We start from the raw sequence: 72089 nt of genomic DNA, 5'->3' as shown, positions 1-72089 counted from the left end.
GCCCTCCTCCTCTCCTCATCCTCTTCTGTCTGTCTTCCTCTTCGCCGTTGTCATTTCTTTCCTCTTCTCTTCTTCATCTTCCCCCTCGCCTTTCTCTTCTTACCTTCTTCCTTTCTGCCTCCGACTCCTTCGTCGTCTTTCTACTTGCCTCCTCTTCTTCTTCTGCCGACTTCTCCGTCTTCCTCCTCTCTCTTCTTCCCTTCTCTTCTTCCTTACCCTCTCCATCTCGTCTTCGGCTTCCCATCCTCTTCTTCTTCCGTCTTCGTCTGCCTCTTCCTTCTTCTTCCTCCCCTTCTTCTTCCCCCCCCGCCTCTTCGTCGTCGTTCCTCCTCTTGCCGTCCTTCTTCCTCCCCACTGCCTCTGCGCCGCTTGCTTCCTGCTTAGCGTGCTCCCTCTCCTCTCCTCCTCTCCCCCTCCCTCCTCCCTCCTCGTCTTGCTCTGTGCGTCCTCCTCTTCGGTCTTCCCCTTCGTCCCTCTTCTTCGCTCGCCCCCTTGCCGTCCTCCTTTCTGCTTCTTGTCTTCCTCCTCTCATGCTTCTTCGTTCCTCCTCTGTCTTCCTCCCCCTCTTGACTCTCTTCGTCTTCCCTCCGCCGCCGCCTTCTGCTTCGTCTCTCTCCTCGTGCGGCCGTCTTGTTCTTCCGCCGCTTCTCTTCGGCGTTCTCCTTCCTCCTTCCTCCGTCTGACTTCGTCCTCTTCTTCTTGCGTTTCCCTCCGCTTCACTTCTTCGTCCCTCCTCTATTCTTCTCATTCCCCCTCTCCTTCTTCGTGCTGCGCTCTACTGCCTTCCTCTTCTTCTCCCTCTCCTACTTGCCTCTTGCTCTCCGTCTGCCTATCTGCGTCTCTTCTCCTCCGCTTCTTCTGCCGCTCTCCTCTTCTTCTTCTTCTGTTCCTCCTCGTCTTCCCCTCTTCGCCTTCCTCCTCTCTCTTCTCCCTCCTTCGTCTTCTTTCCTTCTCCTCCCTCCTTCTTCTTCCGCCTCCTGCGTCTTCCTCTCGGCTACTTCTCTTCTTCTTCTTCCTCTGCGCTTCCTTCTTCGACTTCCTCCTCTTCTTCTACTTCGTCTTCTTCCTCTTCCTCCTCCTCTTCTGTCTTCTTCCTCTCGCCTTCTTCTTCTTCTTCTGCCTCCTCTGACTCTTCGGTTTTCCTCTTCCCGCTTCGTCCTCCTCCCTCCTCCACCCCCCTCCTCTTTCGTCTTTCTTCTTGCTTCCGCCTCTACGCCTCCTGTCTACTTCCTCTTCTTCTTCTTCTACTCCTCTTATCCCCTCTGCCTCCTCTCCGTCCGCTGTCTGTCCTCCCTCTCCTTCTTCGTCTTCTTCTTTCCCTTTCTGCTTCCTGCCTCCTCGTCCTTCTTCCTCCTCCTCGCTGCCTGCTTCTGCGTGCGCCCTGTGCTTCGGCCGCGTCTCCGTTCCTCCTCGCTTCTTCTCCGCCTCCCTCATCTTCCTTCTTCCCCTCTACGCCCTCCTCCGCTTCGTCCTCGTCTGTCTGCGTGCCTCCGCCCTTCTTCCTTCCCCTTTCCACCCCTTCCTCCTCTGTTCTTCGTCTTCTTCTCCTCTCCCTCTTCTTCCTCTTCCGCCTCTTCTTCTTCTCCCTCTGCCTCCTGCCTCCTCCTCCCCTTGCCTCCGCCTCCACCTCCTCTCTCCGTCTTCCTTCTTCCTCCGCGTTTCTTCCCTCCGCTCGGCTTCTTCCTCCTCCGGGCGTCTCTGCCTCTCGCTTCTCTACCTCCTCGCTCTTCTTTCTACGTCTTACATCCCTACTCTTCTTCTTCTTCTTCTCCCTCCCCTTCTTCTTCTTCTTCTTCTCTTCTCTTCCCCCTCTATCTTTGCTTCTTCCGCCTCTGCGTCGTCCTCCTCCTCCTCCTTCTTCCCTTCTTCCTCTTTCTTCTGCCCTTGCCATGCCTCTTCTTCTTCTTCCTCCTCTTCCTCTTTCTTCCCCCTCGTCGTGCTCCTTCCCCCTTCTGTCGTCTCTTCTCCCCCCTCTTCGTCGTCCCTTCTCCGACTGCTTCTTCTCCTTCTTGCTTCCGCCGGTCCGCCCTTGCTCCTTCTTTCGTTCTGTCTTCCTCCTCTTCTTCTTCCCCCGGTCTTACGCTCCCTCTGCTTCTTAACGCCCCCTAGTCTCTCGATCTTCTTTCCTTCCCCCGTACGCTTCTTCTTCTTTTCCTCCCTTCCACTTTGCCTCGTCCTACTGTCTTCCTCTTCTGTCTTCCCCTATTCTTGTGTCTTCTTCTCGCCCTCCTCTCCTTCTTGTCTCCCAGCGTAGGTCCGCATCTTTCTCCTTCTTCATCCTCTCCGTCTCCTCTGTCTTCCTACTTCTGTCTTCTTCTGCTTCTTAGTCCTTCCTCTTCTCATCGACTTACTGCCGCCTCTTCTTCCTCTTTTCTCGCGTCCGCTTTCTTTCTTCCTTCTTCTTCGTCCTCTTCTGGGTCCCGTCCATCCCCGCCTCTCCCGTCCTGCTCCGTCCTCTTCCCTTCCTTCCTCTCGCTCGGCGTTCCCCCGTCTTCCTCCTCTTCTTCTTCCCCCTTCCTCCTTTTCATATTCGTCGTCCTCCTCTTCTTCTTCTTCTCCTCTGCTTCTCCTCTTCATCTCCTCCTCTTCTTCCCCTCTTCCTCCTCCTCCTCTTCTTCGTCTTCTTCTCCTCCGTTGTCTTCTTCTTCTCCTCCCTCCTCTTCTTCTTCTCTTCTCCGCCTCTTCTTCTCCTCTGCCTTCTCCTCGTCTTCTTCCTCCTCGTCTTCTCCTCCTCTCTCCCGCTCCTCTTCTTTCCTCCTCGCTTCTTCTTCCTCCTCTTCTTCGCTTCCTCCTCCTCTCCTTCTGCCTCCGCCTCGCTTCTTTCTTCCTCCTCCTCGTCTTCCCTTCCTCCTCTCTTCTTCTCATCCTCTCCTCTTCTCCTCCTTCCCCCTCTGCTTCTTCCTTCCCCCTTCCTTCCTCTGCTCTTCTCCTCTCCTCTTCTTCCCCTCTCCTTCTCTGCTTGCTTCCTCTTCCTCCGCTTCTTCGCTTCTTCTGCCTCCTCTATTCGTCCTCTTCTCCTCCCTCCTCTTCTCCTCGGCCCTCTTCCTCCTCCGCCTCTTCCTCTTCTTCCTCCTCTTCTTCTCTCGCCTCCCTTCTTCCTCTTCTTCCTCCTCTTCTGTCCCCCTCCTCGTCTGCCTCCCCCTCCCTCCTCTTCTCTCGTCTGCTTCCTCCTCTTCTTCTTCTTCTCTCCTCCGCCCAACCTTCGTTATTCTCCCCCTCCTCCTGTCGTCTCTTACGCGTCCGCCCTCGTCTGCTTCTTCTCTTCTCCTGCCTTCTGCCTCGTCCGCCTCGGTCCGCCCGCGCACTCTTTTCTTATCCGGCCTCCTCTTCTTGCTTCTTCCTCTGCCGTCTTCCTCCTCGATCCTTCGCTTCTGCTGCCTCCTTCTGCTTCTTCTTCCGCTCTCCTCTTCTTCTTCCGTCTTTCTTCCTCCTTTGTCTTTGCCGCCCCCTGCTTCGCGGCCGCCTCGCCTGCTTCCTCCTCGTCTTCTACTTCCGCCTCTTCTTCTTCCTCTTCCTCCGCCGCGTCGTCTATCCTCCTCTGTCGTCTGGCGGTCCATTTCGTTCTGTCTGTCCCGCCTCTTCTTCTTCTGCTTCTCCCCCTCGTCGTCTTCTTCGTCCTCCTCCTCTGTCTTCTTCGTCCTCCTCTTCGTCTTCTTCCTCTTCTACTGCTTCACTCCGTCTTCTTCCTGCCTCTTCCGGGCGTCTCCTCATCTTCGTCCTCCATGCCTCTGTGCTTCTTCGGACGTGCTTCTCCTCCTCTTCTTCTGTCCTGCTCCTTCCTTCGTCCCATTCTTCCGCCGCTTCTTCGTCGTGCTCCTTCTGCTTCGTGCCCCTCTCGTCTTCGTTCGTGAGGTCGGCGACAGCGCGGTTGCCTCTTCCTCCTCTGTCTTCTTCTTCGTCTCCCTCCTACTTCTTGTCGTTCGTCCGCCTCTCTCTTCTCCTCCGCAACTGCTGCTTCTGCTTCGCCCTTCCTCCTCTTCTATCCTCCTTCGCTCCTCTTTCGTCTTCTTTTCTCTTCTACTCGCGGCTCTTCCGCTACCTCCCTCGTGCTGCCGCCTGTCCCCTTCTCTTCCTCATCGTCGTCTTCTTCTTCGTCCTCCTCCCGTCTTCTTATCTCCTCTTCTTCTTCCTCCTTCTTTCTCTTTCTTTCTTCTTCCTCGTCTTCTCTTCTTTCCTCTCGTTCTTCTCCCTGCGCTTCGTCTTCTCCTCTTCTTCTCCTCTCCGCTTAGGCCGCTCTCGCCTTCTTCCTCCTCTTCTTCTTCTTCCGCTTCTTCTGTCCGCTCATCTCTCTCCTCCTCTCCTCTTCCTGCCTCTCGCTTCCTCCTCTTCTTCTTCCGCCTCCTCTTCTTCTGTCTTCGTCCTCTTCTTCTTCTTCTTCCTCCTCCTTCTTCTCTTCTTCTTCCTCCTCTCTCTTCTGCCTCCTCTCTCCTCTTCTTTTCCTCCCCTCTTCGTCTTCCGCTCTCTTCTATCCTTCTCTTCCTCCCTTCTTCCTCCTCTCCGCGCTTCTCTTCTTCTCTTCCGCAGCTCTTCTTCTTCTTCTCCCCTTCTTCCTCCCTCCTCCTTCCTCTTCCTCCTCCTCTTCTCTCTTCGCCTCTTCTTCCTCCTCTTCTCTTCTTCTTCTTCTTCCTCCTCTCTTCTTCGTCCTTCTTCCTCTTCCTCCTCTCGTCTTCTTCTTCTTCCTTCCTCCGCCTCTTCCTTCTCCTCCTCCTCCTCCTTCTTCTTCTTCCGCCTCCTCTTCTTCTTCTTCTCCTCTCCCTCGTCTTCTTCTCTTCCTCGTCTGCTTCTTCCTCCTTCTTCTTCTCTCTTCTTCCTCCTCTTGCTTCTTCCTCCTCTTCTTCTTCCTCTTCTTCCTCCTCCTCTTCTTCTTCTTCCTCCCTCTTTTCTTCCGCTTCCTCCTCCCGTCTTCTTCCGGACTTCTACCTCCTCTTCGTCTCTCTCCTCTTCTTCTTTCTTCTCCTCCTCCTGCTTCTTCGTTTGCTTCTTCCTCCTCTTCTTCCTCTTCTTCTTCCTCCGCTCTTCGTCCTTCCTCCTCTCTTCGCTTCTCCTCCTCTTCGGTCTTCTTCCCCTCCTCTTCTTCTATCTCCTCCTCTTCTTCTTCCCCTCTTCTTCCTCCTCTCTACTTCTTCTTCTTCCCTCCTCCTTCTTCTTCTCATCGTCCTCCTCTTCTTCTTCTCGTCTTCTTCTCCTAGTCTTCTTCTTCTTCTTCCTCTCCTTCTCTTCTCCCCCTCTTCTTCCTTCGGCCCCGTCTTCTCTACCCTTCTCTTCGTCCTCCTCTTCTTCTTGCTCTTCCCCTCGTCGTCCACCCCGTCCTCTTCTTCTTCCTCGTCCTCTTCTTCTTCTTCCTCCTCCTCTTCTCCTTCTTCTTCTTCCTCTTCTTCTTCTTCTCTTCTCCCTCCTCCTCTTCTTCTTCTCCTTCCGCCTCCGCTTCTTCTTCTTCTTCGCCTCCTCGTTTTCCCTGGTCTTCTTCGTCTTCTTCTCCCCCGCTGCTTCGTCTCTTCCCCCCTTCTCTTCTTCTCTTCGTCCTCCTCTTCGCTTCTTCTGCTTCCTCTCCCTTGCTGCTTCCTCCCTTCTTCTCCTTCCGTCTCTCCCCCCGCCGTCTTCTCCTGCTCTTCTTCTTCCCTTCCTCCTGGCTTTGCTCTTCTTCTTGACTAGACTCCTTCCTCCTCTGTTCTTCTTCCTTCCCTCTTCCTCCTCTCCTTCTTCTTCCTCCTCCTCTTCTTCTGCCTCCTCCTCTTCTTCTTCTTCTTCCTCCCCTCCTCGCTCTTTCTTCCTCTTCCCCCTCTTCGTCTTCTCTTCAGCTTCTCCTCGCGGTCTTCACTCCTCCTCCTCTTCTTCTCTGCCGACGGCTGCATTCTTCTTCTTCTTCCTCCTCCTCTTCGTCTTCGTCTTCCTCCCCTCTTTCTCTTCTTCTTCTTCTTCCTCTCATCGTCTTCGCTTCTTCCCCCTTTCTTCTTCCGTCTGCTCTTCCTCCTCGTCTTCTTCTTCCTCCTCCTCTTCGTCTGCTTCTTCCCCCTTCTTCTGCTTCCTTTCCCCGCTTTCTCTTCGTCTTTCCTCCTCTTCTTCTTTCCTCTCTTTCTTCTTCTTCCTCCTCTTCTTCGTCCCCCTCTTCTTTCTCCTCCTCGTCCTCTTCTCGTTCTTCTTCCCCTCTTCCTTCTTCTTCGTCTCCTTTCTGCTCTTCTCCCAGGTCTTCCTCTTCCTCCTCTTCTTCACTCTCTCCCCTTCCTCCTCCTCCTCATCTTCCTCGTCTTCCTCCTCTCTTGTCGTCTTCCCTCATGCATTCCTGTCTTCCCATGCCCCCTTCGTCGGACTTGCCTCTTCCACAACCCGTCTTCCACTTCCTGACTGGGCCCCGTAACGTCCCCCCGGTCTTCTTCATCCCCCCCCTGACCCCGTCAGGCCCTCGGTCTGACCTCCGCGGGTTTCCCCCTTCCCGTCTTCGCCCGCCGTTGAAAATGCATTCACCCTGTCTCCCTCTGCTTGCCTCCAGCGGCTTCGGCTTCACTCCAACCTTCTTCTTCAACACACGTCTTCCTGCATTCCTCTTCCACGCGGTCGAAAATGCAATCATCGACAAACGAGTCTGTCGCCACAAAAATCGGCATTCGTCAAACCAGGTCTGGCAAGCCGTTCGTCAAACGCGGTCGAAAATGAATTCACACGGTCAAAACCAGGTCTGGCAAGCGGTTTCGTCAAACGCGGTCGAAAATTTCACAAACCATACCAGGTCTGGCAAGCGAATCGTCAAACGCGGTCGAAAATGCATTCCCACGGTCAAACTAGGTCTTTTCGTCAAACGCGGTCGAAAATGCATTCACACGGTCAAACCAGGTCTGGCAAGCGGTTCGTCAAACGCGGTCGAAAATGCATTCACACGGTCAAACCAGGTCTGGCAAGCGGTTCGTCAAACGCGGTCGAAAATGCATTCACACGGTCAAACCAGTTCTGGCAAGCGGTTCGTCAAACGTGGTCGAAAATGCATTCACACGGTCAAACCAGTTCTGGCAAGCGGTTCGTCAAACGCGGTCGAAAATGCATTCACACGGTTAAACCAGGTCTGGCAAGCGGTTTGTCAAACCCGGTCGAAAATGCATTCACACGGTCAAACCAAATATTTTTGCCTAATGTGAAGATGAAAATCGACGGTATTTTTGCTTAGTGTGAAGATGGAAATCGACGGCATTTTTGCTTAGTGTGAAGATGGAAATCGACGTCAGTTTTGCCTAGTGTGAAGGAGGAAATCGACGGTATTTTTGTCGAGTGTGAAGATGAAAATCGACGGCATTTTTGTCCTGTGTGAAGGAGGAAATCGACGGTATTTTTGCTTTGTGTGAAGATGGAAATCGACGGTATTTTTGCCTAGTGTGAAGATGGAAATCGACGGTATTTTTGCCTAGTGTGAGGGAGGAAATCGACGGTATTTTTGCCTTGTGTGAAGATGAAAATCGACGGTTTTTGTCCTGTGTGCAGGAGAAAATCGATGGTATTTTTGCTTAGTGTAAAGATGAAAATCGATGTCAGTTTTGCCCTGTGTGGAGAAAATCGACGTTATTTTTGCCTTGTGTGAAGGAGGAATTATACGGTATTTTTGCCTTGTGTGAAGATGAAAATCGACGGCATTGATGCCCTCTGTGAAGGAGAAATCGACGGCATTTTTGCTTAGTGTGAAGATGGAAATCGACGGCAGTTTTGCCTAGTGTAAAGATGGAAATCGACGGTATTTTTGCCTACATGTGTAGATAGAAATTGACGGCATTTTTGCCCAGTGTGAAGGAGGAAATCGACGGCATATGTGCCTTGTGTGAAGATGTAAATCGACGGTATTTTGGCCAAATGTGAAGATTGAAACCGACTGTGTTTTTGCCTAGTGTGAAGATGGAAATCGACGGTGTTTTTGTCTAGTTTAAGACGACGTGAAAGGGAAATCCAGATGTCAAGGGGGGAAATTTTCAGGTCAGCACGTGGCCTTACGTAACACCGAACGAAACATTCTGAGAAAGCCGTGTAGAGAAAAATGCTTTAAGAATATAGAAAAGACGATGAATTTTGACAATTGTGTTCTTATTAAAACTGAGCGAAACATTCTGAGAAAATCTTTAAATACACGTAGAGAAACGTTAAAAGATGATGAATTTTGACAATTGTGTTGAACGAAACATTCTGAGAAATTTTCTAAACACGTGGAGAGAAAGATGTTTTAAAAATATAGAAAATATGATGGATTTTGATGCGACGTGACGTCATAACGTCGGCATCAGAGAGCGCGGTAAGATTTTTCAGTCCTTGTGTATGGTCATCGCGCGTAGGCAACTTTTTCCTTGACTTTAGGCGATGAAAACATATTTCTGTATTTTGAGGACCAAAAACTCGATGGAGATAATTAGGAAACTTAAAATGTATATATTCAAAAATAGCGTTTTCTATCGACGTCATGAAAATAATGACGGCAATGGAGCGCGGTGCATTGTGGGATTAATGACGTCTTTCCTAATGTGAGAATCTAGAAATTAGTGTTTTTGTCATCCATGCATGAGCAAAGTTGTAAGATTAAGCAGTTGTTACACATAGATTATATTTCTGACAACAACATATTTCCACCAAAATGTAAATATTTCTTGTCCAAACTCACCCTTTTTGGCGCATTTCATTTACTGCAAAGTATCTACATCAAATACAATGTCTTTATTTGATTCCTTCTTCCCTAAAGAACCTAATATTACAAATTAATCGACAAAAGTAATTATAAAGATACCAAGTATCAAGATGATATAATGTTAATCATCAAAATTCGCAAACACAATAGCAAATGTACCTCCAACCTCCATTTGAATAACGACAATATGACTTCCGTTGCAGACATCTAGACGTCTCTGAGGACATATTCAACAGCATATGACGGAAAGATAATTTGTTGTTTGGAGATTTGAACAATTAAAATTTGTAACCATATATCAAAATCCCACGAATCAAAATGCCATAGTCAATATTATCCCATTGTTCATAATCCCACATAATATTCCAGGATGTTGATAGTATTAATAAACATTATATATTAAAGTATAATTTCATTTGATAAATTCATTAATAAATATAGGCCTAGGTTAATTGGCGTGGGATTTTTACCTATGGGATTATGACCTTATGGGACTCTGTCATGGATTCGACACAGGCAAGGTCATCATATCAAGACAACAGGTCAGGACTCGCAGTAATAGATTTAAACTGGGCAAATTTAGATTAAGTTGTTTTAAGAAATTGTTAGACAACTTTATGCACGGGGATTACAAGTGGTAATGGACACGAAACTGCCTAGTGTAGGCCACATGGTCTCTTGCAATCTCCTTCGTTCTTATGTTCTTATCACACTGGGTGCCGACGAGCGTTGCGAGTTCGTTCGAGTCAAAAACGACTTCAGTTGCAAAATTCAAATTTTCAAATATTCAAATAATATTTCCGTTACATCTAGCAAAGATGAAGGATGAAATAAGAGATTGTGTAAACCTAGATATGGATGTTAGACATACTGTTGAATTGTTCTTAGAGAAGTATAGGTTTCTGTAATAAGCGAAGTCATAATTCTAGTTATATTCAAATGTTGGAGGTTGGAGGTAGGATGTCGGAGGAAAAATAGCCCAGTGTGATTGATAACCCTCCTGGAGGTCAGCCATATTGGATTTGCAAGTCTGCACCTAGATGCTACGCAAGTTTGACGACAATTATTAAAAGATCAAACTATTTCTAACGAAAATTCCCTTAACGATAAGAAATATAAAATAATGAAAATAATGATATATTTTGGGATATGGCGAATTCACCGACAACAAATCATCGAAAAATAAAAATATTCTAATTTGAAATATATAACTATGTTGTGTTTTCATCCTTGATTTAGCATACGTTTACCTTTGATAATGAAATAATTACTTTCATAACCTTTGTTTAAGATAAAGAATTTCTTTTCGCAGTATTCATCGAGAATAGTTAAAATTCTTTAATGACAGAACCATTGAAAATGATAAATTAGTTTAAGATAAACTTAGAACTATATAATACTTTCTCATTAGAATAGCCCAATGTCATGGGTGAATTATCTAATGCAATTATGTGAAATGTTTTCACTACTGCTCGACACGACGTCACACGGGAATTTATTAGGCAACAACTAGAAATGATACTAGACTGGCAAGAATCATGCTTAATCTTTTATTCTTCATAACATATTAGGTTTTTATATTTTTTCATAAAATACCCCAATGCCATGGGTTAATTATACCAATTTTAGTATATTATGTGAAATGTTTTCACGACCGCGCGACATGACGTCACACGGGATTATGATAGACAATTTCAAATTATGCTAGACTGGCAAAAATTATACTTAACCTTTTATTCTTCATAATGGATTAGGTTTTTATGATATTTTTTCATTAAGAGAGCCCAATGTCATATGTGTAATATGCCCATTTTAGTATATTATGTGAAATGTTTTCACGACCGCACGACATGACCTCATACGGGAATATGTTAGACAACAACTTCAAATTATGCTATACTGGCAAAAATCATGATTATCCATTTATTCTTCATATTAAATTAGGTTTTTATATTTTTTCATTGAAATGGCCCAATGTCATGGGTGAATTATGCCCATTTTAGTATATTATGTAAAATGTTTTCACGACCGAAAGGCGTGACGTCACACGGAAATATGTTAGACAACAACTAAAAATTATAGTAGACTGGCAAACATCTTGCTTAATATTCTATTCTTCAATATAAATTGGGTTTTTATAATATACTTTCATTAAAATAGGCCAATGTCATGGGTGAATTATGCTCATTTTAGTATACTATGTAAATATTTTTACGACCCCGCGACATGACGTCACACGGAAATATGTTAGGCAACAACTAAAAATTATTCTAGACTGGCAAAAATCATGCTTAATCTTTTATTCTTCATAATAGATTAGGTTCTTATAAGATTTTTTTCAGTAAAATAGTCCAATGTCATGGGCGAATTATGCCCGTTTTTAGTATATTATGTGAAATGTTTTCACGAGACGACGACATACGGGAATATATTAGACAATGACGTCACATGGCGTTGTCCTGAGGAGGTGTCCTACGTCGTACCTGTACAACAACCCGGAAGACGCCGCGCGAGCTCAGTATGACCACGACACTGACAAGACAATGACACTTCTCCGGATGGAGGCCATGGAAAGAACCCCGATAGGTAGGCACTCGCTCCCTCCCTCTCCAATGACGACGTCAATAGGTAACGTCTTGTAGAGGGCGAAGGGACGAATGATGACGTCATATCGTATGACATATTTAGTGACGTCACAGATGCAACTTCTGGAGGTAAAATGAGTCCTTGTAATACTTTCTCCTCCTTGACTTCCCTTTTTTCCCTTCTCTTCCTCTCTCTCTCTCTCTCTCTCTCTCTCTCTCTCTCTCTCTCTCTCTCTCTCTCTTTTCCCCCACTCTCTTTTCTCTCTTTCTCTCTCTTAGAGACAACAGTAAGGGATTCGCCTCCATCAGATTATTGGAAGCAGAAATGAACTCCAGGGGAACCCTCCCAGAACAAGTAATTAATCGATGATAATGATGATGATGATAATGATGGTAATGATGATGATAATGATGATGATGATAATAATAATGATGATAGTGATGATGATAATGATGATGATAATGGTAATGATGATAATGGTAATGATGATGATGATAATGATGATAATGATAATGATGATAATGATAATGATGATAATGATTATGATGATGATGATAATAGTGATAATAATGATGATGATGATGATAATGATAATAATAATGATGATAATGATGATGATAATGATGATTATTATTATGATAATTATGATAATATTGATGATGATGATGATAATAATAATGATGATGATAATGATTATGGTGGTGATGATGATGATAATAGTGATGATAATAATGACGATAATAATGATAATAATGATTATTAGGATGATAATTATGATAACAATATTGATGATGATAATGATGATAATAATGATGATAATAATGATGATAATGATGATGGTGATAATGATGATAATAATGATGATGATAATAATAATGATGATGGTGATGATAATGATGGTAATAATGATGATATTCATGATGATAATAATGATGATAATAATGATGATAATTATAATGATGATGATGATAATGATGCTGATGATAATAATGATGATGATAATTATAATTATAATGATGCTGATGATAATGATGCTGATGATGATAATGGTGCTGATGATAATGATGCTGATAAAAATAATAATGAATGATGATGATAATAATGATAATGATGATGATGATAATGACGATGATAATGATGATGATAATAATGATGATGATGATAATGATGATGATGATGATGATGATGATGATGATGATGATGATGATGATGATGATGATGATGATGATGATGATGATGATGATGATGATGATGATGATAATAATGATAATAGTAATGATGATAATGATGATGATAATGGTGATGATAATGACAATGAAAATAATAGTGATAATAATTATGATAATGATAATGATAATAATAATGATGGTGATGATAATAATGATAATGATGGTGATAATGATACATATAACCAAGGCTTTTTCTCCCTAACAAGGGAGGGAGGTAGCCAAAAAGGAAAAGGCATAAAATCATTCCCACCCATCTTCATATATTTGTTCAGTGTAACGTTACACCCGGTTGTTGTCGACATTTTATGTAAGCTAAGGCAATATTTCATTTCGTATCGTTATCACAGTTTGTTTGCAAAACCACAATAAGATATTTCTTCTCTTTATTTTATTTGGCAGACAGACAAGGCTAAGAAACAAATGTCGTCGATAAAACTCGATAGATTTCTCAGCGGCTGTGCTGTGGAGCGAACTGTTAATTAAACACATTCAGAGGTGTGTGTGTGTGTGTGTGTGTGTGTGTGTGTGTGTGTGTGTGTGTGTGTGTGTGTGTGTGTGTGTGTGTGTGTGTGTGTGCGGGTGTGTGTGTATTCACTTGGTCTTTTGGATCACGTGTTCGACTCGTGATCGACAGCTATTTCCCTCCTGGAAGAGAGCTCAGAGCTCGTAGGTCCGATCTATGGGTAATGCTATGACCTTTCACACACACACACCCCCAACTCCCCGCCCACGAGAGTCAGAGTAACGACCCGAAGCGCAGCTGTACCGAAATTAATTTCGGCCCTGGGCAGGATTCGAACCAAGCACTACGCGCACCACCATGCTAGTAGTTCATCGTTCTACCAACTGCGCCACCGAGTGTGTGTGTGTGTGTGTGTGCGTGTGTGCGTGTGTGTCTGTGTGTGTGTGTGTGTGTGTGTGTGTGTGTGTGTGTCTGTGTGCGTGTGTGTGTCTATGTGTGTGTGTGTGTGTGTGCCTCTGTGTGCGTCTGTGTGTGTCTGTGTGTGTGTGTGTGTCTGTGTCTGTGTGTGTGTGTGTGTGCGTCTGTGTGTGTCTGTGTGTGTGTGTGTGTGTGTGTCTGCGTGTGTGTGTGTGTGTGTGTGTGTGTGTGTGTGTGTGTGTGTGTGTGTGTGTGTGTGTGTGTGTGTGTGTGTGTGTGTGTGTGTGTGTGTGTGTTTTTCACCATGGTCTTGTATCACGTGTTGGACTCGCGATCGACAGCTATTTCACTCCCCAAAAAAGAGCTCAGAGCTCATGTATGACCGATGTATGGGTAATGTTGTGACCTTACACACACACACACACACACACACACACACACACACACAACTTCCAGCCCACAAGAGTTGGAGTAACGACTCGCAGCACAGCGATACTGAAATTGTTTCAGCCCTGGGCGGGAATCGAACCCAAACCGCCGCAGTGGCGGCCGGGAACCCTACCACTGCGCCATTGAGTCGTGTGTGTGTGTGTGTGTGTGTGTGTGTGTGTGTGTGTGTGTGTGTGTGTGTGTGTGTGTGTGTGTGTGTGTGTGTGTGTGTGTGTGTGTGTGAGAGAGAGAGAGAGAGAGAGAGAGAGAGAGAGTGTGTGGGTGTGGGTGAGAGTGTGTGTGTGATTTACCAGTCTAACACGTGATCAAAGATGATCACGTGTTAGACTCGTGATCGACAGCTATTTCCCTCCCGGAAGAGAGCTCAGAGCTCTTCCATGACCGATCTATGGGTAATACTGTGGCCTTACACGCACACACACACACCCAACTCCCCGCCCACGAGAGTTGGAGTAACGACTCGCAGCCCAGCGATTTTGAAATTAATTCAGCCATGGATGTCCATTTACTTAATTGGAATAAGAGCTATTTTCACGGAATACGGTTTCCATTTGAATCGATCAAAATTTCTTTTCAAATTTGCTTGTGTCGTCTGCTTAGCCGACATCGTCTCCTTTGCCACGTAGTTAGTTCCACATAATTATCCGGATGGGGAAAGTAAGGCATTTCTAGATATGCTGTAAACGCCTTGTTTCCAAATTTTCCCATGTCTTCTATTCTTTTTTTCTATCACGTCAGTTATATCGACGCTTTCCATAGTTCTGAATAATACTGCCCCTTCTTTTCCATTTTTATGATTCTTTTTGCACCGTTGGCTACCTGTGCAACATGCTCCAATGTAGGGCAATTAATCTTTTCTTAACAGAAATTTTGTCCATTTCATGTTTGTTCGTCTGCGTGTGTGATTCACCATGCGTCTTGGATCACGTGATCGACAGCTATTACCCTCCCGGAAGAGAGCTCAGTGTTCATATGTATGCGCGCGCATGTGCTGTGAATGCGTGCGCGCGCGCGCGCGCGCGTGTGTGTGTGTGTGTGTGTGTGTGTGTGTGTGTGTGTGTGTGTGTGTGTGTGCGCGCGCGTGTGCGTGTGCGCGCGCGTGGTGCTTGTGCGTGTGTGTGCTTGTGTAAGGAATAATGTGTTCACATATGCATAATGGATGAAGTGCATCTGTAAATGCATCTAATCTATTATTATTACAATTTCTAGAGAAAGAATTCAGAGTATTTAACTTGCATCTATCATTATTAATTATTATTCTGGCCACTACTCCATCTTCTCCACATTCATCGTCTTGACATTGTGTGACGACTCCCCCCCAGCTGCTGCTGCTGCTTCCAAATGCTGCCTATCATCATCTCACTCCACAATGCAATAATAACCTAACAGTACTGATCATACTGATAAAGATGCCGAGGTTAACTATTAATTATCGACATTATCATATTTACCAAAATTACCATTAGGTTCACGTCGTTCAGTTCTCCAACTGGCAAGATTTAGAAATGGATTAACCGGCCCCATCCTAGTATAGGGGGAATGGCTAGCCTATTCAGTGCCAAACCCGAACATTACTATAATAACGGCATCTAGCTCACATTCTTGAAAAGTAACGAGTCACTCGTTAAAATGGGACATTTATCATTGTAAACAATGAACGTGAGGACTATATATAGAAGAGAGAATCTCGTTCTAACGGAAAATGTCGTAGAGTGTACGTAAGAGCGTGCATGCATGCCCAATGGTAAAGAATAAGCACTCCAGTCATTTCATATTGTTTTAAACAAAGGAACTGTTATTTGTGAAGATATCTGTAGCCTATTTAGTGCATAATATGACAAGGAGTCGAAAATTTAATAGATGAACCTGAGGAAATTGTGCAACAGTCTTATTGCAGACGGGCAAGTGAACACTTGTAGGACGAAGCCGTGGCGCGCAGCGAACTTTGGCCGTTTGGGCCCCCGCCTGCCTGCCTGCCTGCCTCGTTCTACTGCGTCCTCCCTCCCTCCCTCTCTCCCTCCACCCATGCTGCTGCTGCTGCAGTACTGATGCTCGACACATGGGTGACGACCCCCACTTCATGACGAACATCGATGGTAGTAGCAAGGGTGTCAAACGGGATTTAAAGTGTACAAGGAAGGTGCGTGCTTCGCTTCGACTTTGTCAGTCACTCCGTTATGGCATAATGTCACACTGCACAACTCTTACATGCCGCCCGCCCCCCCAAGGCATATGCCCCCTCCCCCCACCCCCTGGCGGTGACGAGGTTCTGTGACAGACGGCGTGAATCTGTCGGTAAAGATGACATCTGGGGATTTTCACTTTTTTTTTTTTTCTTTTGTGGTTGGGCAAGTGGGTTGTTTATTATATTTCAGTTATTTTTTGTCGACAGGCAGAAGAAATGGGGGTTTCCTTTTCGTGTCATTTTGCGAGAAGAAAGCGTACGTACAGGCTGACGAAGGGTTGCCCGTCCGTCCGTGACCACCTTGTTGGGAGCGGGAAGGCCAAGAATTCGCTCGAGTGTTAACTACTTCGGTGACGACATTTTTCAAATTTCCAAACATCAGGTTATCTTTCATTCCTGTAGCAAAACTGAATGATCGACTTTTATAACATTTCCTTGAAATGTTCTTAAGATCTAGGCATCTGTAGGCGAAATAGTATCGGCTCTTCCAATGGAAAGGGACACCTTTATTATTGGAACAAAGACTAACGTAAACAGTAATATATATATAAAAAACCCAGAAGGAGGAACAATAACAAACGAACAAGAACTGTAACGGCGAGATGAACAAAATAGAAACAAAACCGCAAGAAAATAGAGAGTAAAGTGCCAACACGTAACTGCAACAATGGCAGCGTTAATTAACAGATACAAACGGTAATAGGAATACTGCAGTATTGACGTTCAGATTCATGTTCTACTGTTAGGTTGCAAGCTGGTAGCTACTTGCCTTCGTCTATAGTCAGGCTGTATTGCTGTCGAATTGGCAAGTTTCCCAAAATGTTTGACTATTGAACGAAACTATTCGAATCTAGCCGATCACATTCAGTCGTCTTACAACTTCCATGCAGTGCGGCGGTGACACGAACACATGTGCTATAATTAATAGGAGCGCAATTATTTCGTCACGTCCGTCTCTCGGGTTTTGGAAAACGGATTTACGATCCGTTGAAATCCTGCACGTGACGTGTGTAATGCTTTTCAATTATACATTACAAGTGTAACACTTTAACTTTGAAATTGGTATTTTTTTTTTATTCCTTAGGCAGAGAGCTAAAGTTTGAAAGAAACTAGTTACTGCAGAGCACACTGCTTGTTTGTCCTTCCACTCCTTTATTCGGTACTCAAGTCTCTATGGAAGAAAATATTCATCCTGCAGCAGGTTGTACCAGTGTATAACCTTGTAGCAAGCAAACAAGGAAGAAGCAAACAGTGGTAGGTTCAAATGTAGGGTTATTCGAAACCCATTTCGTTGATTCGCCTCTACCTGTCGTCAAGCATTTTTTGCAGTCCACAACTACTACAGTATCTATTCAACACGAGCCAACAACCTTGACCATCAGCATCAAGTGTTTGCAAGGACAAATTGAATAAAACATTTATAGTACAATTATATATTGAGATAAAGTTACATGTTCATACATAACATACATCTCCCTTACAAGTAACCAAAATCATATCCACTCCCACCCATTTCATCTTCACATACTCCACTCCAATTCACCACCCTTCCCTCCGTCTTTGCAATGTACATACATGCATATACAAAGGGGTTCTCCCCCCCCCCTTACAAGGGAGGGAGACAAAGTCAAATCAACTTCCACCTATTTCATCCCCACATGCTCCACTCCCATTCACCACCCCTCCCTCCCTCCCTTTTCTTGGCCCCTTCTGGATGACAACGGGTCATCCTTGCATCTCGCCCACTGCCCTGGGCCAGAAGCATTGTAGCAAGACTGCACATCCACAGCAAGGCACTTTCATTTAACCAGCGACCCCTCCCCTCACCTCCCCTGCACAGAAAACTGGGAGGAATCCCTTCAGGCTGTATCAAAATGTTAAAATGTCTTTGCAACGTACAATGTTTATAAAACTGAAGCAAGCTTTTCAGCCTAACTCCTACAAAATCCTTATCTTGAAGTAATGACAACGACCCGAAAGTTCCCATGATCTCATCAAAACTTTAGATTATCACTAAGGTGCAGATTGCATCTACACCCACAATCAACTGATGTTTACTCCCCTTGTAGTACTAAGCCAGTAACAGTTCATAGGTAATTCAAGGACCATTGTCAACCACTGCAGGGCAGTTTCTTCAGTGAAACTTGCAGCAGCTACCTTTACAATAGTAGAAAATCAATAGAAAAACAATAGAAAAAACAATAGAAAAAACAATGAAAAAACAATAAAAATAGTAGAAATAACAATAGTAGAAAAACAATAGTAGAAAAACCAAAAGAAAAAACAATAGCAGACAAAACAATACAAGACAAAAAATGGAATAAAGAAATAGAAAAAACAATAGTATAAACATTAAAAAACAGAAAAACAACAGAAAAGACATAACAGAAAAAACAATAGAAAAAACAATAGTAGAAAAAAACAATAGAAAAACAATAACAGAAAAAAACAATAGTAGAAAAAACAGGAATTGAAAAAACAATAGAAAAAAAAATAGTAGAAAAGACCTTGGTTGAAAAAACAATAGTAGAAAAAACATTAATAGATAAAACAATAGAAAACACAATAGCAGAAAAAACAAGTGAAAAAATATATATATATCTATAACTCTCTAAAAAAAAATTCTGGAGCGCTCCCGATCTGAGTCGGCCGGCCCGGGGGTGTCTGCGACTTCCATTGTGTTTCTGGGACACCCCGCCGGCCTAGCTGTAAGCATACATTTGAAAGTTAACGGGTTGGGGTTTCTGAACTACGGCCCCCTTCTCGGAGTTGGTTATCGTTAAATGGCTAAAGAAACTGAAGCTCAGAGAAAGAGGAGGATACGACATTTCTGGAGTTGGGTCACCACGAAGAAGAGCCAAGACAAGAAAAAAGTACAAAACAATAAAGCGCTTTTCAACAAGTTAACAGCAGAGCACTCTTCTTTATTACCTTCTCTATACGCTGATAACCAACGTTTCTGGTTGGAGAAGGACATTAAAGAGTTTCATCGGAAAACTCTGTCTCTCAACAAGATTCTTCGAGATAGTAAGGACTATGAATACGAAGATTCTCTTTTCGACTCCATTCCCTTATTGGAAGAAGCGATTAATGAAGAAACGTCAGATAATTTCATTAAGCATTACTTTGCGGGATACAAGAGTTATGCCAATAACGGAGGAAAGTGGTGCCATAAGACGTACCAGAAGCACTACCTTGAACGGATCTTTAAGAAGTACAAAGTGGCTGAAAAGAGGAACAAACACGCTATAAAGAAGGTCCAAAGAGAAACAGAACAGAAGAAGAAAAGAATACAGTTAGAAGCAGAAGAGAAAGAAAGAACAGAGCGGAGAAAGGAGGAAGCTGAACGAAAGAAGAAGTTGAAAGAGAAGCTACAGCAAAGGCGAAGGAATTAGAGAGAAAGAGACTCGAGGCCGTAGAAGCTTCAAGGAGGAAAAAGGAAGAGAGGGAACAAAGACTTCTCGAGACAGAAACGTTTAGAGCCAATAGAGAAAATAACAGAGAGAAAATGAAGAAATACAAAGAGATACTAGCAAGACAAGAGAAAGGAATAATGTTAGTAACAGAAGAAGATAAGAAGTTACTCGAAAAAGTCCGGGAGGAAAAGAAGGAACATTGGGAAGGGGGGATAAAGCTTGAAATGACGGATTACGAAGAAGACTGTAGTGGTTTGAAAGCACGAATAAGGGACACCTACGACGTTGTGGAACACAGCATTGGAAAACTTGGCGACGTAAAGTGCAAGTACTGTGATGCTTTAAGGTGGAAAAGGGAGACAGAGGATTTGTGTTGTAGATCGGGACAAATCCCAGCTGTGAAACCCTCTGAGATAAAAAACGAAGAGTTCAAATCACTATTTGAAGGTGTTTCCCCTCTTTCTAAAAGATTTCTTAAGAACACAATCGGGTTTAATACTGTCTTTAGTTTCAGTTCCTTTGCAACATCCAAGAAATTGGAAAATGCAGCTGAAAAAGCTATGGTGTACAAGATAAAGGGTGCTATATACCACAGAACCAGTTATGTGAGGCCAGAGTTATTAGTGGGAGACAAGGAGACTCGAGGTATGTTTTCGGACGAAGAAAAGTTTTCCAACGGAGACGTAAAGGACTTAACACGGAGAAGACCTAACGGGGTTGTCGATAACTTCCTAGATCTCTATTTCTATAACAGTAGAGAGGAACAAATTAGACTCAGAACCTATAAAGTCTCCAAGTTGTTTTTGGAAGCACCTATAAGCGAGGAGAAAAAATCAACTAAATCCAGAAGAGAAATAGAAGAAAGAGAGTACAACGAGAACGAGGAGATAATTCGTATAATATTCAACTACCTTCTCGAAAACAATAAGTGTTTGAGACAGATTTTGTCTGAAATAGAAAACTCCAGGGAACTGATAGCATTGCATATTGAAAAGCATAAAGAGATACCACAAATGAATCTCCAACTTAAAGCGGTTGAAAACTTTGAAACGAAGGAACATAAAGGAGTTTACCACCTTCCGACATCAAATGTGACTGTGGGTGGTATAATGAATCTAGACGACGAGCACGATCCTCTTTTAATAAAGATAACCAGTCCCAAGAAGGATTCGAAATATAAAATTAGGTTTGTGGATCACACCAGTTTCTTTTATGATCCGTTCCAGTACCCTTTATTGATACCCAACGGAGATATGGGTTACACGTATCTTTTGCGGTCTCTGAAGGCTAACAAAGCTGGGAACGAGAAGATTTCTCCGTGCGCATATTACGCTTCTATGTTTATGGAAAGAGAGAACTGTTTCACAGCTCTCTTTCAATGTCGAACACTGTTCCAGAGGTTCGTTATTGACTGTTACGTGAAGGCTGAATCAAATCGATTAGATTATATCCGTTTTAACCAACATGAAATAAGAAAAGAGAGGTCCGATATTCTTAAGAGTGATTCAGCCCATAAAGGCCATGAGTGCTACTTCCTAAGTGTTTCGTGGGAGGCCCGAGATACATGAAAGAGAGGCAACAGGATGCGTTAAGTTTTGTGTCAAGATACGGTTCTCCGGATTTTTTCATAACTTTCACTATGAATCCGAAATGGAAAGAATTGACACTATACGGCGACACTATTAACGTCTGTAATCGTCCAGATATAGTTAGTCGTGTTTTTAAACTCAAGGTAGACCAACTAATGAGAGAGTTATTAACAGGTAAAATATTCGGAGAAGTCTCAGCTCATTTGTACAGCATTGAGTGGCAGAAAAGAGGCTTGCCTCACGTTCACATTCTTCTATGGATGAAACGTAAAGTGACTGAAAATACCGTTTCGAGCCTAATATCCGCAGAGATACCCGACAAGAAAAAACACCCAGAACTGTATGATATTGTTACCACTAACATGATACACGGACCGTGCATAGGCTACGATGAAAGCTCCGTGTGTTGTAATGGGAAGAAAAACGATAGAGGGACGTGCCAGAAAGATTTTCCCAAACAGTGCCGTTCAACGATAAAATTCGGAAACAACGGCTACCCTCTCTACAGGAGAAGAGCTGTGGGAGAAGGAGATTTCTCCTTTGTGAAAAAGTGAAAGGGACAGGAAGTAACTATCGACAACTCATGGGTGGTGCCTTACAACCCCTATCTTTGCTTGAGATTTAACTCTCACATAAACGTAGAGTGTTCAAATTCTATTAAGGCTATAGCGTACGTTACAAAGTACGTCAACAAAGGATGTGACAGAGTTCTATTCACTAAAACCGAGGGAACCGAAGAAATCAATGAAATTAAGAACTTCACGGATGCAAGATTCGTTAACTCCAACGAAGCAACTTGGAAGATATTCAGATTCCCCATACACAGTAGTTACCCTCCTGTTATGAATCTGGACCTCCATTTAAAGGACGAAAACGAAGTATTCTTCAACGCCGATTCCTCAAAGGCAGACATAAAAAAGAAGGCAAACAGAGACACTCAGTTGACAGCATTTTTCAAATTATGTAGCGTTAACGAATACGCAGCCACCCTAACTTACAACGAAGTAGCTGCTTACTTCAAGTACAGCATTCCGAAATCATGTTGGGAGGAGAGGAAAGGTAACACTCACGCTATTGGAAGGATAAGAGCTGTAACGAACAAGACAGTAGAACTGTTCTATATGAGAATGCTTCTAACCCACAAGAGAGGTCCCAAATCCTTCGAAGACCTCAGGATGGTGGACGGTGTACTCTACGGAACTTACAGGGAAGCCGTTAAGGCTATGGGTCTTTTAAAAGATGAAGAGACTTGGAAACAGACTATCCTGGAGATGATAAACTACACAAATGACCGCAAAGAACTTTGTTCGACTTACGCTAGCATGTTAGTGTTCTCGGATCTAGAAGACCAGAAAGATATCTGGGAAGAAACAAAGGATCTCTTCTCGAGTGATTTTCTATATCTTAGAGGGTTGAAGGATTACAACGACGAAATATACCTCGATGCTCTTGACGACATCCAAGAACAAGTTTTCAATTGTGGAGGAGGAAACATAGTCCACTACGGCTTACCTTCTTCCAGAAATGGAGAAAAGTCTTCAAACGTGATAAGGAGGGAGAAAGCCTATAATTCTAAAGAATTGTCCGAGACAGTGGAGAGAGCTCTCCCTCTATTAAACAGAGAGCAGAAGATTTGTTACGATAAAATCATTGAAAGTGTTGGTTGTGAGACGGAAAACAAAAGCAAAGCGTTCTTCTTAAATGCACCTGGTGGGACAGGAAAGTCCTTCCTTTTGAATCTTCTTCTAGACACAGTTCGTTCGAAGAGTAAAGTGGCTTTAGCTGTGGCTTCTTCGGGTATAGCAGCTACTGTCCTTCACGGGGGAAGAACTGCCCATAATATGTTCAAGATACCACTGATGGAACATAACGAAAGAAAAACATGCAACATAAAGCACAAGTCCGAACTAGCTCGATTGCTTCTTATGTCTTCTTTGATTGTGTGGGACGAAGCAGTGATGGCAAATAAGAACACAATCTCAGCCCTGGATATCACTTTGAGGGACCTTTCCGGTCTTGATATTTTCATGGGAGGAAAGACGTTCGTTTGTGCTGGAGACTTTAGACAGATATTACCAGTTGTAAGAGGAGGAGGAAAGAACGACGAGTTGAACAGTTGTCTGAAATCAAGTTACTTTTGGCCTTTCTTCGAAGAGTTAGAACTGATAAAGAACGTTCGACTTAAGAGTGAAGACGAAGAAAACATAAACTTTGCAGAGAAATTATTAGAAGTTGGAGAAGGAAAGTACAAAGAGTGTCACTTCGGAGAAGGTTTCGGGGTGATAGTTGACAGCAGAGAAGAGTTAGTTGAAAGAGTGTACAGAGGAATGGGAGAGAACATATTTAACGTCTCTTTCTTTGAAAAGAGAGCTATAATATCTCCCACGAACAACGACGTCGAAATCATTAACGAGTTTGTGTACAATAAAGTGATTGGTAAGGAAGTGGTTTACATGAGCGTAGATGTCGGTTGTGAATCAATAGAAGGGATGGACGTTCAGGCGTCAGTTTTCAATTCTATGGATAGCCCTTCCATTCCTCCACACAAATTAAGGTTGAAGGAAGGAGCAATTGTGATGGTTATGAGGAACATTTGCCCTCCGGAAATCTGTAATGGGACTAGAGTTATGGTAACAAATTTGATAAGGAACGTTATTGTTGGAAAGATTTTAACTGGTGTGTACAGGAACACACAGATCTTACTTCCTAGAGTTACTTTAGAGGCAACAGACACCCCTGTAGCCTTCAAGAGATACCAGTTCCCTGTCAAACTCTGTTACGCTATGACAATGAATAAGTCCCAGGGGCAGACGTTTGAGAAGTGTGGTGTGCTACTGGATTCATCACAGTGCTTCGCACACGGTCAACTATACGTAGCGTGTTCTAGAGTTACAAGCCACGATTCCCTCATAGTTTTTCCAGGATATACAAAGAAAGGGGAAGAATACGAGTTGAGACCTTGGGTGAATTGCGTTTATGAAGAGGTGTTCTGTGATGTGGATAAAAGTAAAGTTTCTTCTTTGGAGGATTTAATCTTTGAAGATAACTCTGAAACCTCAAGGATACCAGAAGAGGAACCCGATCAATCCATAGTCAGCATATCACGTTCTGTGTTCGAGAAAACAGAAGGAGAAGTAGCTGCGATGATCTTACCAGAAGAACTCTTCGAAGAAGAGAACTACTTGAGTCGAGGGGAAATGGAGGATAAAATTGAAGAAATCGAAGAGAAGATTGGAGAGAAGATTGAGGAGAAGATTGAGGAGAAGATCGGAGCTAAGGATACCAAAAACGAAGAAAGATTTGAAAAGATTGTCTACGAAATAGATGAGATTAAAACCATGTTGAAGGATTTCGTAAAGAGAAAGAATAGCAGCGAAGAAGAGGACAGCGAAGAAGAACTCACACCCAAGAGAAAAAAGAAGAAACTGCATTAAATGTATAGTTCTAAGGTGTTTTAAGTAAAAGGCAGATGAAAATCTTTGGTTTTATTAACTTTTTTGTGTGTATCATCAATGCCCGAAGGGCTGGGTGCGAAGCACCCGCGGGCGGAGCCCGCCTCGCCGAAGGCCAAGCACACCTGGCGTAGCCAGGTCCGGCGGAGCCGGGTGCTTGTAGTTGTCAATATTAAAAATATCGCACATGAGCGGACCGGAAAGAGAAACTCCAGGTTTTTAATGTTCCTAATGATACATCTGTCTAAGTTATTCAGAGTTTGAAAACTACTATTTTCATATTATACCTGTTCCTCTATCGTCTTTAAATAGAAACATATTCCTACCAGTAGTCTGTATTTCTGGGCACGTGGTTGTAAGTAGTATCAACTGTAAAAATAATGTAATTATTCCGCTCAAAATAGGCCTAACTAAAGCTAGGCCTCGATCCCTATCATCAATATGTCATCATGCAGTCGATCGCGGGGATCCTATTGACGACTCGGAGGGTGCCGATCAAATCTGACAGTTTCCGAATGTGGTAAAGCATGCTACGTATTTTCCACCTCTAGTCCTACAGTTGTTTAGTCACAGGTTTTTTCATATTTTGAAATACCTTTATGTTGACATTTGATTTCAAACCTACGCGAAATCATGTAATTTGTTAAACTGTTCGAATCGCGCCACCAAACCGCAGTCCGCCAGTGCGCCATTTTTTGAAAAGTCCGTGAGAGTGAACTGCTCCAGCACGTCAAATTCTGTAAGTTTTCTCTGGTAAAGTAATGGACGTCTTGCCTTTTTAGTCACTATGGTTCTTGGTATCATTCTTTTGACGATTCATCATAATTTACTATATGCTCTGATTTGAATTAGTCCTGTTTATACCTTCATGATCGAAGCCTGTGTCTTCCATGCGTGCAACGAGACTTGGTAATGCTTGCTCAGCGCGAGTGTAGGCATGCAAGGTTATGTAGGCCGAATGATTAGTCACACTGCTATGATTGCTGTTGGAGAGTACGTACATTCACACTACGTAAACAACTATTTAGGTCTAGCGTTCTAGTTTTAACATGTTTATGTAGGGATGCATGTAGCCTAGGCCTAGGGTCTAGCGTTCTAGTTTCAACATGATTATGTAGGGATGCATGTAGCCTAGGCCTAGGTCACCCTGATTAATGCTGACTGCTGTGTGGTACAGAAGAAAGCCCCCCCCCCCATCCATCCATCCATCCATCCATCCATCCATCCATCCATCCATCCGTCCGTGCACTTGATTTCAGAATGAATCTTGCTACTACCTTATTGTAAACAAGCTCACCAAGAAAATAGCTTTTTTTACCTATCCACTGAATTTGCAGGATTTAGGAATATATGGGGGTTTCCAAATTGTCTCGTGAGCTTGGCACTGTACCTGTTCAGGGATGTCACAGCAATTTTTTTTTTTTTTTCCCATATGATGAATGGGTTTGCATCCCATTTTTGTACTCCATTTAATTTAAGGTTACATGTTTATCGATGGATATCTTTAGATTTTAAAACTTTTCTTTTACCTGGATGGGCAAAATTCTCGTCTATTATTCATGTTATTGGTAAACGTCAATGTGATATCAGAGCATGCATGCCCGTTTATAAAAAATGCATTTTGTGAACAATAGTGTCAGTACATGTATGTGCCCGGTATATGATGTACATGTACCTTTGATGAATCTGAAGAGCACTTACACATTTTTATCCCTCTCCCAATATAGGCCTATACTAAGTCTGTTGGTTAGAGTAGGTGCATGTAAAACTTGTGTGTTTACATGTAATGGAAGTTAGTAGTTTCAGCTCTCAGTATCTCCAGACATACCATCTGGTCATTTTTTCACCATTGTCTGTCATTTTTGTCTTCACTACTGTGGTGATATGGACACTTGGGTTAATTTTCACAACCTAAATTGCAGGGTTGGACTCTTGTTGCTAACTAAAATTTTGTAGGAGCCATGTGATATAGGCCTAGATCATCACAATGCCTTTGAATGTTGCTGTATATGATAAATTGCTTGAAGTCACTTGAACAAGAATGAAACTTCTTAGTCCTCATCCATTAGTTCTCGGTTTTGGTGCTATACATGGAAGGTGAAGTTGTCAAATTTCCATGTTTATTGATAGTTGCAAGTAATCTGACAGCGGGTACCTTTCTGTATTGTAGGTGAAGATAAAATGTATTCTGTAGTGGTATTTGTGGATGAGGTTAATGTAGACATGGTCCCAACAAAATTGATCTTTGCAAAGGAGAAAAAGTCATATTGTTACTGGCCGAGCAAACATAGAGAATCGAAATTGCGCAGGGCGGCAGTACGAGAACAGGCAGATCCATTACAAGGATGGGAAACGTATGAAGTAAGGGTTATTCATCAAGCATGTGAGTTGAATAGATTCAGTTGTGTTCCTCATGTTGTACACTTGTTGTATGCAGGGGTAGGTTTTTGATATACATTTCACATGGTACATGTAAATGCACTACCTTGGCCTTCAGAAAAGATTAGACATAGGCATAGCTTTAAAAACAAAGCTTCATGAAGTTGGCCATTTGGCAATTACTTGAGTTACTGACCCATTGGCATTGCAAGGTAGTCTGAAGGTTGTGTTCCATGTAGGGCCTGACAGTAATACGTTGTATTCACCACATTGCAAGACAATGGTCTGGCCACAGTTCATTCCTGACAAGTGACAGTTTCATGACATTGAGATTGTATCATTATCTTTAATAACATAGTATCCAATTTATTTTAAGCCTTTCAAATTGTCTTTATTTTAAGGCAACTACGAGGCATGTCGGAAAAACCATGGAGGAAGCAGAGGAATGAGGCAAGTTCACAGCCTATTCGTGTTTATACAAATTTTTAATCAATCATGACATTTGGTTGAATACTCGGTCATAAAACGATTACCAGATATAGAATATAATTTGTAATCTCTAATGAATTTGTATATCATATATAGAATGAATGTGGTGTTTATGGTTTTATAACAAAACTATACTGTTACTCTCCAGGAGTGTGGTATACAATAAAGATATGCAGAACAGGTTTCTTTTAAGTCTTTAAGATGAAAAAAGTGATTGGATTTTGAGAAAATTGCAATTCAACATTCAGGCTGAAAAATTGTAAAAAGGAATAGATTCCAGAGTTGCACAAACACGGATATTTGACATGAAACTTGTTTTTCAGTAACTCCTAACCTAACATAACCATTCTATAGGAGAAATAGATCTTTCAGATGCCAAAAGAAAAGGATAAGTTCCAGAATCATGCAAACATGGATATATAACATGAAATCTACAATACCCAATAGCTCCTAACCTAATATATTCTAGCCTAACCTAACATAATCATCCTATAGAAAAAAATCATTTAAATGGGAAAAAAAAATTGTGTAAAATGCATATGTGTGATACTGGAATAGAACTGGATTGTCTTTACCAGGGGTGCTGTGATCATTTTAAAAGATGCCAGAACCCTGCAGGACTTAACCAAATCCTGCCATCCCCATTATCATTGTTTGTATATCCAGTGGGCCCAATGTATGTCACTCAATGATTCCATATGGTGTGCACTAGCTAGTGACCATAAAATAAGTATAATTATCAAGCAAATAAAGATGTCTATTTTTTTCTGGAACTACTCACCTATATAACAATAGAAAATTAGATATTCACTTTTGTAACTTGTAATACATCAATGTAGTATATGCTTTTCTTGGTGGAGATCAATAAGAAAAAAATGTTTTAAGCAAATACACTACTGAGTGGAGTTGTGACAATAGGTTCAAGATGCCATATTGTCTTCTCTCCAGTCCTGTCAGTGTTGTCAGTTTGACAATGGTGCTGATGGTGTGTACCAGGTGTTCTCCCTCTCCAAGTGATGTCACCAAGCTACATATTTTTAAAACAGTGCCAAGGAACTGAGATGTAGTTCAGTTCGAAGCTTTAAGATTCGTTTAGATAAACATTTAAGCAAGGTGCTGTAATGACTGCCATTTATTTTATATTATTTGATTATTTGTTTGTTATTATTTGTCTTATTTGCTTGATTTCCATATTTATTACTTATATATCAGTTTATTATTACTATTTACCTGTTTGTTTATTTAACTATACCTGTGTATTATTTATTATTATTTATATTAGTATAATTTTTATTTTATATATTTTTTTTATCATTTATATATTTTTTTTGCATACGACCTAATTATGGACCAAAAGGTCTCCTGTTTGCATGCTCTGCCTTTGTAATCCTTTGTAATCCTTCATGATTTTCTTCAAGCTATGAAACTCTACCGCTAGCAGTCAAATCGGATGACAAAACAGGCCATCAACATCCCTGATGATAACAACAACCTTGATGACCTCTAGAATTACATGTACCACATGTACGCTGGTTACGTTAGACGAATATATCATACTTTTATTTCTTTGACCTTTGCATCTATCACAACAAAGATGGCATCTCAAGCAGTCATAGTTGTTCTGTTCATTAGTGTGTCACTTGTAGCAATTTTTTCTGTTATTAATTTCTGCCAAGAAAAACATATTGTGTTGATGTATTATAATTTACAAAGTTATTATTTAATTTTCTATTGCTATATTGCATAGATGTGCATTTCTAAAAAAAAAAAAAAAAAAAAAAAGTACCGAAAAAAGAGCCACCCACTTGCACAGGATCTCCAGCAGCACTGTATATCTGGTCTTTACACACACACACACCTCGTGGCACTGTGGTTAGAGTTCTCGCCTGCCACTACGGCAGTCCGGGTTTGACTCCTGCCCAGGGCTGAAATAATTTCAGTATCACTGCACTGCAGGGTGTTACTCCAACTCTTGTGGGTGGGGAGATGGGTGTGTGTGTGTGTGTTTGCGTGTAAGGTCACAGTATTACCCATAGATCACTCATATGAGCTCTGAGCTCTCATCCAGGAGGTTAATAACTGTTGATCATGATTCCAACATGTGATTCAAGACCATGGTGAATCATGGAGGTGGTAAACACACACACACACACACACCTAGATTGGTCATATATGAGCTCTGAGCTCTCTTCTGGGAGGGAAATAACTGTCGATCATGAGTTCAACACGTGATCCAAAGACCATGGTAAATCACACACACACACACACACACACACACACACACACACACACACACACATTTGTGCAAAAATAATCAAGAATAGATGGGTAAAACATCTGGAAGACAACAACATATTAAACCCAAGACAATTCGGGTTCAGACAAGGTAGATCATGCACCACAAACTTAATATGCTTTTACTCAAGACTAATAGACATAATGCAAGAAAGAAATGGATGGGCTGATTGTGCATTCCTAGACTTGCAAAAAGCCTTTGACAAAGTACCACACAGAAAATTACTAAAAAAAACTGGAACACATAGGAGGAATACAAGGAAACCTACTAAAATGGATGGAGGACTTTCTGACTGGTAGAAAGATGAGAGTAGTGCTCAGAGAAAAATATTCAGATTGGAAAGAGGTGATCAGTGGAGTACCGCAAGGATCTGTACTGGCACCAATAATGTTTGTTATCGTATGAATGACATGGATGAGGACGTGAACTGCTACATGAGCTTCTTTGCTGATGACGCCAAACTGTTAAGGCAAGTAGAAACTGATGAGGACTGTGAAGCACTGCAAGAAGACCTAAATAGGGTATGGAACTGGAGTCAGAAATGGGAAGTGGACTTTAATACTAAGAAGTGTAGCATAATGGAGTTTGGAAAAAGCAAAAACAGAATATTAGGAAAATATACAATTGGAATCAAAGAAGTAAAGAAAGTAGGATCCGAAAAAGATTTGGGAGTAATTATCACGAACGACTTGTCCTATGATATACAGATTAACAAAATTGTCGGGGAGACTTACAACTTGCTAAGATCAATAAAAGTGGCATTTACATACTTGGACGAAGACATGATAAAAAAAATATTGGTTACATTGATAAGGCCTAGATTAGAGTATGCAGTGACATTGTGGTCTCCCAGTACCAAAAAGAATATAAAGAAAATAGAAAGAATCCAAAGAGCAGCTACAAAAATGGCACCTGCACTTGCAAACCTATCATACGAGGAGAGATTGGCTAAACTGGAGTTACCGACACTGGAGCAAAGAAGAGAGGTGACCTATTGACCATCTACAGAATCATGAAAGGCACAGAGATACTTGATAGAGAGAACTTACTTAAGGGGGTACGCGACACCTGGAGGTCATTTTCTAAAATATTTAGAGTAAAGAGCTGAAACTTCTCAGGTAAATAGGTATCCATATTGCCTACATTTTAGGTGAAGCAGAATGATGTATGTACGTATACCAGTAGCGACATTTAAAAGTGCACAGCACCATAATACGTGGACCAATTTGTTTTATATTTTGGCTATGATTAGTCAGTAGGCACACCTAGGGCCGGTCATTGAGTAATTGAACAATTTCCATTATACTTTTGCATACAGGCATTTCAATTTTAATGTCTGGCAAAAATCGTGAAAAATACCATTTTTTTGCTCTTGTTTCCATTATTACTCCAAACTCTTTCATCCTATTCAAAATATTCGAACGATCGGCCCTAGCAGTTACTAAAAGTAATATTCCCTGTAAGTTTCATCTAAATCTGATGTATATTAGATTTTTTATGATTAAAAAAAAGTAGAAAAATATCGAATGGAGATATGGCAACTTGAAATATGAATATATCTGTAACTTGCTTATAGTTTCACCAATTTGACTGATTTCTTCATGGCTTAATTCTTATTATATAATAAGTAAGTACAGTAAAAATTATCAACATATTTTAATTGTAAGTACTTTAAATACTGAAAAACTAAAGTATAAGTATGTCACAGTAGTGACAACGCACAGACGACAACATCATATAATTTGCTTTTTTGCACCTTTGGCGGTTTCTTCATATGAAACCTCTCTGCTGGGGGTCTTCAGGGTATCTAAATAATTGGAAAGAGGTTTATTTTCCAGTAGTGGGCGCCTTCTCTTTCCTCATCAGATTCCCCTCGCCAATCTATGTTGGTAGGGCACCCCCTCCAGCATCATATGATGTCCCTTCTTCTTTCTTCTTCTTGTATAGCCTTGATCTTTTTCCTCTTGCTTTCTTCTTTGGATTTAATCTTCCTCTTTGAATTGTTTAGTCTAATGTTGTCCTTTACCTCTGTCACCGTCACAGAGGTGCAGGTGAGGGCAGTGGTGGAGTGAGAGGTGGTGAGATCTTTAGTCGTCTTTGACTGCTTGCCATCTTTAACTGCTGTTTTTTGTCATTGTGATGTTCTTTTGTTCTTTTTGCTACCCATGATGACTGTACTAAAGAGTAATATGTACTAGCTAAAGTAATAGATTGCAATGAGAGCTCATGAGACATGCGTACTTCCCTTTTCAGAGCTAGCTGGGAACTAACGCTTAGTTTCGCACAAAGTTGGCAAAATATTCTCCCTCCACCTTCCTCCCTTCCCCTCCACAATCATATTGGCCGTTGATACACTGGGTGAGTGTAAATTCAATCAAATTTCAACGTTATTCACTGCGCCTGAAGGTCCTAAGTGGCACGCCTCCCTCTAGTGTCGGTTGCGCCTTTAAATCTGTCCCTTTAAACCTCATCCAGGACCTTTAAATTGCGCGCGGCTGGAAAATCATTTGTCGGGATTTATTTCTAAGTGGTATACGAACATTTTGAACACAGTTTTGAAAAATGCCATATCTTGACCAAATTCACCCCCCCCAGGTGTCGCGTACCCCCTTAACTGGGACAAAAGAAACACAAGAGGACATGGAAAGAAAATAAAAAAACATAGCTATAGAAGAGAACTGAAGAAAAACAGTTTTCCACATACAGTTTTGGACACTTGGAACAAACTGGATAATGAAATAGTATGCGCAAAAACCATTCATGAGTTTAAAAACAAACTAGACACTGCGAGATACAATGGGGGGACATCACGAGCATAGCTCTCCTTCCAGCAAAATACAACTAGGTAAATACACACACACACACACACACACACAGTTGTAAACCATTATAAATTTCCAAAGTGGTCAAGTCACCCATAGGCAGCTCATGGAAGGGTGTAGGCCTTTCAAACAGAAACTGTACGATTTATGTTTACTGGCAATTTACCAACATGGGTAAGTGCCACCCTGGGGCAAGTTGAAAAGTGCTGAACCCCCCCCACATTCACACACAGCACCACCACCTTCCACATCTGATGGTCACTAGTACGACTCACGTGTAAGATTCATCCACAAAACAATGTTTATACTCACAACTCATGATAAATAAATCCTGCATTGAAAGTGCATTACGGTAGTGGGAATTTGCTTTACCTTCTTTTCACCAAAAGTGCCCCCCCCCCCCAAACATCCCGCCTCAGGTCATTGCCCCCCCGAACATCCTACCTCAGGGCATTACTCCCCGCCCCTCCCCTTGTTGGGGCCCTGTAAACTGGTGCCAGAGAGTTGTATCCATAGTGAACACAACATGGGGGGGAGTATTGCGCAGACTGCTGTCGTATATGTTTACAGTCCTCTCATTTTATCTCATAATGAGCTCTGACTGAATGCCCCCAGGACATATGCATTGTGGTGAGAAGTAGGCTGGTCTAAACCATACAAATATACATCCTCTCATACAAGGGATATTTTCCTTGCTGTTACTATGTTGTGGGAGTTATTTAATTTAGCTGGATACAAAGGGAAAGATTCAGTTAGATTTAAGGCAGGTGGTTGTGAATGAATGCAAAGTAATGGTACAAGATCCATTTTAACATTCTTGTAAGTTTTGACTAATTCATTGCATAGTGATGGATATGTATATGTTTATGTTAAAGATAATTCTTCTTTCCAGGCATTCTACCCCTCATTACTCGTTTTAGAGTTCTATGGTCCTCCATAAGTGCCACATGTCCAGCCCATCTCAGTTTTGCTCTGCTTATAAATGTTAAAATAATAATGAAGAAAATTAAACTAAAGGCTGTATGTAAAGATGACACCCCTCCCTCCCCCCCAACACATGCTGTTCCACAACTGCAGTTCACATATTCTTATCTTTTGCATACTCATAGATGTAACAGTCCACATTTTGTGTCAAAAATAGTTTCTTTTAAATGATTTTTGATCGTTTAGGGGGTGTTGAGAACTATTTTGGCACCTTCCAATGGTTATTACCTTTTTTGTTCGTTGCTTTGAAATTACTCTCATAAATTCCACATTGATGGGGGTCCTGTGTACATTGTATTGAGATCAATCAATTGGTCTCTCTCTCTTGCAGAAGACCCATGGTCATGAGGCAGCCATTAACAACCTCCATCCAATTTGGACCAACAAGTTTTGCAAATGTTACATTTTTCAGGGCACATGAAGAATTGTCACCCCAGAATGCCCACATGAAGAATTGTCACCCCATGAGAGCCCACCTGAAGAATTGTCACCCCAGTATGCCAAATATCAACAGTGGAATAAAGATTGTTAGCTTAGGTTGATTGAGGGTTGTGCTTATTGTTATCAACTTGTACAACTGAATAATCGTAAACCCAGAATGGCCCACATGAAGAATTGTCACCCTGTCAAAGACTGGGGTGACAGTTCTTCATGTGATCCCATTTTTCTTTGTTATCCACTGCAGACAGTTTTTGTTTTATTGCAGAGATCATATTGAGAAGGATTTCATCAACTTTGCCAACGACAACCCTGGCGTGGTGTTGTACCTAAAACCTCGGAGGCATTGATCACCTTGCATCAAGGCAGAGTACTGTAAGTTTGACTTTTGCAACAGGTAGTAGCCTCTTTTACATTGGAGCTTAAACTCAGGAAGCTGTAGCAGTGGCAAACCTAAGACCCTCATACTCCTGGAACAGTAACAGCTCTCCCCCCTAATCCCTTGTAACAAAAACACTGTTACCTACATTATTGAAAAAGTAATTTTTTTCCCTTTGAAGAGCTGGAGTTCTTCTTAGCTTAATCAAATTTACTGGTGTTAGCCTGAATTAAAGATTTTATATTTAATGACATTCGCAGAGAATTCACTTCTAAAAGCCTGCCCGCACACCAATGTTCCCTCTTAATTCTTTGCTGTGAGTGAGCACAGATATTTGGTTGTGTGCAAATTTTGCCTTCTTTGCTAAGTATGTGTGTACTTATGTGGGTCACCATACTGACTGCAGAACACAATACAAAGGATCTCAAGACATGATTTTATGAAATTGACAAATTCTCAAAATCCCCTTTCTTTTGTTTTAAATTGTTATGAAATTATGTAGTTAATTTCTTTAATTAGAAAATTTCAATTTCATCTTGAAAACCGTGTGTGCACATATGTTTTCCTTTGTGTACTATTTGTAAAATGTGTGTGCATGCACATGCACACAGCTTAGAGGGAACATTGCCCTGCACCCCACTTGTCCTGCAGCATAGTAATTGAGCAGCAAAGAAATCAATTTACAATTTGATTATGACTGAGACATATTTTTAAAGGAAATGTATCTAGAATATACAACCTTGACAATTTGTTTGTTGATTTATTATTATTATTATTATTAATTTTTTTTTTTTTTTTTTTGTCTACTCATGGCATATTACTAATTAGATCTATGGTTTCAGTAAATGGAGGAGAGGAGTATATAAACACCCATGACCTGAATGGGGAGGAGCTAGTTGCAAAATGGGTCGAGTACATGCGTGGGCGATCAGGGTACCCAGTGGAGCGTCTCCTCAAATATCAACACCCAGATTCATTTCTCAGTGTGATGTATGTTTGCCATTTAGTCACTTTTTTGTCTTTTTTTTTTTCCATTTTTTCCAGGCTTTCTCTCTTCAATCTTTAGCATCGCTACACTTTTTATTATATCAACACTTTATGTAAGCCCTTTTGTTGTTTCTGCTTAGGTACAAGTTTCTTTGATCCCTCCTTATATTTTTCTCTAAAAAATGTTCCATTTCTCTTCCATCTTTGTTTCATCATTTGAAAATTTTCCCAACTAGCATTTTGATTTTTTTTCCAAGTTTTACAAAGTCAGTTTTGTTATACTCTTCAATCCACCAAGGCATTTACTCACTTCTCTCAATCTATATTCTACCTCCACCTTCACTCCACCTTTTCCTGAGGAATAGACATTTGGGAATGGATGCTAAGAGGAGACTGTATGAAGGAGTGATTGTGCCAACAGCACTGTATGGGGCAGAAACATGGAACATATGAGAGAAAGAGAGAAGGAGTTTGAATGTGTTTGAGATGAGGTGTCTGAGAAGTATGATGGGGGTTACTAGACTAGATAGAGTGAGAAATGAGGTGGTGAGGGGAAGAATGGGGGTGGAAAGGGACTTGGGAGATAGGGTTGATGAAAGAGTATTAGGATGGTTTGGACACATGGAAAGAATGAGTGAAGAAAGACTAGTAAAAGAGGTATGGAAGGCAGATGTGGAGAGAGTGAACATGAAGGGACGTCCTAGGATGAGGTGGATGGATGGGGTGAAGGGGGCTTTGGGGAAGAGGGGAATGCCTGTAGGGGAAGGACGGGAGAGGACAGAAGACGGGTGAATGGAGAATGGTTGTACAGGTAGTCGTCGACTTACGACCGAGTTCGGTTCCGACAGACAGGTTGTAAGTCGATCTGGACGCAAGTCGGTCTATATATATATACAGTATATATTACCCTTTAAATATTTTTGTTACTGTGTATATATATATATATATATATATATATATTGTATATTATAGTTAGCATATTGAAATAATCTTAGCATCTTTGAACTATGTTGTACAGTATTTTTTAACCTTTTTGTAGTTTTATCTGATTTTCTTTGGGAAACGTAGCCTAGGCCTAAGCATACTGAATAAAATCCTATCCTCTTTAACCTATGATATTTAATACTGTATTTTTTAACTTTAATATTATTTTACCATCAGACTTTCTTTAGGAAATGTATGCATACTGAATAAAATCTTATTATCTTTGAGCTACGCTGTTTAATATTAATTTTTTTTTCTTCTAATTTTCGTTAGGAAACATAGCCAAGGCCTATGCATACTGAATAAAGTCCTGTCATCTTTGACCTACTAATACTTTTTGGAAAGAATGAGTGAAGAAAGACTAGTAAAAGAGGTATGGAAGGCAGATGTGGAGGGAGTGAACATGAGGGGACGTCCTAGGATGAGGTGGATGGATGGGGTGAAGGGGGCTTTGGGGAAGAGGGGAATGTCTGTTGAGGAAGGAAGGGAGAGGACGGAAGACAGAGGTGAGTGGAGAATGGTTGTATATGGATGATGTTGTGACTGCATGAGGAGAAATGGGCGGGGAAGTGGGGGGTGGGGTAGTATGTGTGAGTAAATTTTGACGCAGCCCGAAGGGATTTCTCCCCGTCCTCACTTTATATGCAAAGGGGGACGGAGAGGGGGGGTCGCCGATTAAATGAAGCGACCTCGCTGTGGATGTACTGTGTCTTGCGACACTGCTTCTGACCCAGGGCGGTGGGCAGGGTGCAGGGATAACCCGTCATCCAGGAGGTGCTCAGATGAGAGGAAGGGTGGGAGGGGTGTGGAGTGTATTTAGGGATGAAATGGGTGGGAGTGTTTTTATGCCTTTCCCTTTTTGGCTACCTCCCTTGGAAGGGGGAAAAAGCCTTGGTATATGTATGTATGTATGTACATTAAAATCATAGTAAGGCAAAATTAGGAATCTTTTTTATTATTTCAAAACACATTCATTTCGTTTACGTACTGTACTGAAAATATTGTTATCGACAACAGACTAGGCATAAACAAAGTTTACTGTTACATTCTATTAATCGCAAAACATAAAAATACAAAATGCTGAACCAAACATATTGTTATCGATAACAGACTAGGCATAAGAAAGTTTTACTGTTACATTTTATTAATTGCAAAACATATAAAAATAAAAAATGCAAGGCAAAATTAAGATTTTATTTTATTTCAAAACACATTTTTTTCGCTTACGTACTGTACCGAACATATCGTTATCGACAACAAACTAGCCTAGGCATAAAAAAAAAGTTTTGTTACATTTTGTTAATTGCAAAACATATAGAAATACAAAATGCAATGCAAAATTACATACATACATACATATACCAAGGCTTTTTCCCCCTTACAAGGGAGGTAGCCAAAAAGGGAAAGGCATAAAAACACTCCCACCCATTTCATCCCTACATACACTCCACACCCCTCCCACCCATTTTACTTCAAAGAAAAAAATTGAAAGAATATTTAGCTGGGTGGGATGCTGACGGTGTCGGCAGCCTGCCAAAACTATCGTACTCGCGTCTCGCGGCGTGCGGAGTAATTGTTCTGCGCTGCCAAGCATAACATTGCAGTTCTATTACTCTATTAAATGTTAAATATTATTGCACTATCTCGTGGTTGTAAAGTCGATCAGTCGTAAGTCGACGACTACCTGTATATGAATGATGATGTGATGCATGAGGTGGAATGGACAGGGGGATGGGGGTGAGGTAGTATGTGTGAGCAAAATTTGACGCAGCCCAAAGGGATTCCTCCCCGTCTTCTCCTTTTATGCAAGGGGGGACGGAGAGGGGGGTCGCTGATTTAATGAAGCAGCCTTTCTGTGGATGTGCTGTGTCTTGCGACACTGCTTCTGACCCAGGGCAGTGGACAAGGTGCAGGGATGACCCGTCATCCAGGAAGTGCTAAGTTAAGAGGGAGGATGGAGGGGTGTGGAGTGTATTCAGGGATGGAATGGATGGGAATGATTTTATGCCTTTTCCTTTTTGGCTACCTCCCTTGTAAGGGGGAAAAAGCCTTGGTATATGTATGTAGTTTTGTTATACATTAATCTTCCTTCTCTGTGTTTCTCATTTCTTCTTACATCATTTTGTTCCTTAAGCTCGAACTCTATTAGTAGGTGGTCACTCTTCCAGGCTCAGAAGTGAATATCTAGTCTCTATGGTTCTTCATTGTGTCCATATCTAGTGTTTTCTTTAACCCATTGTGTCAATGTATAATCAGTGGTCAGATCCAGTAGGACATTGCCAAGAGTTCCTCTCCACCTTTTATTGTCAATTCTTCCCAATTCATTTCCTTTGCATTTTCTTGCAAAATGCTGTTAATATTTATTTGGGCATTTAGCAAGGATGCAAACACATAATTTTTTGGGTGTGTGAGTAACAATAGTTATACTTTTCTCAATTTTAGGGGATGGGCTGAAGCCCCTTACCCCCTTGTATAACAAGTGCTTGCACCCATGCTATGTAGGAATGCAAATATTGTAATATTAGGCCCATACCTACCTGTAGATACATGTATTGCTGATTGAATGCTATAACTTTGTTTACCTTGGTTGTAGTGAAGAAATATGAAAATGTGACCCCATACATGATAAGCAGAGTAATTTCAATTTTCTATATACAAGCAGCGGCTTTGCTGCAACTACCTTCGGGAGGTTGCTTGTCCTGTGGCACTTGGTCGCTTAGTTTGCGGGCCATACAATCCACAGATGCGGTTTATTTCTTAGTCAACGGTTTGCCTTCGTCAGATTCTACCTCAGTATTTTTCTGCGTGAAGCCTACATTTGGGCGACCTATGTTCTTCGTCGCTCTCTTCATCTCTCATCCTCTTCATCATGGTGAAGATCTGAACCAACTTCTCGTGTAGTTCCTTATTTTCCTTCCTTAGTTTGTCCAAAATCTAATCCTTAATATCCTCCAATGAATCTCCAGTGGTTGATGTGTAGACGGTGTCATAGTCTGGCATAATGATCTTGATAGCTTCTTCTATTAGTTTGAATATGTCTTCAGGAATATTGATTACTCCGTGCTCAATTAAAAAAATATTCATGAACAACTTATATACTACATTGTGTGGTCGTTTCGTCACTATTTCTCTGTTTTCTTTAGTGGTTCCGGTATAGATAATCAGAGAATCCCTTACGGAAGTGTCTCCCAAACACCGCCACCACTGAGGTAATTTCAGAATCATTTTGAAAGAGTTATGTTCTTGGTTTGAGGTTAGATTGAGCGTTGTGTACGATAGTTTTCTTTTTCGTTTCATTCTTATGCTTAATCACAGCTTTTACCTTTCTTATAGCATATTTGTTGTGAATAACAGTTCTTTTTGATGTTTTGAAAAGTCTGTCTAAGAAATGCATCTGGAAGTTCCTGTGATCAGACTTTGCACCATGTTTAACGAATTTCTTATATCCTGGGAAGTAATGCCGCGTGAACGCCTCTGACTCCTCCTCTTATCATATCGTCCGAACACTCCAATCCGTCAAACATGTCATCACTGTATTTGAATTGTTTATCGTTCTCTAGAGTTAATTTGAAGGCGATCACCTTCCCTTGGAACTTGCGTATTGACACTTAAACATTAAAGGTCTTGATGTCAGCGTACAACCCAGGGAATATTTTACTGTACTCGTCCCTTAGTCTAGCTGCCAACACCTTATCTTCTTGGAAAGTCTTCTTCGTTATACCCTTGATAGCTGTTAGCCACTTCCATAGGTACCTCTGTCTAAGCTTCTTCGATGTTTCGTCTCCTGGAATCATATCGGTAGTCGGTATTGTACAGCCAATCACCTTTACGGAAGTGTCCCCCAAACACCGTCACCGCTGAGGTAATTTCAGAATAATTTTGAAAGAGTTATATTTTTATTTATATATTGAAAAACTATTTATTTATGGTGAAACTACAAATTGAAACATCAAAATAAAAATCTATGGTAAAACTAAAAATACAAAATAAAATACAAAATAAAGAATATTTTAGGGAGTTGTTAAATGTGAAGGAGGATAGGGAAAGGTAGTTGCAGTGGGAAGCGCTAAGAAAATGACGGTGATGAGTGGAGAAAATGGAGGAGAAATAAGGAAAGATGAAGTGAAGGCAGTTGTTGAGATGATGAGAGCAGGTAAGGCACCTGGGTTGGATGGATGTCATGCTGAATGTCAGAAAAAAGGAGGTAGAGAGATGGTGGACTGGCTGGTGAGGTTATTTAATATTTGATTAAGAGAGGGTAGAGTGCCAGAGGACTGGAGAGTTGCCTGTATAATTCCACTTTACACGGGAAAAGGGGACAAGTGTGAGTGTAGTAGTTTCAAAGGGATCAGTTTGTTAAGTGTAGTTGGGAAGTCCTATGGGAGGGTCTTGATTGAGAGGATTAGGAGAGTGAGTAATTGGTGAGGAACAGTGTGAGTTTACGACAGGTAGGGGTTGCGTATATCAGATTTTTGTGGTAAGACAGATATGTGAGAAAGGTACAGGAAACGGTAAGGATGTTTTTTGGGCTTTTATGGATCTGGAAAAGGCTTATGACAGGGTAGACGGGAAGGCACTGTGGGAGGTATTACAGACATGAGATTGGAAGAAAGCTGTTAAGAGTAGTCAAGAGTTTTTATGAGAGGAGTAGGGTGTGTGTTAGGATTAGAAATGAAGAGAGTGAGTGGTTTGAGGTAAAGGTGGGACTTGGTCAGAGATGTGTTCTGTCACCCTGGCTGTTCAATCTATACATGGATGGGGTGGTGCAAGAGGTAAATGCAAGGGTAGTGGGTCAGGGGTTGAAGATGGTTAAAGAAAATGGAGAAAAGTGGGAGATAAGCCAGTTGTTGTTTGCTGACGACACTGCTTGTAGTAGGATCAGTTTGAGAAGGTGTGTGAAAGAAGGAAGTTGAAGATAAATGTGGGTAAATACAAGGTGATGAAATGTACAATGGGAGAGGATAGCAGCAAATTGGAAGAGACTGGTGGCAGTGGATAGCTTTAGATATTTGGGTGCAAATATGGCAGGAAAGGGAGTAATGGAGGTGGAGGTAGAATGTAGATTGAGAGAAGCAAGTAAATGCCTTGGTGGATTAAAAAGTGCAATGAGAAATAGACATTTGGGAATGGATGCTAAGAGGAGATTGTATGAAGGAGTGATTGTGCCAACAGCACTTTATAAGGCAGAAACATGGAATATAAGATAGGAAAAGTATAAATGAGTTTGAGATGAAATGCCTGAGAAGTATGTTAGGGGTTATTAGGCTAGATAAAGTGAGAAATGAGGTGAAACGGGAGTTGGGAGATGGGGTTTATGAGTGTTGGGATGGTTTGGACACATGGAAAGAATGAGTGAAGGAAGATTAGTGAAAGAGGTGTGGAAGGAGTGAACATGAGTGGTCGACCTAGGGTGTGATGGATGGTTGGGGTAAAAGGGGCATTGGAAAGAGTGGAATGTCTGTTGAGGAAGGATGGAAGAAGATAGAAGATAGGGGTGAGTGGAGAAGAGTTGTATTTACCTAATTGTAGTATACAATTGTGTATGGATGATGCCGTGAGGAAGTATGTGGAAATGATATTTTGATGCAGCCTAAAGGGATTTCTCCCCATCTTCTCTTTGTCTGCATGAGGGGACGAAGATGGGGGTCACTAATTAAATGAAGCGGCCTTGCTGCATTGCTTTTGACCCAGGGCAGTGGGCGAGCTGCAGGGATGACCCATCATCCAGGAGGAACCAAGAAAAGAGCAAGAGAGGGAGGGGTGGTGAGTGGGAGTGAAGTATGGGGGAATGAAATGGGTGGGAGTGGATTTATGTCTTTGAGTTCGGCCACCTCCCTTGTAAGGGGGGAAAACCCCATGACAGTATATGTACAGTATGTATAGTGTGTTATATCATTCTGGCTATAGAAATATGTCTCAATGCAACTTTAGTTGTTCAGAATGGCTGTTGTGGTTCACTATATAATTTGAATTATTTTGTATTTACCTAGTTGTATTTTACGGGAAGGGGAGCTATGCTCGTGGTGTCCCGTCTTCATATCTCATTTTATCTAAACTATTTTTAAATTCATGTTTTGTTTTGCACACACTACTGGTGTAGCTTTTGTGTGCTTTGGCAAAAAATTATGCCATCATTTGTTGCTCAGTGGCTGACATAAGTTAACATCAAGGATAATGTGGATACAGATGAGATTGGGACAGAAGATAATGGGTATTTGTGAGTGGATGTGACCTTAGTTTTAATTCTTCCAGCTAATGGTCATTTGAGATAGATTTGATAGATTTAGCTGATAACATTTGATATATTTATTTCAGTTTGATAATGCAGTTGCCTGTGGAGCTGCAGATGGCATCTCCAGCTGCAAAGGAGTGGCTGCAGAAGAGAAGAGACAATGTTCAACCCTGGACACTTTGTTAATATAAGCAAAATCAAGGTGTGAGAAATATTGTGTATAGAAAGACATGTTAAAAAAAATAATATATTACCTCTCATGTATATTTACCCACAAGAAATGAGCTATGCTCATGGGGTCCTGTTATGTATGCATTTACCTAACTGTAGTATGTAGGAAAATAGCAACGCTTGTTGGGTCCCATCTACTACTCTCCAATATGATATACCTATTCTCAAAATCATGTACAGTTGCAAATTAATCTATATCCTTAATTTCAATGATCATATTTAGATTTGAATTCATATTTGTCTGTCTTATGTGCACAGCCTCCCAAATAGTTCTGCCATATCACTTCTTTCTTCTCAGGTTCCATGTGGGTGGGGGTGCGGAGTTAGCTCCTTGATAGTTGGTATGGCTTATTATTTCTACTGCAATCCTTGGACCAACAATTCTGTAAGGGTTCTAACAGGGTAGAACATGGAGGAAGGGGGTACTGAGGTAGCCATCACACAAGAACACAACATAGCAAGTGGAAACTCTGTTGAGAGCCTGTGAAGGTGATCATGTTCCTCTATTTTGTTATGAACAACACAAGGCAACAACAACTGGTAATGTGTTCCACTTGTTCACTGCCTTGTTTTGGAAGGTGAACATATTTGAAAATTCTTTGACTATTTGATGTGTCTGTGATGACACAAATATATACACCAAAGGCTTTTCCCCCCTTACAAGTGAGCTTATAATATAAAGGAGTGATTGTGCCAACAGCACTGTAAGGGGCAGAAACATGGAACATAAGAGAGGAGGAGTTTGAATGAAATGTCTGAGAAGTATGATAGGGGTTACTAGGCTAGATAGAGTGAGAAATGAGGAGGTTAGGAGGAGAACAGGGGTGGAAAGGGAGCTGGGACATAGGGTGGATGAAAGAGTATTGGGATGGTTTGGACACATGGAAAGAATGGGTGAAGAAAGATTGGTAAAAGAAGTGTGGAAGGAGTGAATATGAGGGGTCGACCTAGGATGAGATGGATGGATGGGGTGAAAGGGGTATTACAAAAGAGAGGAATGTCTGTGGAGGAAGGATGGGAGAGGACAGAAGATAGGGGTGAATGGAGAGGGGTTGTGTATGGATGATGCTGTGATGCATGAGGGGCAGTGGGTGGGGGTGGGGGGTAAGGAAGTATGTATGAGAAAAATTTGACACAGCCCGAAGGGATTTCTCCACATCTCCTTTTCTGCATGAGGGGACGGAGAGGGGGGGGTTGCCGAATTTATGAAGCGGCCTTGCTGTGGATGTGCTGTGTCTTGCAACACTGCTTCTGACCCAGGGCAGTGGACAGGATGCAGGGATGACCCGTCTTCCAGGAGGTGCCAAGATAATAGGGAGGGTGGAGGGGAGTGGAATATATAGGAAATAGAATGGGTGGGAGTGGTTTCTATGCCTTTTTCTTTTTGGGTACCCCCCCCATACAAGAGGGAAAAAGCCTTTGGTATGGTATATGGTACAAGGGAGGTAGCCAAAAACAAAGGCATAAAATCCACCCCCACCTATTCCATTCACACATACCCCACTTCCATTCACCCCCCTTCCTCCCTCTTATCTTGGCTGCTCCTGGAAGACAGGTTATCCCTGCAACTCGCCCACTGCCCTGTGTTAGAAGCAGTGTTGCAAGACACAGCACATCCACAGCAAGCCTGCTTCATTAAATCGGCGACCCTCCTCTCCGTCCCCCCATATAAAGGAGAGGACGGGGAGAAATCCCTTCGGGCTGCATCAAAATTTTGCTCACACACACTACCTCACCCCCCATTCCACCTCATGCATCACAACATCTTCCATATACAACCATTCACCCCTGTCTTCTGTCCTCTCCCGTCCTTCCTCAACAGACATTCCCTCTTCCCCAAAGCCCCCTTCATCCCATCCATCCATCTCATCCTAGGACGTCCCCTCATGTTCACTCCCTCCACATCTGCCTTCCATACCTCCTTTACTAGTCTTTCTTCACTCATTCTTTCCATGTGTCCAAACCATCCTAATACTCTTTTATCAACCCTATCTCCCAACTCCCTTTCCACCCCTGTTCTCCTCCTCACCTCCTCATTTCTCACTCTATCTAGCCTAGTAACCCCCATCATACTTCTCAGACACTTCATCTCAAACACATTCAAACTCCTCTCTTCCTCTCTTATGTTCCATGTTTCTGCTCCATACAGTGCTGTAGTCACAATCACTCCTTCATACAGTCTCCTCTTAGCATCCATTCCCAAATTTCTATTCCTCCTTACACTTTTTATTCCACCATACAAAACAAAGCATTAAAAACAATTACAGGCTGCACATATACAACACCTACAGACCACCTACACTATGAAACAAAAGTCCTCAAAGTCAAAGATCACCTTGACAAGAGAGACACACAAACACTTGCTGCAGCCTCCACAAACACAGCACATCCACTACACTATATAGCAGAACACCCACACACACCAAGAAATATATAAAAAAAAAACACACAAATACTCTCTTCTCTTCCTCCAAAACCACCAAATACCAGCCTCCGGAAACATATTCATGATCATATCACTCACTGCTCCATTAACACACTAAAGGACAACACACTGCTACATGCCAGACCCCCTGATAGCCATCCCTCTGAATCCTCTCTCCCACGAAAGGACACAGTCCACCTGACCAGACTGCGGTGCAGCCACCACCCAGCCCTTCTAAGCTACCAGAAGAGGCTGGATGACTGCATTGTGGACAAATGCCCAGGATGTAACACTTCACCCCATACTATTCTAGTATATTTCGTTTTATGGAAAGGAGATGTAAAAGTTAAAAGTGACGACCAGCGTTCTTCTTTTCAATGGGATCCCACTACTCAAAAAAAATAAATAAATAAATAAATAAATAAATATAATAAATAAATAAAAAAAATGAATAAAAGTAGATTACCAACAATCCCTTGTATAACCAAACTAAGTTAATGTGTTACCATGATAGGCAGAAAAATATTAGTTGTAAAGGTGTATTGGTAATATGCATTCTTATTTGTTTGGCTTTACATGGAAATTCTGTTCATATAACCAAGACGGATATTATTTTTACTCGTTAATATTTACTTAAGTTTTCTATATGTAAAAGACCCAGAAGACATAGAAATTTACTCGATCTGTTGATCACTAGCCACGAGAGTATGACAATTGTCGTTATAGAAGTTGGTGAAACCATTGCAAATAGTGATCACAACTTAGATTCAAATTGCCAAAGTACTTGTGTACTAGGTATTGGTATAATAGTTGTATTTACCTATTTGTATTTTACGGGACAAGAGCTATGCTTGTTGTGACCCATTTTTTATCTCTCCACATCCAGTTTATTCTTAAAATCTTGTATAGTTTTGGCACTCACTGTTTCCCCGTTTAGTTTGTTCCAGACATCAGTCCATGTGGGAAGCTATTCTTTTTCAAATCTCTTCTGTAACTGTCCTTCTTTAGCTTCTTTTCATGTCCTGTTTCTCTTGTTCCATTTTAATAAATTGTCTAGAATTTCCTCCCTTTCATAATTCTGTAGATAATTAAATCACCTCATTCTCTTCTCTGTTCCAGTGTTGATAGATGCAACTTATCCAATCTTTGTTCATATGTCAAAATTAAAAGTGTAGGTGCCATTTTTGTTGCTGCTCTTTTTTTTTTTTCTTCTTTTTCTTTTTTTTCTTTCTTTCTTTCTTTACTAGGTGCCCATAGTGTCGCAGCATACTCTAATTTAGGTCTCATCAATGTAATTAATATTTTCTCCATTTCTTCATCCATGTTGTCAAAGGCCACTCTCATTGATCTTAATAAGTTTAAAGTTTCTCCAACTAGTTTATTGACATGTTTATCAGGTGTCAAGTCACTCGAGATAATTACTCCTAGGTCCCTTTCTGAGTCGACTTGTTTGACTTCCTTGGCACCAATTTTATATTGACCCGATATTCTATTTTTGCTTTTTCCAAATTCCATTGTACTGCATTTCTTAATGTTAAAGTTCACTTCACACTTCTGACTCCATTTCCATATTTTATCCAGGTCTACTTATAGCAAAGGGGGACGGAGAGGGGGGGTCGCCGATTAAATGAAGCGGCCTTGCTGTGGATGTACTGTGTCTTGCGACACTGCTTCTGACCCAGGACGGTGGGCAGGGTTCAGGGATGACCCGTCATCCAGGAGGTGCTCAGATGAGAGGAAGGGTGGGAGGGGTGTGGAGTGTATTTAGGGATGAAATGGGTGGGAGTGTTTTTATGCCTTTCCTTTTGTGGCTACCTCCCTTGGAAGGGGGAAAAAGCCTTGGTATATGTATGTATGTATGTACTTATAGCAATCTGCAGTCTCCTTCTGTGCTTGCTCTCGTAAGTAATTTGGCATTATCAGCAAAGAGGTTCATGTAATACCTCACTCCCTCATCCATATCATTTATATAAATGGGAAACATTAAAGGAGCCAATACAGAGCCCTGTGGGATGCCACTTATCATATCTTCCCAGTTCGAGTTCTTGTCTCTAAGTACCACTCTCATTTTTCTCCCACTCGAGAAATCTCTCATCCATTCCAGTAGCTTACCTTGTATTCCTCCTATTATTTCAATTGTTCTTATTAGCTTTTTATGTGGTACTTTGTCAAAAGCCTTCTGCAAGTCTAAGAAGGCACAATCTGCCCAGCCATCTCTTTCTTGTATTATTTCTATTAATCTTGAGTACATACATTATACCAAGGCTTTTTACCCCTTACCAGGGAGGTAGCCAAAAAGGACAAGGCATAAAATCATTCCCACCCATTCCATCCCCGAAAACACTCCACACCCCTCCACCCTCCCTCCCATCTTAGCACCTCCTAGATGACGGGTCATCCCAGCACCCTGTCCACTGCCCTGGGTCAGAAGCAGTGTCGCAAGACACAGCACATCCACAGCAAGGCCGCTTCATTAAATCGGCGACCCCCCCTCTCCGTCCCCCCATATAAAGGAGAGGACGGGGAGAAATCCCTTCGGGCTGCGTCAAAATTTTTGCTCACACACACTACTTCACCCCCCATTCCCCCGTCCATTCCACCCCATGCATCACAACATTTTCCATATACAACCATTCTCCATTCACCCCTGTCTTCTGTCCTCTCCCGTCCTTCCTCAACAGACATTCCCCTCTTCCCCAAAGCCCCCTTCACCCCATCCATCCACCTCATCCTAGGACGTCCCCTCATGTTCACTCCCTCCACATCTGCCTTCCATACCTCCTTTACTAGTCTTTCTTCACTCAATCTTTCCATGAGTCCAAACCATCCTAATACTCTCTCATCAACCCTATCTCCCAACTCCCTTTCCACCCCTGTTCTCCTCCTCACCTCCTCATTTCTCAACCTATCTAGCCTAGTAACCCCCATCATACTTCTCAGACACTTCATCTCAAACACCTTCAAACTCCTTCTCTCTTTCTCTCTTATGTTCCATGTTTCTGCTCCATACAGTGCTGTTGTCACAATCACTCCTTCATACAGTCTCCTCTTAGCATCCATTCCCAAATGTCTATTCCTCATTACACTTTTTAAACCACCAAGGCATTTACTCGCTTCTCTCAATCTACATTCTACCTCCACCTTCACTCCACCTTTTCCTGCCACATTTGCACCCAAATATCTAAAACTATCCACTTCCTCCAGTTGCTCTCCCTTAATGCTCACTTCCAGATTACTGCCACTTCCAGCCCTTGTACATCTCATCACCTTACATTTACCCACATTTATCTTCAGCTTTCTTCTATCACACACTCTCCCAAACTGTCACCAACTTCCTCAATCCCTCCTCCGATCCTGCCACAAGCGCAGTGTCATCCGCAAACAACAGCTGGCTCACCTCCCACTGTTCTCCATTTTCCTTAACCATCTCCAATCCCTGACCCACTACCCATGCATTCACCTCTTGCACCACTCCATCCATGTATAAGTTGAACAGCCAGGGTGACATAACGCATCCCTGACGAAGTCCCACCTTTACCTCAAAGCACTCACACTCTCCATTTCTAATCCTGACACAAGCTCTACTACTCTCATAAAAACTCTTGACAGCTCCAAGAAGCTTTCCTCCTATCCCGTATATCCGCATAACCTCCCACAGTGCCTTTCTGTCTACCCTGTCGTAAGCCTTTTCCAGATCCATAAAGGTCCAGAAAACATCCTTCCCCTTTCCTATAGCTTTCTCACATATCTGTCTTACCACAAAAATCTGATCTACACAACCTCTACCTGTCCTAAACCCACACTGTTCCTCACCAATTACTCCCTCTGTTCCTCTCCTAATCCTCTCAATCAAGATCCTTCCATAAGCCTTCCCAACTACACTTAACAAGCTACAAGTACAGGGAAAAGAAAAGAGAAGTAAAGAAAAAGGTAAAGGAGGCAAAGAGGAGAGCAGATGTAAAATGGGGTAAGAGTATGACAGAAAATTTTGAAAGTAATAAAAAGATGTTTTGGAAAGAAATTAAGAGAGGAAGAGGAGGTGAATCAAGTAGAGAAGAAAAGGTAAAAGGTGCAGATGGAGAGATGATAATGGAGGAGAAGGCAGTAAGGGGAAGATGGGCAGAATATTTTAGGGAGTTGCTTAATGTGAAGGAGGACAGGGAGGGAAAGATAGCTGCAGTGGGAAATGCTAAGAAATTAATCTTGAGTAAAAACATATTAAGTGTGTGATACACAATCTTCCAAATTGTTTAGGGTTTTGTATTTTATTCTCTTCCAAGTGTTTGATCCATTTGTTCCTAATAACCTTTCCACATATTTTTGATACTGTGCTTGTAATGGATACCGGTCTGAAGTTAATAGGATTTTCTTTGTTTCCTCCTTTATATATTGGTACAATGTTTGCATTTTCCAATCTTGTAGTACCTTTCCTTCTTTGAGTGAGAAATCTATTATCTTGTATAATTTGTCCGTTAGTTTAGCTGTACACTCTTTCAATATCCAATTTGCAATTCCATCCGGTCCATGTGATTTCCTAACATCTAGGTTTTATATTTTGTCTCATTTCTTTCTGCGTGACTTTTAATTTATTTACAGGTAAACGTCGACTTACGATGGCCGCGACTTACGATTGTTCGACTTTACGATGACGACGACGACGACGACGATATGATAATTTAACCCCTTCCATACGGTGCCGCACACGTAGGCGTCATGAGGAGCAAGTGGATTCGCAACGCTGCCATATCGGCGTCTTGATTATATTTATTGTAGTCGCCCCTGTGTTTTTACATTCTCTCAAATGTGCCCTGAATCCCATTCTCTGTGGTTTTCAAAATTCGCGGGTGAAAGAGAGAACGATCGATATAAGCGGTGACTATATTTTATGATGCGAGTATTATTACGTCACGTCGTACGGCTGGCATTGGCTGCTGCCCACGAGATTTAAGTTCCGTACTGAAAATACATATTATAGTGTTTGAATATGGTAAAAAGGATAAAAATAATTAAATAAACTACTGTACATGTTTAATAGGCTATATTCAGTATCTCTGGTGGTTAATATACAGGTAAGCTAGGTACAGTGACCACGGAACAGAGTGATACACAAATTGGGGATCGACTTACGATGAAATCGTCTTACGATGGCTCTATCGAAACCTAATGCCATCGTAAGTCGACGTTTACCTGTATTTCATTTTGGGGATGTTTCTCGTTGTCCATCTTCCCAAATTTGTGAGCTTTCAGTTGTAAAAACAGACCTGAAATGTCTGATCATAACTTAAGCCATTTCTATGTCATCTATATATTCTTTATCTCTTTCACGCAGTTTCACTATTTTGTGTTTGTCTTTTAATTTATCATTTACATATCTGTAAAGGAGTTTTCAACAAAATGAAATACAATTTATACATATACAAAATTTTTACAAAATTACTTGTTGAAAAGGGAGAACATGAAGCAAAGCTTATGGGGAATTGCTCTTCCTTTACGGAAAGAATTATTTCTATTTTATATATTTATTTCTGTTACATGTTAGTATGATATATATATATATATATATATATATATATATATTTTTTTTTTTTTTTTTTTTTTTTTTTTTTTTGCAGAAACCACCGGGAAATTGAAAAAACAGATACCGAACGTTTTCGTCTATTTAGACATTTTCAAAGGTACAAAAAAGCAATACAGAAAGAAACAATAAATACATAAGAAGACAAGGATACTCGGAGAGGTCCCATGTTACATTTTATCACACACAATTTTGTCAATAATAAAATTGTCCAATTTAAATAAACCCAAACTCAAGTTCTATCTGTTTTTTCAATTTCCCGGTGGTTTCTGCAAAAAAAATATTTTATCACGTGTGTTTTGTGATTTCTTTGCATATATATATATATGTATATATATATATATATGTATATATATATATATATGTATATATATATTTGCAATGAGATGTGACACGATGCCTGCTAACTCCGACCTCACGTAGGAATCGGGGTCACGTGTGAGCATCGCATCTTCTGGGGGTCAGGTGAGAGGTCAAGTCGATTGTTGACATGACGATAATTGCTTACTGTGCGGATGCGGGTCACTGTCACCTGCAGGAACAAGAAAAAAAGAGTGGCAGACTTGGTTGATCCTTGCATTTGTCTATTATATCTTTCTCGTAGTTTTTTTTTTTTTTTCCTGCGTATATTCACATATTCGTTCCTAAGTTTTATATGTGTTTATTACACATGTACGAGCTGTCTATTAGTTTTACATGAACTAGTGTATTAGTACTATTGTACCAGTAAACTTATACTAATATACCAGTGCTAGTGTAACAATACTAGTGTACTTGTACTAATATACTAGTACTAATGTAGTAGTACTAGTACTAGCATTAGTAACTGTTACTAGTGTATTAGTGCTAGTGTACTAGTATTAGTGAACTACTACGAGTGTACTAGGGTATTAGTACTAGTGTTCTCGTGTATTAATACTGGTGTACTAATTTTCTTGTATACTTGTATTAGTTAAACATTATAATTTACCAGTGTACTAGAACTAGTATATTAGTGTACTAATATAGTAGTGCTAGTGCACATGTACTAGTGTTTTAGTACATCATACATATACCATGGCTTTTTCCCCCTTACAAGGGAGGTAGCCAAAAAGGGAAAGGCATTAAATCATTCCCACCCATTTCATCCCTGAATACACTCCACACCCCTCCCACCATCCCTCTTATCTGAGCACCTCCTGGATGACGGGTCATCCCTGCACCTTGCCCACTGCCCTAGGTCAGAAGCAGTGTCGCAAGACACAGCACATCCACAGCAAGGCCGCTTCATTAAATCGGCGACCCCCCCCTCTCCGTTCCCCCTTGCATAAAAGGAGAGGATGGGGAGAAATCCCTTCGAGCTGCGTCAACTTTTGCTCACACATACTACCTCACCCCCCACCCCACCCATTCCACCTCATGCAATCACAACATCATCCATATACAACCATTCTCCATTCACCCCTGTCTTCTGTCCTCTCCCGTCCTTCCTCAACAGACATTCCCCTCTTCCCCAAAGCCCCCTTCACCCCATCCATCCACCTCATCCTAGGACGTCCCCTCATGTTCACTCCCTCCACATCTGCCTTCCATACCTCTTTTACTAGTCTTTCTTCACTCATTCTTTCCATGTGTCCAAACCATCCTAATATTCTTTCATCAACCCTATCTCCCAGCTCCTTTTCCACCCCTGTTCTCCTCCTCATCTCCTGATTTCTCACTCTATCTAGCCTAGTAACCCCCACCATACTTCTCAGACACCTCATCTCAAACACCTTCAAACTCCTTCTCTCTTCTTCTCTTATGTTCCATGTTTCTGCCCCATACAGTGCTGTTGGCACAATGACTCCTTCATACAGTCTCCTCTTCGCATCCATTCCCAAATGTCTATTCCTCATTACACTCTTTAATCCACCAAGGCATTTACTTACTTCTCTCAATCTACATTCTACCTCCACCTTCACTCCACCTTTTCCTGCCATATTTGCACCCAAGTATCTAAAAATATCCACTTCCTCCAGTCGCTCTCCCTTAATGCTCACTTCCAGTCTAATGCCACTTTCACCCCTTGTACATCTCATCACCTTACTTTACCCACATTTATCTTTAGCTTTCTTCTATCACATACTCTCCCAAACTCTGCCACCAACTTCCTCAATCCCTCCTCCGATCCTGCCACAAGCGCAGTGTCATCCGCAAACAACAGCTGGCTCACCTCCCACTTTTCTCCATTTTCTTTAACCATCTCCAATCCCTTTCCCACTACCCTTGCATTCACCTCTCGCACCACCCCATACATGTATAAGTTGAACAGCCAGGGCGACAAAAACGAGCAAGGCTGTCCCCAAAGTCCGTGTGACGGATGAAGAGATTGCTGCCATTGGTCGCATTAACATTCAGTACTTCAAAATTCCTCCAGCATTAGAACCTATCATCTACAATCCACTGGTTCACACGACAGAAGAGGATCCAACATCAGAGTTAGATATACTGTGGAAGACATCCTTACTTCTCCACTCTCCAAGGCCATCATGGTTTGGTATGATGCAGTTCCTGCATCGAGGTCAACACCCAGGAAAAGCTTCTGTGACAGTCCTTCCAATGATTGACCTTGATCCCAGTCAAGCTTCATGTATCTACTCTACAATGAAGTTTGTGTCTACCCAGGCTCAACTATACGACGTTCCTCCAGTCCTCACATTCGACCAACCCTTGTACTGGAAAGCTTTAACGATTATAATATAGGTCTCAATCAAATGACAGTGATCTCAAGCGCATAGTCCTCAGGCTTGGGGGATTTCACATGCAGATGAGCTTTACTGGGAGCATAGGTCACTTAATGGCAGGCTCGGGACTGCAGGAGTCGCTCGAAGTGGTATATGCTGGAAACACAGTGCCCCACATGATGACAGGCAAAGCTGTTTCCAGAGCAGTGCGGGGACATACGCTGGTAGATGCTGCACTGAACACCATTTTGGTTGCTGATGCCTACAATGTGCCTGTGCCAACCAAAGACACAGTTCAGGAACCACAAGTGGCAACTGCTGATACTGAGACAGATAATGTAGAACCACAAGATATTCCTTCAGATACAGTGACGACTGACATAACTACAGCAAGTGAAGTGTATGACAGAGCAATGTCCTCTTCCCTCTCAGTGGAAGAAGTTTGTTCTGCAAAAGTGTTGCAAAGAATCCAGACTGAACTTGACAACAAAAAGGATATGATGACTATGCCAACAGCAAAACTCTGGTTGCAGTATCTCAACATGGTGGACATCTTGCGGAAATTTATTAAAGCTGAAAGAACAGGGAACTGGAGCTTACACCTCCAATGTGTGCACGATATGCTTCCCTACCTTGGCGCTTCTGGACACCGACAGTATACAAAGTCTGCATATGTATACCTGCAAATGATGACAAAACTACCAAATACGCATCCGGATGTGTATAAGAAGTTCCAAGAGGGATACCACGTTGTGCGGCGCAGTGATAGATACTGGGCAGGGCTCTCCACAGATCTGATCATCGAACAGGTTTTGATGAGAAGTATAAAGACGCATGGGGGGCCTAACTCGAGGAAAAGGGATGACAAAGACTCAGCGCTTACTGTGGGTCCTATCCATGCCAGCATGCGCAAACATCAACGATGCAATGCAGAAGTTCAGCGGGGTCTCCTACGAAACCAGCGACCACCACAAAGATATTTCGAAGGCTGGACAGGCCAGAGATATCAAGGACACCCTCGATCTTATCAGCTATCTGAAGGAAAGAGATCCATTCAAGGAGAATACCTCACTTCACAACATTGCTAATGGCATGGCCGCTCAGGACGGAGTCAATGTTGACCAAGCAAAAGAAATTGGAGACAAGATTCTTGTGAGCATGGCAGGGAAATCTGTGGAAGAATTCACCTTCCAAAAAGCCGATGAAGCAATGACACTTGCATCCAGATCAACTGTCAAAGTCAGAGGGGAATCTGTAGTAGTGGATCCACAATTGGTGTTCCAGCGACTGGTAATTGTAGGTGAACGTTACGAAGACTTGTCAACGTTATTTAAGTTCGAACTCTGTAGCCACCCTCCTGCCTTATTTGACTCGTCATCCCTTCCCTTGCAGGCCAATAAGGCAGTCCTTGCTGATGTTCTGTGGAAGTCTATAGATGAACAACGTGAGCCGAGTGGAGACCAAGTCCAATATGTCCTTGATGGCGGCGCGCTACTCCATCGGATTCCCTGGCCAAGAGGTTCCACATATGATAGTGTGTGTCAGATTTATGTCAGATATGTGACACAGAAATATGGAGCTGCTGTCATTGTTTTTGATGGCTACAGAGATGAACCCACAACTAAAGATGCCACACAACAAAGAAGAACAGGAACCTGCTCTAGTTTGACCGTAAACTTTGGTGGTGATATGATCATCCAATCCAAGAAGGAGGACTTCCTGAACAACAAGACAAACAAACAGCGCTTCATACATTTTCTCAGCGACAAACTAGAAAGGGCTGGATGCAGCACAGAACACGCAAAGCATGATGCTGATGTCCTCATTGTTCAAACAGCCCTTGCCCTTGCCAGAACAAGAGATACGGTTCTCATTGGTGACGACACAGATTTGTTGGTCCTACTGTTGTATCACGCTGATATGACCGCAAACGAACTGTTTCTGGTATCAGAGTCAAAGCAAGCCACCAAATCGAGAAGGGTATGGTGCATAAAGCAGTCGAAAGAGTTGCTGGGTCCTCAGATTTGTGACCATCTGCTCTTTGTCCATGCTGTTCTTGGCTGCGATACCACTAGTCGCCCGTTTGGATTGGGAAAAGGTTTGGCAGTGAAGAAGGTGAAGACTGATTCCCTGTTTCGTGAGCAATTAGAGATGTTCCACAAATCAGAGCAAATACCGGAGGACATAACTGCTGCAGGAGAGAAAGCTCTGGTATCACTGTACGGTGGTACCAGAGAGGAAGGACTGGACAGCTTAAGATACAAGCGGTTCTGTGACAAGATTTCCAAGAGCACATCTTCCGTGGAACCACAAACTCTACCCCCAACATCAGCAGCTGCAAGATTCCATAGCCTCCGTGTCTATTACCAGGTAATGGAGTAGAAAGGAACATGTGTCAACATGAAGCCACAAGATTGGGGATGGCACATTGTGGACAGAAGGTACATGCCTATACAGACAGATCAGCCCGCAGCACCACCGGAGATACTGGATGTCATCTGTTGTAGCTGCAAGAAAAACTGCAAAACAAGGAGGTGCACATGCCAAATATATGGTCTCCATTGCACTGCCGTGTGTAGAGAATGTCGTGGTACAAGTTGTTCTAACTCACAGGTGCCACATTGATCAGATAATGTAGACGACGACGCTTAAGCCGGATACCGCAAAGTGGCACAACTGGAATTGACACTCTTGAAATTAATGTTGATGATCTGTTGTTGAAACATAGGCTTACTGTTGTTCATGAGTATGATAATAAACTTATCTCTGGCTACAATCATGTTTTCCTACATTTCAGTAGGCCCTAGGTTAAAAAATGCACCGAAAATATAAAATGTTGAGCAAATACATTTTAAAAATAGACATTCTTTCCAGCATATTGGATTTTTGGCTATAAATTCTTTATCCAATAAAAATGTAACCTATTCCACGTGAATTCTTGTGATAAAAAACCCCATTTTAGCACTTTAAATGACTCAATTATTACATCTAAATGAGGAGATATGGCAAATAATCGAAAATTGGTGGCCATCTTGGATTTATGCAAATTAGACATATTTCCTCAACATGGATTTCTTAGGACTTTTAGTGTGATGTTCTAGACACCTCATGGGCATGCCCTGTGGTGAAAACAATTCTCTTGCAATTTGTTCCAAGTTGGGCCCTAAAATGTGCTATATTGCCTGGACTACATCATTATTATTATTATTATTATTGGTATTATTATTATTACTGTTACTTGACGCAGCCCGAAGGGATTTCTCCCCGTCCTCTCCTTTATATGGGGGGACGGAGAGGGGGGTCACCGATTTAATGAAGCAGCCTTGCTGTGGATGTGCTGTGTCCTGCGACACTGCTTCTGACCCAGGGCAGTGGACAGGGTGCAGGGATGACCCGTCATTTAGGAGGTGCTAAGATGGGAGGGAGGGTGGAGGGGTGTGGAGTGTTTTCGGGGATGAAATGGGTGGGAATGTTTTTGTGCCTTGTCCTTTTTGGCTACCCCCCTGGTAAGGGGGAAAAAAGCCTTGGTATATGTATGTATGTATTATTACTATTACTATAATAATTGTTGTTGTCGTTATCATCATCATTATTTGTTTTATTTATCTTTTTTGCAGCCCAAAGCTGGGGTGTCGTTCAGTTGGGGATGTGGCGTCATGGGCGACTGTGCACCACGCAACCCTGGGAAGTCATCTTTTCTGTCATCACCTTGACTGTCACAATACTCTCTGTCTGACGGTTACAAAGACGAGAAGCCGCCAGCCACATCTCAGGTAAGCGAGCACTTAATGTATTATCACGCTGGGATTCACTAACGCCGACCGTTGAAAGTTCGTCTGAGTAAAAACGACTTTGGTTACAATATATATATACACACACATATATATATATATATATATATATATATATATATGATATATATAATATAAGGGCTGCGTCAAAATTTACTCACACATACTACCCCACCCCCCCCGCCCATTCCTCCTCATGCAGTCACAACATCATCCTTATATGCAAAGGGGGACGGAGAGGGGGGGTCGCCGATTAAATGAAGCGGCCTTGCTGTGGATGTACTGTGTCTTGCGACACTGCTTCTGACCCAGGGCGGTGGGCAGGGTGCAGGGATGACCCGTCATCTAGGAGGTGCTCAGATGAGAGGAAGGGTGGGAGGGGTGTGGAGTGTATTTAGGGATGAAATGGGTGGGAGTGTTTTTATGCCTTTCCCTTTTTGGCTACCTCCCTTGGAAGGGGGAAAAAGCCTTGGTATATGTATGTATGTATATATATATATATATATATATATATATATATATATATATATATATATATTTGAAACCTCCAAATATCAAATTAACTTCGTTATAAATGGCAAAACTGAATGATGTAATTAAGATTGTAAAGCTATACGCATGTTAGACATGTTGATGAAATGATTTCTGTAATTAGCGAAGTCTTGTTCTAGTTACTCAAATGGAGGTAGAATCATCCCAGATGTCGCAGGAGAAATAGCCCAGTGGTGTGATAACATCTGAAGGAGAAGGCAGGAAGTTTCTGCAGTCCATAACTCTTGCCTCCATTCTTTACAGAATTCATAAACAGCTCAGATGATAGAGACAGAAACAAGTATTAGCTAAATAAAAATTCTGCCAAAATCTGATGCCAATGCGATCTTGCCATGACTTTCATTATTGATTATTGTTTTCCTTTTCAAAGATTTTCATCAATACTTTCTAAATACTTTAATGTTTTCTTTAATTATTTCTTTCATTGACGATGTAGGGATTGTATTGAAGAATAACACAGTATATAAAAGACCTCAAAAGGAGTTTGATATTTTATTGCACAATATGACGACAATGAGTAGTGTGAACGTAACATTTCGCAATATCTTGTCGAAATGTCTCGCAAGATCTTGTCGAAATGTCTCGCAAGATCTTGTCGAAATGTCTCGCAAGAAGGGTGTCCGAGTGATGATATCTGAAACACTTCACTCAACTGACGACATTGTGCAATAAAATGGAACCATGAAGGGGTAGACAAATATTAGCACAATAAAACCATGTCGATATATTGAGTCAATCGTGTAGGTATGCTTTAGCATGCTGTCCTGACTTACCAGTTGTGTCGTCGATGTTGTGCCCAGTAACAAACAACTAAGTTGTAGAACATTTCTTTTGTTTATTTTCTGTGCAACACTAAATTAGTTTTATATATATATATATATATATATATATATCTTTATTCAACCACAAACAACTTTTAATTCCATGCCATCGCAATCGAGACTGAAGAATTGCTCGATGGAGACATTTTGTTGGAAATTGAAACATGGACGAGCTGAGGATTCGAACCCAGCTAACCCGTAACAAAGTTACAGTGACTTAAACCAATGCGCTATCAAGAATAAAGATATCAATTGATTGCTGGGAACCATTCAGTGTAGATGTATATATATATATATAATTTGCATGAGAAATCACATAAACTCGTGATTCTAAATATGTACCCTGAATAGACGAAAGCGCTTGGTCATCAGTTTTTCTTTTTCCTTGGTGGTTTTTCCGCATATATATATAAGCCTTACTCATTGGTTTGCATCATGTCAACTGCAATAATTATTGTCGAGTGGTAGTGGAACTGGAAATGAGATCACAAGAATATGCATCATTCTTATATTTTATTTGTTTGCCGAAATGATTTACGTTGATTCATTATTATTATTATTTATTATTATTATTATTATTATTTGGGAACTGCATGCACGGGATATTGACAAAATATCGACAGCTAAGAAATGGACTTTCATCAAATTTTCTTTATTTTTTTTTGTTTTTTTACAGCCCATTTGAATCTCAAGTTCACGCGTAACCACTGACAAAAATAAATAAGATAAATTATAATTGCCATGGGATTTGTCTTTATAACCTAAATCATGTGGAGTAGCATTGCATCAAAATGTATTTCTTTATCACAGGAATATCAAGGGGTCGACGTCGTCCTTATGACAGTAGTCCGTTGCGGAGCTCTACTCTGCACTTACCATCAATTCCGTACCCTTCACAGAATCGGCTCAAAGTATATATTAGGTAAGTATAGGAAACAATAACACTATTACTTGAAAGGTTTTCCTCCAACATCTAGAACTTTTTCTACGGTAAAATAACTTTGGTAAACTATTTTGTTTTCTCAAAAATTGACAGAATGGCATTTGACTGATTTTTTCTGGAATCTGCCTAAGGTTAGGATTTGTCATATGGATATGAAGTTAATTTTTCAAAACTTTAATCATTGAGTGATCTTGATTAAATAAAATTAAATTCAGTTCTTCACCACGTAAGATACTTATTTAAAGAGAATAAGAGATATTGTGTAAATAGTACTACTGTTATTACTGTTGTTGAATTGTCGTTTGAAAACGTTCGTTTAAAGTCGTGTCTACAAAGTCAAAGATTCTCTATCAATATCCTTTGATTTAAACTTAGTACATTTCCCACAGATAAAATACATTGTGAATTGCAACTTTAAAAAGAAAAATTGGGAAAACAATTTGATGCCAACGATTCCGTAAAGAAGGGTAACATAGTAATGGTTTCTCGAAATATCGAGAACAGTTTGGGCTTTGGGAAATGTAGAGTTTGCAGGTCTGATCCAAACTTTCAATCGGGCATTCAACATATTCATTTGATATTCATGTTTTTGTATATTTCATGGTAAGTGATTGTAATTAACAGGAAAAAGATACATACATACATATACCAAAGGCTTTCTCCCCCTTACACAGGGGGTAGCCAAAAAGAAAAAGGCATAGAAACCACTCCCACCCATTCCATCCCCTACATACTCCACCCCTCCACCCTCCTCTCCCCCTCTTATCTTGGCACCTCCTGGATGACGAGTCGTCCACTGCCCTCCCTGGGTCAGAAGCAGTGTCGCAAGACACAACACATCCAGAGCAAGGCTTGGTAAACGTTAAAAATCATAACAGCATAACTGAAAGCAAGTTTATGAGGAATGATGGAAAGGGTCATGACGTAATTATGCTGCAGCACTCCAAGTAAGTCACCTCTGGCTGTTACAGGGCCCTGCTGCTGCTGCTGCTGCTGTGGAAGCACAGCTTCTTGCTGCATCCCCAATTAATACTTTACAATAGAAACTTGATGTGAAACACGTCTATTTGAAAAACAACATACACATGTATAATAATACCAAGGGCTATTTCCCCCTTATGAGGGATGTATCCAAAGTCAAAGTCATAAATCCACTCCCGCCCATTTCATCCCCACATCCACTCCACTTCCAATCACCACCCCTCCTCCCTCCCTCTCTCTTTTCTTGGCTCCTCCTGGATGACGGGTCATCCCTGCATCTCGCCCACTACCCTGGGTCGGAAGCAGTGCAGCAAGACACAGCACATCCACAACAAAGCCACTTCATTTATTTGTTGACCCTCCCTCCCTCCCTCCCTCCTTCTCCATCCCGTCATGCAGAAAAAGAGAAGACATGGAGAAATCCCTTCGGGCTGCATCAAAATGTCATTCATACGTACGTACTCCCAATCCCCCACCCACTCCCTTTCATTCATCACAGCATCATCCATACACAACCATTCTCCACTCACCCCTATCTTCTGTCTTCTCCCTTCCTTCCTTCCTTCCTCAACAGACATTCCCCTCTTCCCCAAAGCCCCTTTCACCCCATCCATCCATCTCATCCTAGGTCGCCCCCTTATGTTCACTCCATCCACCTCTACCTTCCACACTTCTTTTACTAATCTTTCTTCACTCGTTCTTTCCTTGTGTCCAAACCATCTCGATGATACTCTTTCCTCAACCCTTTCATCTCCCAACTCCTTCTCCACCTTGCTCTCCTCCTCACCTCCTTGTTTCTCACCCTATCCAGCCTAGTAACCCCTACCATACTCCTCAGGCATTTCATCTCAAACACATTTAAAGTCCTCTCTTATGTTCCATCTTTCTGCCCCTTACAGTACTGTCGGCACAATCACTTTTTCACACTACAATCTCCTCTTGGCATCCATTGCCAGATGTCCATTTCTTGTTACACTTTTTAATCCCCCAAAGCATTTCCTTGCTTCCCTTAATCTACACTCCACCTCCACTCCTCTCTTTCCTACCATATCCCCCCCCCCAAGTGTCTAAAGCTATCCACCCCCTCCAGCCTCTCTTCCTTAATACTTGGAAAAACAAAGTAATGCAATTAAAAAAAAAAAAAGGGGGGGGGGGCAAAAATTTCTTGATGGGCTGCATAAGAACCTTTGACACGCAGGCATGGGACCCACAGGCCATAGTTTGCCCTCCCTCCCTCCCCTGCAGCATGGCAAGGAACAAGGATAAGGTGCTGAGATGGGAGGGGCAGGGCATTAAATGGGTTTTGATGTAATTATATTAATGGATTTTAGTCTTGACTCAGCTACTTCTTTATAATGGATAAAGGACTTTTGTTATTTGTATGTAATCGCATAACTTCCCTTTGACAAAAGCAGATTTATTGTCTTTGATACTCCAAAATGATCCTCTTTTTTTATTTCAGGTGCAAATCAGGAGTCCTGGAGAAAATGCTGCACAATTTGCCAAGATAGTTGCTGCTACACTTTTGGCCCGAGAACTGTCTCTGATGGCAGCGCTGGCAGCAGGGCACCTCGTCAAGAGTCATCTCATTCACAACCGTGCTGCCAAAGCCGCCGCCTCAGTTCCTGCTCCTGCTCCTCCTAGTGCCACAGTCATCACGCACCTCCCAACCACCCCCGCCACGCTACCCACGCCAACCACCACAGTCACATCAGCATTGCCTACGACGACCACGTCTACACTTACCTAGAAGGTGACCATCATGTCCAGCACAGACGCACCATCCACCACAGGCACACTTCCTCTCATTGCCCATCACAGTGACAGACCACCCTACATCGGGTACCACCGCAAGTCCGCTTCCCGCTACCCCGTCCCCACCCCCTGCAGCAGCAGCAACACCGACTCTCCTATCTGTGGTATCGGCCGCAGCTGTGTCCCCAGGGACGACCACCACATCCTGCACGGATACAAACATTCCTCTGGACACAAGTTCTCCCACGAGTGTTGTTACGCCCCTGGAGGACGCGTCACCGGGAACTGGAACTCCCGTCGCAGTGTCTTGTTGCAAGAGAGAAGGGGGGTCCCTGGCAGGTCAACCAAAGAGAACCTTCAGAACCTGAAAGCAGGCAGGCTTCAGTGTCGTTCGCCCAGCACCGTATCCTCCTCCTCCTCCTACCCTTCTGCGGCAACCGCGGTCACTCCCGACGTTTGCGCAACCAACCTCTGCACGTGAACCAAAGTAAGCCCAGGAGCAGCAGCAGCGTTAGATTGCTGTCGTGACTGTAGAGTCGTCAGCACAATAATCCTGTGACATCCATTTCTCAGCACATGCTAACAACATGTGCATTCCTTACTCTTGGAACTTTTAACCGAACATTGGATTGCTTGGCAAATTCGTGTTTGGATCAGTGTGTATGACACAAATTTATACCCCTGTAAATTGAGTTACGGTCACAAATGTCTGACTGTATATTACAAGAGTTTATGTATATATTGGCACTGTGTATGTGTATATATATGATCAGTAAGTTGGATAAGTTGATTATCCAGTGCAACAGATAAGAGTAATGTACAGGAATTGCGTGAGAATGTGTGAGAGATAGTGCTGTTTTGCTGTAGGCGTAGCTAATGTGCCGTGAGGATTTGATGTCTTCCCAGTAAATGCAAAGCAGACAAGAGTAGGACATAGACCAACAAGTAACGAGTCATATGGCAATGGGATTTAATGAACCAGACCCTTGGTCCAACTCACCAGTGGCGGCAGGGTTCGAACCTCCGTCACGCCGACCTCTGCTGCAAGTAGTGACTTTGTAACCCACTCGTCCAGATGAGGATCCATCTGACATCAGACTCATCCTCAACTAACAAGAGGACGATTTAGAATCTGAATTGATAAAAAGAAAAAAATGACTTGAAAAAGTGAAGCGAGTCGGCACACGTACGAAAAAGGATGCCGCCACAGGTGATTAAATTCAAGCAGACAACAACAGACAAGGATCACTTTCATTTTTTGTTCCTTCAGTTTTTACTGGACTTGTGGCAGATTACAGCATGTGTACGTTGAGCAATCGTGCCTCGTATGCTCAAAGTACCTTCCAGGTCCTTGCACAGTTTGCCATAAACATGCTCCTCGACAATAAGATAAGGCAGCTGAATCCACTTAACCAAATAAAGTGGAAACCACTTGTTTTGTTATCAGCGTGGAGAAGCCATGTTGAAATAATTAACCCCTGTCATGCCTACGGTATTTAGAAGATATTTGTTCCAGATTCTTCCTTCTTCATCTCTTTCTTCTTTAATTAAGGTTGGCCTTCGGCAGGCATGAAAAGGGTTTTGACGGGTCGTCGTGGGCCAGCCAGCTTTGAACAAGCTCAGCACCTTGGCGTCATAAATTCTGTGCAAAATACGTTAGCGAAGGGTTTAAACGTAATGTGGTCTCACAGTGCTACGCGTCGTGGAGCACATCATTAGAAAACTAGATTGACGACTAACGGCAGCACTCGTGAATTCGAACCATTTTCCCGTTGAAAAGGCACAAGGTGCTGTGCTTGTTACGCAGAAAGCTAGTTTTGGTCACGACTTACGATGCACAGCATGCATAGGTGCTGGTCCGCCGAAAGTAAATAATTCAAGCGACTTCACACTGTGTCTGTCTTGGTACCGATCGTGCTCAGGACTTTAGCTCGTCGTGTTTTCATGGAGATTGTATAAAATGTAGTGCATTAATTCCAGCACGAGTCACAAGTTTGCTCATCGTCAATTTGATTTTGATTTGGTTTAACGTCATCACAAAACCCTCGCATCAGGAGGCTAGGGCTTGGTAGTGTAGAAATTAATGAACCATGTACTTGGTGTGCTGTGATGCATGAGGAGGTGGGGGGGATGGGGGGTGAGGGAGCATGTGTGAGAAATAAAATGACACAGCCCAAAGGGATTTCTCCCCATCTTCTCCTTTTCTGCATGAGGGGGATGGGGAGGGGAGGGGGTTGCCGAATTAACGAAGCGCTCTTGCTGTGTCTTGCGACACTGCCTCTGACCCATGGCAGTGGACAAGATGCAGGGATGACCCGTCATCATGCAGGAGGTGCCAAGATGTGAGAGAGGGAGGGCAGAGGGTGGAGTGTGTAGGGGATGGAATGGGTGGGAGTGGTTTCTATGCCTTTTTCTTTTTGGCTACCTCCCATGTTAGGGAAAAAAAAAGCCTTTGGAATATGTATGTACGTGCTTGATCCTACTCACTGGTGGCAGGGCTCGAAGCACCGTCCCGGCGATCGGCGCCTCGTGTAGCAAGACCCTAATTAACCCGCTCAGCCAGCCAGCCAGGCAGCCAGCGTCCTACTTATTGTATGTATGGTATTTCAAACCACTTGAGGAGGAGAGGGGTGATTCGCCTTTGTATCTGAAAGTTCAGTACATCTGAAAGTATTTCTTGGAAGATGCTTGCTGGCCAAGTGTATTAGAGCATCGCAAATATATAATCAACGACGTTGCTATATGAAGGATATCTTTCTACAATGGTTTTTTTTTTTCATCCATTCAGAAGTCACGATATTTCTTTCTTTGTGGTTGAGATGAAGTACCAGCCAAGTATTGATTGACTTTGACTTCATTATAGTTTTGTTCTTTCATCAGGTAGTCAAAAAAATTCCAAATATTAGGGTGGTGTCCAGCAACCTGTGTCTCAAATGTCCTATGCCATAGTTTTAAAAAGTACTAATTTGTCATTTTTGATAGTTCTGGCATTACAGAATTTGACTATTCTTAATAAATACGAAAAGAAATTCTACCTTGTTTTTGTAGTGTCCTAAATAAAGGCTATGGCAGTAACTATTTCATTATCAAAGGTAAAGTGTACTAAATCAAGGAACAAAACTATAATGAAGTCAAAGTCGATCAATACTTGCCTGGCACTTCATTTCAACCACAAAAGAATAACGTGACTTTTCTGAACGGATAAAAAAAAAAAACATTTAGAAAGATATCCATATAACAACGTCGTTGATTATTTGCGGGCAATAGCCCAACCTAGCTTGTTAATTTTAAGTAAACCAATTTATAGTTCTAAGTTTAATTTAAACTAATTTGTCATTTTCAATAGTTCTGCCATAATGAATTTTAACTATTCTTGATAAATACTACGAAAAGAAATTCTTCATCCTAAATAAAGGTTATGAAAGTAATTATTTCATTATCAAAGGTAAAAGTATGCTAAATGAAGGGTGAAAACACAATCTAGTTATATATTTCAAATTAGAATATTTTTATTTTTCCGATGAATTGTGTATATCAATGAATTGAGCGTGTCGATGAATTGTTGTCGGTGAAATCACCAGATCCCAAAATACATATTATTTTCATCATTTTATATTATCGTTAAGGGAATTTCCATTACAAATAATTTGATCTTTTAATAATTGTCGTCAAACTTGCGTAGCATCTAGGAGCAGACTTGCAAATCCAATATGGCTGACCTCCAGGAGGGTTACTATCAATCACACTGGGCTATTTTTCCTCCGACATCCTACCTCCAACCTCTATTTGAATATAGAAACCTAGATATCCCTAACTAAGAACAATTCAACAGTATGTCTAACATCCGTGTCTATGTTTACACTTATCTCTAAGTTCATCAATCTTTGCTAGATGTAACGGAAATATTATTTGAATATTTGAAAATTTTGGATTTTGTAACCGAAGTCGTTTTTGACTCGAACGAGCTCTCGACGGTCGTCGGCGCCCAGTGTGATAAGAACATAAGAACGAAGGAGATTGCAAGAGACCATGTGGCCTACATTAGGCAGTTCCATGTCTATTACCACCTGTCATCCCTAGTTGTCTAACCGTTTCTTAAAACAACTTTATCTAAGTTTGTCCAGTTTAAATCCATTACTGCGAGTCCTGACCTGTTGTCTTGATATGATGACCTTGCCTGTGTCGAATCCATGACAGAGTCCCATAAGGTCATAATCCCATTGGTAAAAATCCCACGCCAATTAACCTAGGCCTATATTCATTAATAAATAACCATACAAGAGGACCGAAAAATCTTCCCGCGCTCTGATGCCGACGTTATGACGTCACGTCGCATCAAAATCCATATTTTCTATATTTTTAAAACATCTTTCTCTCCACGTGTTTAAAAAAATCAGAATGCTTCGTTTAACACAATTGTCAAAATTCATCGTCTTTTCTATATTTCTAAACCGTTTCTCTACATGCGTTTAAAGATTTTCTCAGAATGTTTCGCTCAATTTTAACAAGAACACAATTGTCAAAATTCATCGTCTTTTCTTAAAACACTTTTCTCTACACGTCTTTCTCAGAATGTTTCGTTCAGTGTTACGTAAGGCTACGTGCTAACCTGAAAATTTCGTTCCCTGATACCATGACAACATCTTGATTTCCCTTGCATGTCGTCTTAAACTATTTCCCTTGCATGTCGTCTTAAACTAGGCTTAAAAACACCGTCGATATCCATCTTCACACTAGGCCAAAATACAGTCGATTTCGTCCTTCACACGGCAAATATACCGTCGATTCCCATCTTCACATTAGGCAAAACTGCCGTCGATTTCCATCTACACACTAGGCAAAAATGCCGTCGATTTCCTCCTTCACACTGGGCACAAATGCCGTCAATTTCCATCTACACAGTAGGCAAAAATACCGTCGATTTCCATGTTCGCACTAGGCAAAAATGCCGTCGATTTCCAACTTCACACTACGCCAAAATACCGTCGGTTACTATCTTCACACTAAGCAAAAATGCCGTCGATTTTCTCCACGGCAAAAATGCCGTCGATTTTCATCTTCACACTAGGCAAAAATACCGTCGATTTCCATCTACACACTAAGCAAAATTACCGTCGATTTTGATGTACACACTAGGCAAAAATGACGTCGATTCCATCTTCACATTAGGCAAAATGTCGATTTTTGTATTCCATGTCGATGTCTTTCTTCACATTTGGAAGAAAAATCGATTATTTTTTGTTTTATTCGTGATGACCGTACACAAGGACCGAAAAATCTTCCCGCGCTCTGACGTCACGTCGCATCAAAATCCATCATATTTTCTAATCTTTTTTTCTCAATGTTTCGTTCAACACAATTGTCAAAATTCATCGTCTCTTCTATATTTTTAAACTACATGTATTTAAGGATTTTCTCAGAATGTTTCGCTAAGTTTTTATAAGAACTTATTTGTTAATTCTTCTTAAAACATTTTTCTCTACACGGATTTTGGTTCGGTGTTATGTAACCGTCGATTTCCATCTTCACACCAGGACAAAATACCGTTGATTTCGTCCTTCACACAGGGCAAAAATACCGTCGATTCACATTAGGCAAAACTGCCGTCGATTTCCATCTACACACTAGGCAAAAATGCCGTCGATTTCCTCCACACGGCAAAAATACCGTCATTTACACATTAGGCAAAAATACCGTCGATTTCCATGTTCGCACTAGGCAAAAAATGCCGTCGATTTCCATCTTCACACTACACAAAAATACCGTCGATTACTATCTTCACACTAAGCAAAAATGCCGTCGATTTTCTCCTTAACACGGCAAAAATGCCGTCGATTTTCATCTTCACACTAGCCAAAAATACCGTCGATTTCCATCTACACACTAAGCAAAATTACCGTCGATTTTTATGTACACTAGGCAAAAATGACTTCGATTCCATCTACACACTAAGCAAAATTACCGTCGATTTTGATGTACACACTAGGCAAAAATGACGTCGATTTCCATCTTCACATTAGGCAAAATGCCGTCGATTTTTGTTTTCCAAGTCGATGTCTTCCTTCACATTTGGCAGAAAATCGTTTATTTGTTGTTCTATTCGCGATGACCATACACAAGGACCGAAAAATCTTCCCGCGCTCTGATGCCGACGTTATGACGTCACGTCGCATCAAAATCCATCATATTTTCTAATCTTTCTTTCTCAGAATGTTTCGTTCAACACAATTGTGAAAATTCATCGTCTCTTCTATATTTTTAAAACTACATGTATTTAAGGATTTTCTCAGAAGGTTTCGCTAAGTTTTGATAAGAACACATTTGTTAGAATTCCTCTTAAAACATTTTTCTCTACACGGCTTTCTCAGAATGTTTCGTTCAGTGTTACGTAAGGTCACGTGCTGACCTGAAAATTTCGCTCCCTGATACCATGACAACATCTTGATTTCCCTTTTGATGGCGTCTTAAACTAGGCTTAAAAACACCGTCGATTTCCATCTTCACACTAGGCCAAAATACCGTCGATTTCCATCTTCACACAAGGGAAAAATGCCATCGATCCCTATCTTCACACTAGGCAAAAATGTCGTCGATTTTCCCCTTAATACAGTGCAAAAAGCTGTCTTTATTTTCATCTTCACACTAGGCAAAAATGCCGTCGGTTTCCTCCACACTAGGCAAAAATACCGTCGATTTCCATGTACACACTAGGCAAAATGCCGTCGATTTTGGTTTTCTATGTCTATGTCTTCCAATTTTTTTTTTCTATTCGCGTCTTATATATACAAAAAAAAAAAAAAAAAAAATCCCACACTGAGTTCCTTCAACTGGACAGAACACCGTAGTAATTTCCTCACATCGACTTCCTTCACACATGACAAAAATACAGTCAATATCTTCCCCCCAAAACCCGTAAAGGTGTTTTTGTCCCTTGAGAATAATAATAATATTATTATTACAGGTTGACATTCAAAAATCCGGCAACCTCGGGACCTGAGGATTGCCGGATTTTTGAAGTTTATAATTTTGTATGGTGTACCCCGTATATATTTAAAGAAAATTACCACCTGTATGTAGAGTCCTTTAATGGGAAAAATAAACACTAAGTGAAAAGCAAGTGAATTTATATTATTCACGAACTAAATAAAATACAACAAAGGTATTTATGTAAAATTTCAATTCAATGTTAATAAAACATATAAAACTGATCCTCCGAAGAATTTTAATTTAACTAAATGAAATACTCCGTACTGTACTTCTTAGGAAAGAAGCTAAATACCAGATGGGGTTTTTACACATCATCTGAATTCAATTTTAATTCAACTAAATAAAACTGATCCTCCTAAGAATTTTAATTAAACTAAATAAACTACTCTGTACTGTACCCACCCTGTACTTTTTGAAAAAAAGAAGCTAAAGAGGAGCAGCAGGTGGTCTGTCAGGATCATCTTCATCATCACTGACCGTCATAAAAATGACATCATCGGCAACAGGAACAGCTTCAATTGATGGAGGAACTGTTGATTGTGGTGACAGCACATCTGGTTGACTTGAAGATGGTGGCAGTGGATTATCTAGTGTGGACACTGCTGCCGCTGCTGCTGATTCCTGCTTCCTAGCTATATTCTTGAATATCTCTTGCAGTGTCTGTTGCTTCATAAACTTGGGTCTTTCGTTCATAAGTTTATCTTGGCGCAAGTAAACATTCATGATTTCTTGTTCACTTATGAAACTTCTTTGCTCTAGTCCAGCCAGCAGTTAGGTTGTCAAGGCAATGAACCTGTCAATAGAGATTCTTTCCCTCACATCTTCCTCGTTTCCGTCACTGGTGAGATATGTAGTGACACATTTGTAAATCACAACTAAGACCACAGTCGAACGAAAGAAAGAATTGAGAAAGCGAAACTATATATTTCGATATTCCAACCCTCTTCAGTAGTACAAAGGATTGCAAAGGCAGAGCATGCCGACAGGAGACCTTTTGATCCATATCTAGGTCGGATGCGAAAAAAAAATCATATTAATAATAAAATAATAAATAAAAACTATGATAATGTAAATAACAAATAAAATACATAAATAAATGCATAGGTATAGTTAAATAATAAACAAACAGGTAAATAGTAAATAATAATAAATTGACATATAACTAATAATAAATGAAAATCAGACAGACAAAGGATAACAAAACAAAAACTAAAAATATAAGATAAATTATAATCATTACAGCATCTTACTTAGGTATTTATCTAAATGATTCTTAAAGCTTCGAACTGAACTACATTGCACTACCTGTGCAGGAAGTTTATTCCATTCATTAACTACACGGTTGGCAAAGTTATTTCTACCTACTTCCAAATTTAATCTATTTCCGGACAGTTTGAGACCATTGTTTCTTGTCTGATTCTCATTCAATGTAAAAATTTGGTCACTTTTTTATGTTGTCAATTCCCTTTAGAATTTTAAAGACCTGTATCAAGTCACCTCTGAGTCTACGCTTTTTTAGGGAAAACAGGTTCATATGTTTTATTCGATTTTCGTATGATTTATTTTTGATATTTGGAATCAGTTTTGTGGCTCGCCGTTGTACTTTTTCCAGTCTGTCAATGTCTTTAATGAGATTCGGTGACCATACGGAAACAGCATATTCCAAATGTGGACGAACTAACGATTTATATAGCTTGTTAATGAGTGATGGACTTTTGAAATCAAAAGATCGCGCAATCAGTCCTAGAATCTTATTTGCTTTCTCAGAGGCTGAAATACGCTGCTTGGATGATTTGAGGTCGTTACTGATAATTACGCCGAGATCTGTTTCACTATCCACTTTTGTTAACGAATTTCCAAATAACTTGTAATCGTACTTACTGTTATTTTTACTTATGTGCATTACCTTGCATTTACTTGTATTAAATTTCATTAGCCACTTTTCAGACCATTGCTGTAATTTATCTAAATACTACTGAAGAGGATTGCAGTTAGCAATCGAAATATATAGTTTCGCTTACTCATCTCATTCTATCGTCCGACTGTGGTATTAGCTGACTGCATATACTCACACACACACACACACACACACACACACACACACACACACACACACACACACACACACACACACACACACACACACACACACACACACACACACACACACACACACACACACACACACACACACACACACACACACACACGAACGCACGCACACACACACACACACACACACACACACACACACACACACACACACACACACACACACACACACACACACACACACACACACACTCGGTGGCGCGGTGGTAGAGCGCTGGACTGGGAAGTACGGTGCGTGCTCGCAGTACCCAGTTCGAATCCTACCCAGGGCCGAAATTATTTCGGTATCGCTGTGCTCCGGGTCGTTACTCTGACTCTCGTGGGCGGGGAGTTGGGTGTGTGTGTGTGTGAAAGGTCATAGCATTACCCATAGATCGGTCATACGAGCTCTGAGTTCTCTAACGGGAGGGTAATAGCTGTCGATCACGAGTCCAACACGTGATCCGAAGGACCAAGGTGAATACACACACACACACATACACACACACACACACACACACACACACACACACACACACACACACACACACACACACACACACACATATATATATATATATATATATATATATATATATATATATATATATATATATATATACATATACATACTGGCAGAGGCTGTAAGTCCTTCACAAGATAGACCGGTCCTGGAGTGGTCCATTAAGGCTGAACTACTATCATGCTTGGCTACTCTGTATGCCAGGTAATGGTTGAAATGGTGAATGAAAAGTCTTAGGGAAGAGAAATTATATGGTATGTTTAATTGCATGGAGCTACTAAT

The 72089-nt window shown here is 41.5% G+C and overlaps 3 protein-coding genes across 21 annotated transcripts; 2 read left to right on the top strand and 1 right to left on the bottom strand.

Annotated features, from left to right (window-relative positions):
- Window positions 1–5120: 5120 nt before the first annotated feature.
- LOC143023103 (uncharacterized) lies at window positions 5121–5926 on the bottom strand (the record flags this gene model as incomplete). Its single annotated transcript, XM_076181598.1, has 2 exons — window positions 5819–5926; window positions 5121–5195 (listed from the first exon to the last, which is right to left on the bottom strand). Coding segments are annotated over exons 1-2 (183 nt in total), but the record flags the coding sequence as incomplete, so codon positions are not given.
- A 13694-nt stretch (window positions 5927–19620) lies between these two features.
- Window positions 19621–20964, top strand: LOC143023102 (uncharacterized). The gene has a single exon (XM_076181596.1). It carries the CDS (start codon window positions 19621–19623, stop codon window positions 20962–20964), a length of 1344 nt encoding a protein of 447 aa, XP_076037711.1.
- Window positions 20965–23282: 2318 nt separating this feature from the next.
- LOC143023100 (uncharacterized) lies at window positions 23283–69394 on the top strand. 19 transcript variants are annotated; one of them, XM_076181578.1, is made up of 9 exons: window positions 23283–25176; window positions 27218–27266; window positions 33820–33902; window positions 34114–34220; window positions 35067–35214; window positions 42511–42629; window positions 56981–57136; window positions 59338–59449; window positions 61914–69391. In XM_076181578.1, the coding sequence occupies exon 1, from the start codon at window positions 23313–23315 to the stop codon at window positions 24417–24419; it is 1107 nt and encodes a 368-aa protein (XP_076037693.1). In that variant the 5' UTR covers window positions 23283–23312; the 3' UTR covers window positions 24420–25176; window positions 27218–27266; window positions 33820–33902; window positions 34114–34220; window positions 35067–35214; window positions 42511–42629; window positions 56981–57136; window positions 59338–59449; window positions 61914–69391. The 19 variants fall into 19 exon arrangements, 18 of the variants coding, with proteins under 18 accessions (XP_076037693.1, XP_076037695.1, XP_076037696.1 ...); XM_076181580.1 differs by having other exon boundaries at window positions 33820–33934; XM_076181581.1 differs by having other exon boundaries at window positions 33820–33944.
- The last annotated feature ends 2695 nt before the right edge of the window (window positions 69395–72089 follow it).

This window comes from Oratosquilla oratoria, unplaced genomic scaffold, assembly GCF_046742065.1.
Source record: "Oratosquilla oratoria isolate Oo_2021 unplaced genomic scaffold, ASM4674206v1 SCAFFOLD337, whole genome shotgun sequence".
Taxonomy (NCBI): domain Eukaryota; kingdom Metazoa; phylum Arthropoda; class Malacostraca; order Stomatopoda; family Squillidae; genus Oratosquilla; species Oratosquilla oratoria.
The sequence above is the reverse complement of the archived record's forward strand: the minus strand, read 5'-3'. Positions and strand labels throughout refer to the sequence as shown.

Coding starts and splice junctions, on each gene's coding strand:
- LOC143023102 (XM_076181596.1), top strand. CDS start 19,621: ATGACGGATTACGAAGAAGACTGTAGTGGTTTGAAAGCACGAATAAGG.
- LOC143023100 (XM_076181591.1), top strand. CDS start 23,313: ATGGGAGAGAACATATTTAACGTCTCTTTCTTTGAAAAGAGAGCTATA.